Raw genomic sequence first — 72089 nt, 5'->3', positions numbered from 1 at the left:
GTTGAATTTTTATTAAGGGAAATTGTTAAATTTTTATTAGGTTTATTAAAACATATTTGTATAGATTGTTGAATTTTTATTAGGGGAAATTGTTGAATTTTTATTAGGTTTATTAAAACAAATTGAAAAAACTGCCCCTGTTGAATTTTATTAGCATTTTGAATGACTAACGAAGTTCATTTTGGTGATTTAAAATGCTAACAAAATTTGAAGCTAACTATTTCGGGTTAAAAGGTAAAACTTATTGAATGTATAATTATGTTTTAAATTAATGAGTAATTAAATATATTTTTCTTACGCGCATAATTAGATAAGCTAGAAAAACATAAAATATGAACACGGTTTTCCAAGTAATATTAGTTCATCTAACACTTAGTCTACCAAAGGTAAGAAAAGTGGGCATCATTCCACGTCCATTGAACATGCACATTTGAAATATGAGTAAAAAAAATATGATTTTCTTCATTTTCATCCAAAGTTTATTGTTGTATTTAACGTCAACATCTCATATTGATTCTTTTAAGTTTAACTTTAATCATATATGTTTTTAACTTTCAAACACATTTTTACCCCAATTTCCTTTAATTTAAAGCTTTATTATTTATTGTCTTTTTTAAATAAAAAATATCTATAAAAAAAATTATTCATTTATTTAAATAAGCACAACTTATAAACGTTTTCCACAAAATTTAGTAAATTATATAATCCAAAAGTCAACTAAATTATATTATCTTAACAATCCAATTGATTCTAGCCAAACATTCTAGTGACTATAGCTAAATCCCTTGGATGTGGATCCTTTAGTTTTCAATTTTTTTTTCCTTGGGTTCAAATTTGTGCTTATGTAATCATATTTTCTTTATCAATGTTTTATTATTTAAAATTAGGAAGAAAAGAAAAATAAAGAGGAAAATTAGAAAAAATTCTTAAAGAAAAAGCTTCACAATATGGAATCCAAGAGACTCCCAAAAATTGCTTTTAAGTTTAGGCAAAACCCCCACTTGCCCCAAAAGTACAGGTGGCATGTCTCGGCTCAACCTTTGGGGGATTGAGGAGTAGACCATCATGGGAAGAAAGAACAATATTAAAGATACTACTACCTCCAATTTTAAGGAAAAGATGTGGAATGCTAACCAGCTGGAGGGTAAAAGGAAGCTAAGGTACTATAAGGAGGTGATCAACCCCACCCTTGATAACCAGATTTATCTCTCTATGTTGACTAGCACTAAGAAGAAAATGAACATGTCTAGAATTAAAATTAACTCTCATGAGCTTCTGAGTGAGACGGGGGGTGGTCTACTCCCAAGGCTCCCTCGGAGAATAGAATTTGTCAGATTTTTTATACTAAGAATGAAATTATCTCTATGTTGACTAGCGCTAAGAAGAGAAATGAACATTGCTAGGATTAGAACTAACTCTGAGTGAGACTACGCTGTGGTCTACTCGGGAGACTCCCTGGGAGGACAGAATTTTTCATATTTGTGATACTAAGAAGGTGGAAGATGAAAATCACTTCCTTTTATACTGCCAAGCTCTTGCCCACATCCACTCTCAGTTCCCTACCACGAACCACACCTCCAATCTTCTTAACTTATTAAGCAAGCCCAACTATAGCCATCTATCTTGGAACGTTTCTTTCCCTGTGTCTTGATCACGAAACAATATTTTGAAGAATGACAATTAAACTCTTTTTTTTTTGAGGTCTGATATACCATATTGATCTTAGTGAACTTTAATCATCATTATCATCATATAACAAAATTAACAAAAAAATGAATTTAATTGTATTAAAAAAAAAAATCATTTTCAATATAATAAAATCTGAAAATAATGACCCATCTACAATTTCTAATTAAATGTTTTTAATTAAAACTCTCAATAAATATTGGCATGACCTGGTTTCTTCATCTCATGTGTTCACCATTTTCTTAGCTTCTAGTTTCAAATGATTTAATTTTTAATATGAAATAAAAAATACAAACTAGATGATTATTAAGATAGAATTTTAAGATACAAGAACATGATTTTGAATGTTCTACGATGTTTTAATTACAAAACCTCATAGGACGTTTAAAGAAATTTGGAAGAAAGTTTCCTATTAAAAGGAAGTACAGTAAAGAAATAAAAGTAACACTTAAATCAGCAATTACGGTTGCTTTTCCAACTTTTAAGTAATTTTAAGTCAACCTTTTTCAACTACTTGCTTGCTTTGTATGGGTAACTCATCAAAGAGAGACTTGTTTGAAAACATCAAGACGCAAGAGGAATATAATGCATTTACCTACATGCTTTATCATTTTGATTAGTGAATGTCTTAGTAAACATAGCTCAACATAAATCCTGTCCTTCTAAACCCATTAGAAAATGTAAATCAATTAGTAGTTATATTCCACTTTTACTTTCGTTATCAATTAAAATATATTTACCATTTTTAACTACATTAACACACACATTGGTAAATATCATTTTGATTAGTGAATGCCTTAGTAAACATAGCTCGATATAAATCCTACCATTCTAAATCCATTATTAGTTAAATCCCACTTTTACTTTTGTTATCAATTAAAATATATTTACCATTTTTAACTACATTAACACACACTTTGGTAAAAAAATATTTGATGCTCAAATCAAATCGAACTAAAACCTCGTTCCCTTCAATTTCACACAACAGTTGGTGCTTTACAATACAACATGCTAACCCTAGAAAATCACACAATCCATCTTGATGCCTCCCATTTCTTTGTTATTCGGAGAGCGTCTTGGAACTACGAATTCAACCAGAAGGCCACATAGTTCAATTTGGTGAACCCGATGACCCTAACACTATGAGCAAGCCATTGGCTAGTTTGAGGTAGTATGCATGATAGTATGTGAAAATCAAGAAATATTTAGCGATACTAAGTATACTCTCCATGGTTATTCTACACAAGAACATGTCAAGTTTGTGAATACTGTTTTATTTTTATTTTTAATAAATTTGTTATTTCTGGTATATATAAAGGCAATAAATAAAGGGCTAATATATATATATATATATATATATATATATATATATATATATATATTTTTATATATATAGATACAGATATAAATAAATAAATAAATAGAGAAAGGGTTAAATTAATTCTTAAGAATTTAAATATAAAAAAATGAAAGTTTTTTATATCATATATACAAGATATATTAATCATATTTTTGTTTATTGTTTTGTTATATAATCACATTTTTCAAATTTTAATTAATATTTTTCCTATAAGTAATATAATTTGTTCATCTATATATTTTGACATAACATTAATATAAAAAATTTAAAAACTAAAATTTAATGTAAATAAAAAAATATTAAAAACAAATAATATAATTGCATAATAAGAATCAAATGTATATTAATGTAAATCTAAGTTATAAAAAATTTCTACATACAAATTTAAACTGTAATATATTTAAATTAAAATTTCATTTTTATTAATATAAATTATTTATTTATTTTTTTAAATTAAAATTTTATTTATAATACCATTTATTATTTTTTTATATTGGTTTTTTAAATTTACAATTATAACAACTAAAATTTAATATTTTTTTATCTTCAAAATGCATAAAAATATTTGTAGAGGTATCAATTTTCCATAACAACTTAGTTTAATTATAATATCATTTGTAACATTCATAAAGGAGTTCAATATTAAATAATAATAGTTTAGTTTATACTAACACTACATCATCTATTTTTAATATATTTTGATTTTTTTTTAATATTTAATAACAAATTTATTAAATATACAAGGGTTTTACCAAATCATTTTACTATCTCTCATCTAAATAACATAATCCTATTAACATATAAAAAATAAATATACAAGAGTTTTACCAAATCAATTTATCATATGTAACCTAACCAGCGCAATTCTATTGGCATATAATGAATAATCACCCTTAGATTATTTTTCGCATTGTGTTTTCTCATTTCCCAGAATAGGGTTAGTTAGCCACTTCAAATTCCTATTATTAGTTATTCTATTGATAACTTTTGTTTTCTTTGGAAAATGGCACTTTCCAAACATTAAAAATATAATTATTAGGTTTTGTTTTCTAATTTATATTTGTTTTTGAAATTGTTTTTTATAAATATTAGAAATATAACTATTAAGTCGTCATTTTTAAAAAATAGGTATTTATGTACATTAAAGATTGATATATTTTTTTTAAGAATAACCTGATACATTACTTTGTTGCAGTAAATTTATTATTTTTAAATTTCTAATATTTTCGGCAGTAGAGAAATAATTTGTTTTTAAAATAAAAAGGTTTTTTAATGTTATTATTATTTTTAAATTGTTAATTTTTATGAGAATAGTTGCTTAGTTAATAGATTCAATAGAAAATTTGAACATATAATTAAGAATTTATTCAGCACCAAGTTCTTTAAATTTTGTAGTTCTTGAGACTTAATCATTTGTAATGGTATTAATAAATGGTCTTTCTCTCGTCAGATGACCTATTTCCATGAGTTGGGAAGCAACATCGTGGATTATGCGATCTCTGACATCTGTGTCTTCAAACATATTACAAAATTTGAGTTTCTTAATAGGTACGAGCCTGACTCTGACCACAAACATTTGCCTTTATCCCTCAATCTTGCTATGCCTAGCGTCCACATGTAGGAAAAAGGCGAAAGAAAAAGTCACATTCACTTTGATAGAAGTAATTTGGACCTTTTCTTAAGGGATTTGGAAAGGAGTTTAGGCTCCTTGATTTATAATAACATCATTGATCAAATCTATGACCATTTTACTACTACCTTTTCCACCACCATTAGAAAATTCTCTAATAAGACTTCGTATAAGAAAAATAATAGAACTTCCAATCCTTGGTATGAAAAAGATTGTAAAATTGCCAGGGAATCAATCAAAGACGCCCCTAATGAAAGCATTAAGCTCCGGAATATAAGTATATACAAATCTCTCAATAAGAGAAAGAAGAGGTCATATATTAATAAGAGACAATACCATCTTTTCAACCTTTCTAAAGTTGCGCCCAAAAAGTTTTTGTAGAATGTGCTTGTTTATAAAACTAAAGATAATAATTCTATCGCCCTAGAAAATTGGGATAACTATCTTAAGGAGTTGTATGACTCTCCGGACACCATGGAGACCATCTTAAACACTTCTATTAAGGGCAATATTTTTTTGCTGGAAGACGTTGAGTTAGGAATTAATAAGCTCGCTAATGGGAAAGACAAATATATTGAAGGTTACCAAGCTAGGATCTTTAAAATGGGAAAATCTATCCTCATTCCTCATCTCCACAAGCTTCTCAATTTGGCTGTAAACCATGGATTCCCTAAGATTTGGACACAGAGCCTTTTTTCCTATCTTAAAAAATGGGGACAAAAAAGTTCCATCTAACTATAAGACCATTATGATTAGCCACATCCTAGGAAAACTTTATGGGCTCATTCTCGAAAAAGCTTAGTCCTTGGCTTGAGAACTAGGGTAAAAGAGATAAAGGGCAAGCTGGTTTTAAGAGACATCACTCGACCATCGACCACCTTGTCACCCTTAGGATCATCGCAGAGGAATGTCGCAATAGTAAAATCAATCTCTTTTGTTGTTTTGTGGACATTAGAAAAGCTTTCAACATTCTCCCCCAGAGATAAGCTCTGGGAGAGGCTTGAAGAGATCATGGTTCCTCCTGAACTAAGGATTGTTGTGATCCACCTCTACGAGACTGTCATTTCCAAGACTAAGATCAACGAAGGGTGGTCTAAAGATATTAAATCTAATATTGGGGTCAAGCAAGCTTGTTCCTTTTCCCCTACCCTTTTTAGTATTTACTTTGATAAACTAGAGGAGTGTCTTGAAACAGCAGGATGCAAAGGCACCGAGCTCGGTGGTATTATCGTTACTCTCCTCCTTTATGTGGATGATATCGTTCTTCTTTTAACGAGCTATGATGACCTAGACAAGCAGCTTAAGTCTCTTCGTGCCTACTGCTCCAAGATCGATATGACAGTTAATACCGACAAGACTAAAGTCATGATCATTAAATCCAAAAAGATCACCCATGGTAGATTCGTCTTCGATAACTATTGTCTTGAGTAGGTTTCTTCTTATAAAGATTTGGTTATTGACATTCCTAATCAGCTCAACTAGAATTATAGCATCGAGAAAAGAATTATTGGAGGTTGGAAAGCCTATTGTGAGCTTAAAAACAATTGTAAGTTAGTCGATGTTTACATTTGGAGTAAAAAGAAACTTCCTCTTTGAGACTCTCATCACCCCTGTTATCTTATAAGTATGCGAAGCTGGGGGTGCAGTATATCTAGGTAGTTGGGGAGAAAGATTGAGATGATCCAAAAGAAATTCATAACCTATAACCTCAAGATCAAGGGAAGCACTCCCTATCCTATCCTCTTGATCGAAGTTGGCTTGTCCCCCATTGAAAGTGCGGCTATGTTTCGATATCTGGTGTATAAGAAGAAACTTCACAATATGGAATCCAAGAGGCTCCCAAAAAATTCTTCTAACTTTAGTCAAAACCCACACCTGCGCCTCAAGCGCGAGTGGCATCAGGATGCCTAGTCTTGGCTCAACCTTAGGGGGATTAAGGACAAGATGTGGGATGCTAAGGCGTTGGAGGGTAAAAGAAGGCTAAGGTACCATAAGGATTTGATCAACCCCACCTGTGATATCCAGAATTATCTCTCCATGTGGACTAGCACTAAGAAGAAAATGAGCATCGCTAGGATTAGAACTAGCTCTCATGAGCTTCAAAGTGAGACCGGGCAGTGGTCTACTCTCAAGACTCCATGGGGCAATATAATTTGTCAGATTTGTGATACTAAGAAGGTGGAAGATCAAAGACACTTCCTTTTAGATGGCCCGACTCTTGCCCACATCCACTCTTAATTCTCTATCATTAGCGATGCCTCCAATCTTCTTGACTTATTAAGCTAGCCCAACTGTAGCAATCTTGGAATGCTTCTTTCCCTTCTCTTTGATGACAGAAACAAGATTTTGAAGAATGACAATTAGACTCTCTTTTCTAGATGTCCCATAGACCACATTAGTCTTAGTGGACATTAATCATCATCATCATTAATCTTGTTATGATTAGATTAATTTTCTATAAATATAAAAAAAGAATAACAAGTCTCTCAACATCAATATTTTGTTTTTTCATTTTTTTCCATAAAAAAAATAATAATCCAATTCTAATAACATTTAAATTTAATGAACACAAAGTTGACATTTGCTTATTGATATTATGAGGCCTTATTTTAGGCTATCTTTCTATGTCTTTAATATTTTTATATTTAATATATAAAAATTCTTTTTATTTAATTGAAATTATTATTTCTCAATTACCGGTTATTTTGTTTGAATTTGATTTGGTTTATAATTTTTAATTTTATTTAAAAAAATATTTATTTGGATTATACTTTTTATATTTAATACATAAAAAAATATTTTTATTTAATTGAAATTATTATTTCTCAATTATCAGTAATTGTGTTTGAATTTGATTTGGTTTATAATTTTTAATTTTATTTAAAAAAAATATTTATTTAGATTATAAGTAACTTCTTCGTATATAAATATAACCATAAAGGTGAAAACAAAATTATAGAATTATTCACTTTCTAACTTTCACAAACATAAATACAACCATAAACAGAAGCCGTCGCAAACATAAACACAACCATAAACAAAAACCCACGCTCCATGTTTATTTTGAAAGACCATTGAAATAATCCGGCCACAATTTAAATTGTTTGCAATTTTCCCCTACATTCTTAAAAATTAAATTTCACTAACCCTAAAAAAATGTATATACAGAATAATCCGGCCACAATTTAAATCGTTTGCAATTTTCCCCTACATTCTTAAAAATTAAATTTCACTAACCCTAAAAAAATGTATATACAGAAAAACTACTCTGCAACAAATATCAATCAATCTCCAATTTTACCATATTCAAGTAATACGGCCCGAACCGCTGTGTCTACCACCCTTCCAATTCGTACCTTCTTTTTCCGCTGGTAAACATCGCCGTGGCCGCTTTCCGTTTCTTTGCCGCCAGAGACTCTGACTCGCCCGGGAAAAGATTTAGCGGCGACCGCTGCAGATTTACTCCGAACAGGCGGACGGAAGAAGAGCAGGAATTGCCGTCGGTTGTTGACGAAGACGATGTTCCCAGATCCACGAAGTCCACGGGCGACGTATTACCGTCATCTGACGCCGACTTCGGGGGCAGGGGATCGGGATTGGCGACACGAGGAATGGAACGCTGGGCAACGGGTTGGGTCACCGGCAGCGGTGCGCAAAATCGCTGTACCCAGTGCGAATATCCGGTCATGGCGTAGAGGTTACCGGACTGTTTGGGGAACGCCAGAGGGGCGGCGGGTGGGAGGAGACTGCAGAGACGGCGGCGGAATGTGATAAAGAATTGGTGGGAGCGGGAGCTCCGCTGGAAGGTAACAATGTCGCCGGCTTGGAGGCGTTTTTCTTTAACGAAGCGGCTCCAGCCCTTGGTGAGCACGTAACTTTGGCTGCTGTTCCAGTAAGAATAGCGGAACCGCCATATTTTATCGCTGTTGTTGTCGTGGAAATTGAGCAGGACTCCCTTGGCTTTCTCCGGCCCTCCCGCCGCCAGCTCGACGTCTAGTGGGAAATATTTTTCGGCGTGCTGTTTCGGAATGACGAGTCTGTTCAGCTTCCCGACGTCGCTGGGCGTCACGGCCTTGTCGAACAAGTGCACGCGGGGCTCCGGGGGTCTCGAACCCACGACCTCGTGATTTATGTTGGAAGAGATCTTGTTTTGCTTTGAGTTGCTATTCTGGTTGAGTTCTTCGTCGTAGGTGTGCTTTTTCAGCATGTCCACGATCTCGCCCTTGGAATGGCCGCGGAGAAAGAAGGCCTCCGGGTGGCTATCCACGAAATTAAAGTTGGTGATGGCGTCGGTGCCGCGGAACTTGATGGCGGCTCTGTCATACGCCCTGGCGGCGTCTTCTTCGTGGTTGAACGTCCCCAACCAGACGCGGTGGTGCTTCTCGTATATCTGCGCGCCCCACCGCCCGTTGGGCTGCGGCACTACGCCCTTGTACTGCGACGACGGCAGCTTCTTGCAGGAGTTCTCCTGATCGCCTTGCCCCACATGAGTATTGTCGGACGAGGCGGCGCTGAATCCGCTCCCCATTCTTTCCAGTCCTGTCAGATCCACGAACGAAGATGAAGAAAAAACCGACTTGCCAGCAGCGACAAGTGACGAGTTCGAATCGCGGTCCTCAGTTACAGTCCCGGCCTCCTCACTGTCTGTTCTCATCACATCGCCCATCATGCCCTTAAGCAAATTATAAGGAGCCGCCATGGGCACAGCCAGAAATATCCTGGACACTTAAGAAACGCAAGTGAAAATGAGATGCAGATAACCAAATTAGGGATTCTCAAGTGTGATATTGTCGGAACGCTGAAAACCTATTTATCCATATTACCACTTAATGAATAGGCCGGGAAATCCGTATAAACTTCCAAAAAATAAAACAGAAAAACTATATCCGAGGAATCATGCAGCAAGAAATAATATAAAAATAAATGGGTTATCCGAGCCAAAATATAATATTTTCCTTTTTTGGTATGGCAAAAATGCAGTGGAGTGCTTTGTAGGTCAATTCTGGCATGCCAGCCAGCCAGGCGGAGCTGGTCCACACCTGCATTTCCGTTAGACATAATATAATGCCCCTGTTCTTGAAGTCAGGCCCAAGTCAATAATTAAGTCAATAATATAATCAGCACCAAGCGCGTCCGCGATGTTTTGCCGCGTGGACCTGCATACTAACGTCATCGCCAATACGCCAAATGATGTCATCCGCCTTGTTCAATGCATTAACCCTCTACCCAAAGTGCTCGAAGGGAACGGTTAACGACAGTAACCCGGCTTTAACCATGGTTGGCTGACGAGTAGGCTTTTTGAATCAGCGTTCGACTTTTCTCTTAGAAAAATAATGGCCTACGAATCGTTTATGATATATTTATATAGCATGCCACTAGCGTTTGTAGCATGCCACTGGCATTCCCTTTTTTATACTTGTATAACACGGAGGCTTAAATTTTCTTCTCATAGATTTTGATGGGATCAATCTGATGTTATCAACTTGAATATAGTTTTTTTAAGTTTACGAATATGATTCCAAATTGATTTTGTTTGCTTAATAGTTTGTCCTTTTGGATAGCTTTAAAGAAACAAATTAATAACATAATCTCAAAGGCCATTCCATAAAAATGGAAATCTAATTTTTTTATAAAAATTAATTTATATAAGTTTTGTTTGGTTAAGAATTTTTCTTTATTTTTGTTTGATTAAGAAGTTTTAATTTTTTTAATATAAATTTTGTTTGGTTAAAAATTTGTCTTTACTTTTGTTTAGTAAAGAATTTTTATTTTAGTTAATAACAAAAGAGTTCTTTTTAATCAATAATATAAAATGTAAAAAAATATTTAATAACCCTATAAAAAAATCATATTAAACTAATCCATCTTTCTTTCACACATCATATAAGTAGAAATGGAAACAAATATCTTTAAACTAACTAATCTTTCTTTCTTTTACACAAGTAAAAATGGAAACAAATATATTTTTCTTAGTTTTCAAAAAACATTGAAAATTAACATCAATTTGATAACTCTATAGAAAAACCATATTAAACTAATTAATGTTTCTTTCACACATAAATAAAAATGGAAACCAATATCTTTTTCTTATTTTTCAAAAAACATTTAAAATTAATATCATATAATTTCATTTCCACCACCAATGCCATTTGAGTTAAAATGAAGTTTTACTGAACTACAAATCTTGGGTTCAAATCTTGTGTTACTCCCCGATTACAATGAAAAATTAGACATGATAAAAATATAATCCTATCATATAATTTTTTTATTAAAATATTCCACATAATTACTCAAATTATTAAATAATAACTAATAATATTATTTTAACGGCATATTCACACACTATATAGTAAATATAGTCTATCTTCTCCTTATAATAATTATTTTCACTGCATATTCACACACTATACATTATGTAAATAAATAAATATCTTCTCCTTAGTTTCCTTAAAAGTTTGAAAGTTAACATCACATGACTTTCGTTAACGAAGTATTCCACATCATTTTCAATCTTTGATGCGTAGGTTTTTCGTTTTATTATTTAAATGGTGCAAACGTTAAATGAGATCAGCTTGACCTAAAATGCACGGAGGGCATTATATTTTAATTGTATCAAATATCACGCATTGCAAAATATTGGGAGCCAGAAAATGAAAATAACAGATTCAATTTAATTTTCCCTTCTTTTGTTTCTTCTTCATTGTCACTTGTGTGGTACGCAACTTATTCTGAATGCCTTCCTTTCTTATTGGCTTATTAAGTATCATCAAGTATCTAAAACAATATGGATCGTTTTCCTGTGTGGTATCATATATTTTATGGTGAATTTGTTTCACTTAAAATACTAATAATCATTTTATCATTGACATTTGCAACCATATTTTTGTGAAATGCCAGGAAGACTTCATAATTAATTATTTTTTCATTGACATTGGCTAATATGTGTTTTTGGTTCATTGTCGTTTATTATTTTTATTTTATTTATTATTTTTTAATGATTATATATATATTTTAAAAATGAAAGAAATAATTTAATATTTAAATAAAAAACTCTAATTCTATTTTTTTTTATTTTTATAATATATTTTAAAAATATTAATTTATTTTATTCGAATTAAATATCATATATTTATTAATAATAATAAAATGAAATAAAAATTTAAGTTATATAAAAAAATTCATAAGAATATATGGAAAAAAAAAGTTGTCATTTGGTAAACTTTACATCATGAAAAGGTAAGGAAAATATATAATATTATCAGTTAATTAAATTTATATAAATAAATAAAATAAAATTTATATATCTATATATTTTTCAAATTTAAATTAGATTTGTATATCAAATCTAATTTTATAAACATATCCAATCTAAATCCAATCATTGTAATAATCATAATCATATATATATAGATATAGATATAGATATAAAATCAAAACTATATTTTGACATATTAAAAAGCTCATAAATATTGATTTTTGAATTTTAATAAAATAATTGAGATAATAAACCATTTAAATTTATTTCAAATAGAAAATTTATATTTAAAAGATGTGCTCCCATTTAATATTGATATCCAATGTTAATATGGACATGTATTAATTCAGGTTGTAATAAATTTATTAAATAAATTGAATGTTAATATGGACATGCATTAATTCAGGTTGTAATAACTTTATTAAATAAATTGATTTCATGGTTCCAGTTATAAATTATGAATTATATAGTTAAGTATATTATAATAAAATTTCAAATTAAGATAACTTTATAAATGCATATTTATTTTACTAAAAGTGTGTTTTAAAAAAAAATATTAATAATGATAATGATGATTAATGTGTATTGAGTCGGTAATTAAGTTATGGGATTGTAAATATTAATTAGATTCTTTTGGATTTTTGGATCCTAGAGGTATTTTGGAAATTGTCCCACACCTAATTTTATTATCTGGCTAGTGAGAGATGGTTCATATTTTAAAAATGTTGATTTGAATTTCTTCATGCTAGTGAGAACTCAAAGATACTTTTGATGTGCTAGTGAAAACTGAAATATATACTTTTGATCATCTAGATTAGGGTTGGTCACATCTTTCTAGTATCTTAACTTCCCTTTACTTTTTAACTCTTTATTTCATCACAAATTACTTTTAAGTTTAGACTAATATTATTTATAATATTGCTAATATGTTACAATATGATGTTTTCGTGTATTCCCCAATGACTCAGCTAAGGTTTGACATCTTGATTCCATCCTTACTTAAGTTGTTGATGGTTATTTGAAAGAAAATTTGGGGACCCTCTTGTAATCCATGTTGTTTATTTTGCTCTTGCAATTTAAGTAGATGACCATGGTTGTGCACTCAATTTGGAAGAGGTTTCTTTGATGATGAGGATTGTTTTTTAATCTTAAGTTTAGAATTTATAAAATTCTCTTGGATTTTGTCTCTCTCCAAGATTCTCAAGAGATAGTGCATCCCCATACTTCACATCTGTATAATCTATAATCTATTACTATTGACGAGAGTATCAAAGAGTTTTTTTCATATACCACAATTGAAACTCTTATGATTTACACTTGTTTTCAAGAATAATAAGCTTTCCACTTTCTATTTATCCATTTCTCAACAATATAGTTCTAATTGACATTATGATTATTAGAATTTCCAAGATGTTTGTATGATGCAACTTCCTCTAAATATTTGTTTCATATATGAAAGTGCAATAAGTGATCTTATGGGATTTGATTATCATAACCTTTCCTTTTTCCATTTTTACAACCCTACTCATACAACACAAAAAGTCTTCGATGGTTCTTAAATGATTATTTAGATCATATGGATTTTGTGCCATGAGAACAATATCATTAATATAAAGAAGAAATATGATGACTATACTAGTTAAAATTAGGCTAGTAGGAACATTTCTTCCAACCATCATTGTAACTTATCAATGTAAATGCCAAAGGAAAGTAGGTGTAACAACCCTCAACACAATTTTTTTATTATTATCAAGGTTTAAATCTCCTTAGAATATTTCAATGCCGTCATAATATAAATATTGTTAGCTTAATTTATATTATTTAATTATCCTTTATATCATCAATGTCCTATTCAACAATAGGGTTTTCTTAACTAGCACAAGTGAAAGGGTTGGTTCCATAAAATAAATGAAATGTACTTCAATAGGTAACATAACCTTAGAGATATTGATTTTGACTAATGTGTCATTAGCAAGGAAGGTTTAACCGTGTACTAGCAATTAAATGTATTCCTTTCTTTTACCTGTTATCAAATATCTTTACAATATTTATGTGGATTATCGTCCTTAGCATTATCAAGATTTGTAATTGTTCATGGTGCCATTATATAGCTCGTGTCCATATGAATCACTTATGTGGCACAAATGTGTGGGTACCAGTAACAAATATTGTGTGTCAGTGTAGCGGAGTCTATAGATTAATATTTTACCGAGCATATTTATTGTCCACTCAATGTCATTACCAAGGTGTTTAAGTCCTGTGATGTACCTTCTTCCAAATGCTCTATACTTTTACAAATGTATTGAGTTATTATTCTTAGGTTTAGTTTGATATGAAATTGGAGGAGAGGTTCTCCTTCCTAAAAATCATCATTCTCTTGACACTTTGCAAGGAAAAATAGGTCTTATGACAAAACATGTTTTCAAAGGTCTCTTGAAGGGCTATGAGTTAGTTCTTCATGCAAAACTTGAAACAAAAGAAACATCTCATCATTTAACTCATACATGCATTCATAAAGAGAAACAACAAATAATTTGTTGATGGAGTTCACCCATACTGGGCTACATCTCCGGGTCTGCCAACATAGCTAGACCACTCCATATATTTAGTTGAAAATACTACATAAATTTTGCTGATAAAATAAGTGGTTAGTTTCCTCTTCAAGGAAACATTCTCCTGTAAAGAAATCTCACTATAGACATCATGACAAACTACAGTCAGTCATGAAACCATCAACAATAAAAGGTGTGTCCTACAAATACCTTGTACTCCATCTAAAAATGAACATACATGAGAATACAAGTACTTCAATTCCACATTGAAATAGATAACCAAGGTTTCCTTAACAAGACATAGTGAGCCCCGAATGCGGGTGCCACGAGCGCGGAGATGGGAACGCCACCTGGTCACCATGGGCGGTACCAAGAATAGATGGGCATTCACTGCAATCTGCCGTCAGGGATTGCAAGCGAGGGTGCTGTTGAGAGAAGGGACGACAACTTACTGCCTGGTCCGGATTACAGCTACGGTTTCTGTGTGCAGTTATGGCATGCGAGGGTCGAGACGTCGCAGAGGAGCATAAGTATGATGAAGGTAAGGAATGTTATGCATTGGATCGTTTACAGTTTGTGGAATTGGGAGTATGGTTGTCAGCTCCCAGAGGTTCGGCTCAAGGCGCCCCCTTTGCATTTGAAGTTGGGAGCAAGTCTGCAAGTGTGGGCGACGGGTGTGTTTCTGTTCACCCTGCTCTATTTCGCTCTCCGGTTTCCAACGCCATCATGGTCAAGCCCCGACAGCGCCTTATCAGCCGTCGAGGCTCTGGCAGAGGCGGAACTTCACGCCCCTCCGTCGATAATGCCTCTTCTCGTTGTTGCCACTGTTTATGTCACCGAGTTGCAGAAGCTAATCCCTTGCAATCGAGCCAGTTCATGGATTCTGGCAATCCTGATGCGGGCTCTAATCCTCTTCCTGCGTTTGGAACCGCGGTTTTCTCCTTTAACAGCTCCCAGGCCAATTCGCGTATTAATGCCCATGTCTCTGTCCTTTTTCTGGAAGAACCGGTGGAGGAGGTCGGGGAGCAGCCCCGCCCACAGCTTCATCAGGCTGAGAGCTCCAGGGCTGCTGAGGGAATGCCAGAAGACCGCCCAAAGCCAGACATCGACCCTCCTGCGAATCAGGAAGCGCCTTCGTCAGAGAAATCCAAGGTCGATTGGGGCCCCTCCCCAGAAGGTATGTGCTGGATATATGAAGAGGAGCCGGACGATTAGTCGTCCGCTTGCTCAATCTCTTCCTTTCATACGATGCTATGGTTTTGCTATGAAACGTCATGTAAGCCGCTATGGCAGCCGGTATGTTTTGAACGTCTCTGTTTTGTATGCGAATTCTACTGTTCAGTGTGTCTCCACGCCCCTGCGAGGGAGTTTGATGAAGATTCTCCTTTTCTCTTCCACGCCCCTGAATGGAATGACTACTTCTGCCCTCACTGCTCCTCAAAGGTTTAAAGCCCCTGCGTGGGCATTCTATCTCGGTGGTAGCGCCCCTGCGTGGGTGTCTGGTCTCAAGGATGCTGCCCCTGTGCGGGTGATTTGTTTTCATGTTAAGGCCCCTGCGTGGGTAATCAATCTAGTGGTGTGGACCCTGTATGGGTGGATTTTTGAGCACTGTAAGTCCAGAGTGCCATCCCCGACCTCTGGCATATGACTTCATGGCTGTAACTGTTTTTCTTTTAATGTAAATAATAGCATAGCATAGTATTAACGAGAAAAAAAAAAAACAAGACATAGTGAGAAAAAAATAAATGAGTTGAACCGTGTAAGTAACAGTTGTTGCAGTAAACATATGAAGGTAATAAAACCCCTACAAGGCCTTCTCCATGCTTAAATACCTTCAAGAACTTCTCCAAAACATTGATTTATCCATACACCCATGCACTTGAACTTGTAAAATGTCCCTTCAAACGTGGTCTAATAAGCAAATAGAGGTCACCATTGGATCAAAAATGTCCAAAAACGCCTATATAGACTCCTATTGAGCTCTAAAATGCCTAACAATCTCCTAGTTATGGCTCTCTCTCCTGTGAATGAAGTTCTTCCGTTATTCATCCTACAATTTCAGACCAACAGACTAATTTTCATACAATTTCACCCTGTTTTCCGTTGCGGAGGTGACAAATTTGCTCACTAAAGGAAATATATTTTAAAAATGAAAGAAATAATTTAATATTTAAATAAAAAACTCTAATTCTATTTTTTATTTTATTTTTATAATATATTTTAAAAATATTAATTTATTTCATTCAAATTAAATATCATATATTTATTAATAATAACAAAATGAAATATAAATTTAAGTTATATAAAAAAATCATAAGAATATATGGAAAAAAAGTTGTCATTTGGTAAACTTTACATCATCAAAAGGTAAGGAAAATATATTATATTATCAGTGAATTAAATTTATATAAATAAATAAAATTAAATTTATATATCTATATATTTTTCAAATTTAAATTAGATTTGCATATCAAATCTAATTTTATAAACATATCCAATCTAAATCCAATCATTGTAATCCAATCTAAATCCAATCATTGTAATATATATATATATATATATATATATATATATATATATATATATATATATATATAAAATCAAAACTATATTTTGACATATTAAAAAGCTCATAAATATTGATTTTTGAATTTTAATAAAATAATTGAGATAATAAACCATTTAAATTTATTTCAAATAGAAAATTTATATTTTAAAAGATGTGCTCCCATTTAATATTGATATGCTATATCCAATGTTAATATGGACATGTATTAATTCAGGTTGTAATAACTTTATTAAATAAATTGAATTTTAATATGGATATGCATTAATTCAGGTTGTAATAATTTTATTAAATAAATTGATTTCATGGTTCGAGTTATAAATTATGAATTATATAGTTAAATATATTATAATAAAATTTCAAATTAAGATAATTTTATAAATGCATATTTATTTTACTAAAAGTGTGTTTTAAAAAAAAATATTAATAATGATAATGATGATTAATGTGTATCGAGTCTGTAATTAACTTATGGGATTGTAAATATTAATTAGATTCTTTTGGATTTTTGGATCCTAGAGGTATTTTGGAAATTGTCCCACACCTAATTTTATTATCTGGCTAGTGAGAGATGGTTCATATTTTAAAAATGTTGATTTGAATTTCTTCATGCTAGTGAGAACTCAAAGATACTTTTGATGTGCTAATGAAAGCTGAAATATATACTTTTGATCTTCTAGATTAGGGTTGGTCACATCTTTCTAGTATCTTAACTTCCCTTTACTTTTTAACTCTTTATTTAATCACAAATTACTTTTAAGTTTAGACTAATATTATTTATAATATTGCTAATATGTTACAATATGATGTTTTCATGTATTCCCCAATGACTCAGCTAAGATTTGACATCTTGATTCCATCCTTACTTAAGTTGTTGATGGTTATTTGAAAGAAAATTTGGGGACCCTCTTGTAATCCATGTTGTTTATTTTGCTCTTGCAATTTATGTAGATGACCATGGTTGTGCACTCAATTTGGAAGAGGTTTCTTTGATGATGAGGATTGTTTTTTAACCTTAAGTTTAGAATTTATAAAATTCTCTTGGATTTTGTCTATCTTTCTCCAAGATTCTCAAGAGATAGTGCATTCCCATACTTCACATCTGTATAATCTATTACTATTGACGAGAGCATCAAAGAGTTTTTCATATACCACAACTGAAACTCTTATGATTTACACTTGTTTTCAAGAATAATAAGCTTTCCACTTTCTATTTATCCATTTCTCAACAGTATAGTTCTAATTGAGATTATGATGAATAGAATTTCCAAGATGTTTGTATGATGCAACTTCCTCTAAATATTTGTTTCATATATATGAAAGTAAATAAGTGATCTTATGGGATTTGATTATCATAACCTTTCCTTTTTCCATTTTTACAACCCTACTCATACAACACAAAAAGTCTTCGATGGTTCTTAAATGATTATTTAGATCATACGGATTTTGTGCCATGAGAACAATATCATTAATATAAAGAAGAAATATGATGACTATACTAGTTAAAATTAGGCTAGTAGGAACATTTCTTCCAACCATCATTGTAACTTATCAATGTAAATGCCAAAGGAAAGTAGGTGTAACAACCCTCAACACAATTATTTTATTATTATCAAGGTTTAAATCTCCTTAGAATATTTCAATGTCGTCATAACATAAAGATTGTTAGCTTAATTTATATTATTTAATTATCCTTTATATCATCAATGTCCTATTCAACAATAGGGTTTTCTTAACTAGCACAAGTGAAAGGGTTGGTTCCATAAAATAAATGAAATGTACTTCAATAGGTAACATAACCTTAGAGATATTGATTTTGACTCATGCGTCATTAGCAAGGAAGGTTTAACCGTGTACTAGCAATTAAATGTATTCCTTTCTTTTACCTGTTATCAAATATCTTTACAATATTTATGTGGATTATTGTCCTTAGTATTATCAAGTTTTGTAATTGTTCATGGTTCCATTATATAGTTCGTATCCATATGAATCACTTATGTGGCACAAATGTGTGGGTACCAGTAACAAATATTGTGTGTCAGTGTAGTGGAGTCTATAGATTAATATTTTACTGAGCATATTTGTTGTCCACTCAATGTCATTACCAAGGTGTTTAACTCCTGTGATGTACCTTCTTCCAAATGATCTATACTTTTACAAATTTATTGAGTTATTATTCTTAGGTTTAGTTTGATATGAAATTGGAGGAGAGGTTCTCCTTCCTAAAAATGATCATTCTCTTGACACTTTGCAAGGAAAAATAGGTCTTATGACAAAACATGTTTTCAAAGGTCTCTTCAAGGGCTATGAGTTAGTTCTTCATGCAAAACTTGAAACAAAAGAAACATCTCATCATTTAACTCATACATGCATTCATAAAGAGAAACAACAAATAATTTGCTGATGGAGTTCACCCATACTGGGCTACATCTCCAGGTCTGCCAACATAGCTAGACCACTCCAGATATTTAGTTGAAAATACTACATAAATTTTGCTGATAAAATAAGTGGTTAGTTTCCTCTTCAAGGAAACATTCTCCTGTAAAGAAATCTCACTATAGACATCATGACAAACTACAGTCAGTCATGAAACCATCAACAATAAAAGGTGTGTCCTACAAATACCTTGTACTCCATTTGAAAATGAGCATACATGAGAATACAAGTACTTCAATTCCACATTGAAATAGAAAAGCAAGCTTTCCTTAACAAGACATAGTGAGAAAAAAATAAATGAGTTGAACCCTGTAAGTAACAGTTGTTGTAGTAAACATATGAAGGTAATAAAACCCCTACAAGGCCTTCTCCATGCTTAAATACCTTCAAGAACTTCTCCAAAACATTTATTTATCCATACACCCATTCACTTGAACTTGTAAAATGTCCCTTCAAACGTGGTCTAATAAGCAAATAGAGGTCACCATTGGATCAAAAATGTCCAAAAACGCCTATATAGACTCTATTGAGCTCCAAAATGCCTAAAAATCTCCTAGTTATGGCTCTCTCTCCTCTGAATGAAGTTCTTTTGTTATTCATCCTACAATTTCAGACCAACAGACTAATTTTCATACAATTTCACCCTGTTTTCCACTGCGGAGGTGACAAATTCACTCACTAAAGGTGTAATTTATTCGATAATAAAATTGCCCAATAACCCTTATGTAGAATAATTTGGCCACATGGGCCACACAGTTGGGGGTCGAGGCTAACTGCCTGCCCCCGTTGGCCTTGCCCCCTTAACCTTTGGGTCATGGTCATATTAATACCCATGGGGTCGACGGAGGGCCAACGTCCCACCCTTTCCACTGCAGCCCCTCGCGCTGATCCATTATGAACACATTGGAAGCCATATGGCTTGGGAACGATCACCTTATGGAGCTCCCTTCGATGAGCGCCTTTAACATGCTCCTGTGCAGGCTTATGTGACCAGATATCCCAAACCCCTTCTCCACCAACATTCATACTTCATTCCCGTCTATGGTCATGTGTAAAAGACCTATTAGCACAGGTCAGGCTAAGGTCCTGATCTCCCCTCCTTTTGCGCCCAGTTGTATAGTGGTATGGTGACCAGGGGCCAAAGCTGATATTCCGACCCCTCCTCTAAAATTGCGCCAAGTTAAAATTTAAAAGGCGATGAAGCCCTATGGTGTTAAGAACCACGCCTTAGGGAGACTAGTAGAGCTCGATGTTAGTAGACCATAGGTTGAGGGTTTGAGCTTTCCTAGGCTATCCAACCCCTACCATAATTTTGGCTAACCATGTGGTGCCACGCGACACACCCTAATTGGTCCACCACAAAAATCACAAACCAATCAAACTATGAAAATTTAACCAATACAAGGTTTCCACTTGGCATAACATCATTGGTCCTCACATGTACAATGGGTCGAATGGTGTCAGTAGTATGGTAGGCCAGTTATCTTCCCAGTCAGCAGACATACTCATTTTTTAGTTGTTGGGCCAAATAACCAGAACACGATAACTTGAGCATTCAATGTCGGATTTAGGTGAAATGAATGTCATTGGATTCAGAAAGAAGAATGCTTCGACTTTACAATAGTTTCACAACATTCTAGGAACTTTCATTTTTGAGCTAAATGATCACCAATAGTCAAAATTTTTGGACTCCAAAATTTTACTTCACCTAGTAAATAAAATGAGGCTGAAACTCAAAATTACCCAAAAAATCAATCCATAATGCCTTGTTTTAAATTGGTTCCCTTTAAGCTCCAATTAAGGTACTTCACTTGTCTTCTTCATGAAGACCTACCATTCTTTCAATAATTGAGCCAAAATTCTTATCGTTGATGCACAAACAAAAACACCGATGAGTGGAATCTAAACATTCTCTTTAATTCCACCATTCATGGCTCAAACAACTTCATCTTGAATTACAATTGTTGAAGACAAACTTGACTTTCCATCTTTGAAATCAGAAGCAATACAAACTTGCTTTACCATCCTCAAACTAAGGTTGGATAGAAAAGTACATTGTTTCAAAATTTTAGTCAGACAATTTCCTTTGCCTACAAAAACATATTCATCTTGTACAATATTAAACAAATATTCTATTCAAAAACAAGTTTCATCTTGAGCACTTGCATTGGTGAGTACATGACAAACACGTAGACAAAATTGGACAACAAACATTGTACATTCCAAAAGTCCTCAAACATTTGGACTTGTAAACAAGCCAACTACATAACATGGTAATGAAAAACACATACTTCTCATTCAAGTGATTATTCTTGTTCACTTTATAAAGGTACCCAAAATAGGTAAACAACAACAAGCTTTTACAATTTACAAAGCAAAAACAAGCCATACAAATAGTCTACCCAATATTTTCCTCTCCTAGGCTTATGGCTTCTCTTTTTGTATCAATTTTTCCTTGACGGCTTCTTTAGGAACATTGTGAGTTGTCTTTGCCACTTCTTTCTTCCTTTGCATTGGTTTGTATAATCTCTTTTCCCTTCTTGGAATGAAGCTCTAGATGTAATTTCTAGCATTGATCATCCCCATGCCCACGTATCTTGCAATGGGTACAAAAGTACTTTATCTTTCTTGCTGGCAAGGAAGTCCTCAACTATTAAGGAGATTCATCATACTTTATCCCAAGAATCTGATCCATTCTTTTGACCATTAGTATGCATTTCTCACAAACAGTAATACAATGGTCAAATGCATCACAGAAAGTGCAAGGATACATTATCTACAAAGAGTCAAAATTACCATTGAAGAACACCCATGAGATTTATACCTGTCCCTTAGGCTACAGCTTTGGCGATGTGGAATGGATGATGACATGCAAGTTCATTTAAAGCATTCATCTCTCTTAGGAGATGAATGAAGATTGTCACCACCATATTCGTGTGACATATATTCCTTTGATGATTGATTTGCCTCAAATCGTTTAGAGCATTCTCTAAATTCTCTTTGACCATATCCCAATCCTTGATATCTTTTTTATTTCTTGTACCATGATTTTCCTGGTGATCCCTTGGCCCTTAATGCCGAGGATTCCTCCTTCATAACCCATTTTAGATAACAATTTCATACCAATGACTCTAGTATGTTATTAAATTGCTGCAAAAGAGTTGTTATGAACATGAATAGAAGGATTTGAACTTGAAATGCTTATTACCTTCTTAAACTTGCCATCCACTTTTTCTGCTTCAGATGATGATAACAACTTTTTAGATGACTCTAGCCACCCACTTCTACCAACCAACATATGATGATAATCTATGAGATTCTTACAAAATTCACATGCATCATTTTCCTCGTACTATTCATAACCTTTGTTTGAACCATGTTATTCTTCACTTTCAAGGTTTCTTTTACCGTCAGAGGAGTGGAAATTTCAGCAACATGTTCCTCAAGCACATGCTGTAACTGAAGGCACATATGCCTCTTCTCCTCTCCAACAATTCCTAGAGTTCTTCTCAATTCAATGTTATCCATTCGAAGAGATAAAGTCATCCCCTCAAGCTCTTGGAAACTCTTCTTGACCATTCTTGCAACTTGGTCAAGCATTGCTCTGATACCAATTTGATCTCAAATTGGAGGAGAGTTTCTCCTTCTTAAAAATGATCATTCTCTTGACACTTTACAAGGAAAAGTGGGTCTTATGACAAAACAAGTTTTCGAAGGTCTCTTCAAGGACTATGAGTTAGTTCTTCATGTAAACTTAAAACATAAACAACATATCATAATTTAATGTATACATGAATTCATGAAGAGGAAAAAAATAATTTGGTAATGGAGTTCACCCTTCCTCAGCTACATCTTCAGGTCTTCCAACATAGATAGATGACTCCATATATTTAGTGAAAAAGAGTGCATAAATTTTTCTGATAAAACAAGTGGCTAGTTTCCGCCTCAACAAAACGTTCACTTGCAAAGAACGCTCAATATAAACATCATGAAAACTTACATTCGGTCACGAAACCATCATCGATAAAATTTGTCTCCTACAAAGACCCTGTACTCCATCTGAAACTCAGCATACATGAGCATACAAGTACTTCAATTCCACATTGAAATACAAAATAAAGCTTTCCTCAACAAGACATAATGAGAAAAGAATAAATGATTTGAACCTTCCAAGTAACAACTGATGCACTGAACATATGAAAGTAGGAAAACTCATACAAGGCTTTCTCTATGCTTAAACACCTTCAAGAACTGCTCCAAAACACTAATTGATCCATACACCCATGGACTTGAAACTGTAAAAACTCTCTTTAGATGTACTCTAATCAACAAATAGAGGTCGCCATTGGATCCAGATGTCAAAAAACCCTAGATAGACACTTCTTTGGCTCCAAAAGGCCAAACAATCTCCCAATTATGACTCTCTCTCCTATGAATGAAGTTATTTTTCTATTCACCCTACAACTCAGAATAACAGGCTAACTATCCTAAATTTTTCCCTATTTTCCATCGCGGAGATGACAAATTAGCCTGCTGCAGGTGTAATTTTTTAGATAATTAAATTTTCCAATAACCCTTATGCACAATAATCTCACCACATGGGCCATGTGGTCGGGGGCTGGGCTAACCTCCCACCCCCATTGGCCTTGGCCCTTAACCCTTAGGTCATGGTCATCTTAATACCCATTGGGTTAAGGGTTGGACCAATGGGCTACCCTTCCTGCTGGAGCCCATTGCACCGATCCACCATGGTGACGTTGGAGGCAATATGGCCTGGGGCTGGTCATCTTATGGATCTCCCTCTGTCGAGAACCTTCGCCACGGTCCTATGTACACTTATGCGACTAGAGCTTAGGGCTATCCCAATCCCCTTCTTCACCAGTGCTCATTCTCTACTCCTACCAGTGGTCATGTGCGGAAGACCTGTGACTAGCGGCCAATCTAAGGTCCGGAGCTACGCTCCTTTTGTGCCTGATTGTATGGTGGTGCGGTGACCAGGGGGTGGGGGTGAAAACCTAACACCTCCTCCAAAATTGCACCAAGTTAAAATTTAAAAGGTATTGAAGCTCTATGGTGTTAAGAACCACAACTTGGGTGAACTGGTAGAGCGCGACGTTAGTAGACCAAAGGTCAGGTGTTCGAGCCCTGCCCAAGCCATCTTACCCCTATAATAATTTTGGCCAACCATGGGGTGCCACATGGCAGCCACTGGTTTGGCCACGTGGCACAACCTAATTGGTCCACCACAAAAATCATGAACCAATCAAATTGTGACAATTCGACCAATATGAGGCTGCCACTTATTAGAACCTCATTGGTCTATACATGCACAATGGGTGCGATGATGTTAGTAGTACTAGTCACCAAACCTGCTCATTTTTTAGCTGTTAGGACAAACGATTAGAAAGCGATAACTTGAGCATATGATGTCGGACTTAGGTGAAATAAACATAGTCTAATTTAGAACAATGAACACTTCGACATAATGCTAGTTTTGAAACATTGTGGGCACTTTTATTTTTGAGCTAAAATTTGATCATCAGACCATAACTCCACCTTGGGGTTAGTGATAACCATATCTATGGTGCACTCACTTATGGTTTGATCAAATGGTAGAGAATGAGATAGGGTAGTTATGGAAATAACTTTCCCCTCCTCCCTATCACTTCTTTGCCACATTTTGGAATTTCTCTACCTGGCTGGTGATAGCTCTGCTATCAGAAATATTTGCCACCAAACTTGCTATGGTACCTGGAGTATTAGTTGGTTCCTGTAATCAAAAAATGAAAATTATTTTTGTGCCATTTTGTTTTCTTTTAATTCTTCTTAGTTCTGAAGTGTAAACATTCTTATGTTGAGCATGGATTTTTTTTACAGGTCAAATTTTTTTGAATTTCCTCAAGCATGAACCATTCGATTCTTCTGAAATGTACTTAAGGGAACCAATAAAAATCCTTTATATCTGTCAATGGTCGACCACAATTCGAGTCTGACAGGTAATATCTTCTGGTTTTTGTACTTTGTTATTTTTTCTTGCAACTTTGAGTTCTTGTTCCCCCAAGAATCTAATTTTTTTTAGACTTGTTTATACAAGCCATGAGGGTTACGACCATCCTAGGAAGAATTCATACATGTGAAACCCTACATCAATTTTTTTTTTTGAGATACTTCCTATATCTATGAAGCCCTCTAATAGGCCTATGTATTTATAATATACAAGGTAGTTTCCATGATTAATTTTTCAAACAAGAGTTAGGCACGAATATTATCCCTCGCGTCGCATACAAGGTTTCAATTAGTGTTGGGTTCTCCTTTCCAGGTTTTGTGAGATTGTGTTTCACCTCCAAGATAGGGTTTCAAGTTACATATTAAAGGCTTAGAAATTGTAAATTTGAATTTAGGGTCGCTCGGCCTTCCCAAACTTGGGATATAATATATTTAAACTAAACAAATTACTCTGCATACTAATTTATGCATGGGCCAGAGTTAAGCATTTATAATATGCCAAATCGCAATGAAATATTTGCATCCTGCATATATATATCGCAATTAGATATATCGCAATTAGTTCCACTAATTCCATTTTAACATCAATACACACTCTTGTTTATAGTTTGGGGTTTTCTTGTGAACGATTCATAGTGTAACAATACCATTGGTTTTGTAGTTGTATGACCATGGTCAACATTTCAAGGATTCCCTAAATTCATTTCACATTAGATCTAAGTGTCATAGTGAATTCTTAGTTGTGAAGTTTTCCGTGTGCCCAATTGATGGCTACCAACTAGGTTTAGTTTCAATGTAACATTGACTATGTTATTGTTTTTCCATATGTATACACATATCAACATTTAGTTTTAAGGAAATTTAACGGTTATTTTTTTTCTTAACAAATGAATTTAGTCCTTAAAGAAGTACACAATGTGAGGTAATTTGGCTCCATATCATATTTTATTTCTCGGTTGCCAATAAATTTACTAATTTATGTAATTATTCACTTAGACAAGGGAATCAAGTCAACCTTATAGAGGGCTTGCTCAATTTCTCTGTCCTATTGACTGGAGGAGTTTAGAAGAGTCTTTGATTGTCAGGTCCTTCAGCTAGCTAGAATATTAGACCTAACTCGAAGAAATAAAATAAAATATAATAATAATAATAATATGAGTTCTTCATGACATATCATTAACAATTTTTTTTTTAAAGGACATTTATAATAATGCACCAATTAAATTCTATATATTTCCTTTAATATCTTTCACCCGCAGTGAAGTTTTCTGAGTGGAACCTAATCCCTGGGGTTTGCTCAATAGATTTCAATCTCTTACATTGAACACCAGACAATTTCTAGGTTGCTGATTAACCAACTTGGCCTAGGACTAACCAAGATCTTTAAAAAAAAAAAAAAAAAAACTTAAATAAAAGTTACAACTAGTATTTGTTCAACGTAGTTCAACTTTACTGGTATATATCTATACCAATCATATTTAATCATCAAATAGAATTAAACAATGCACTGCAGACAACAGATCAAAATTACTTATGTGTTTTCTTAATTGTTTGGACTTGCCACAAAACCACTAGGAAAGGGAGTGTTCCACCCAGCCAACGAGTATTGTGTCTACACCACAAGACTCCCCTGAGCCAGTTTCTTCCCAAACAGTTGCTTGATAGTGACCTAACAAGGTCTATTAAAAAACATCAAGATTGTACAAGTCTATACAAAGAATACACAGACTCACTAGTATGTCTTAAAGTTTCCACTGCAAACTTCCTATATTATGTTCAACAATGTCTTGTTTCAAGTTCCAAATCTTAAAGCTTCAACTCCTCTCTTGGACCTCCTCCAACGAGGTACCCCTTGAAGAATACCCTAACTGGAAACGTCTTGTCTTACCGTCAACTACGTCTTGTTTCAGGGTCCAAATCTTAATGCTTAAACTCATTTCTTGGACCTCCTACAACCAAGTACCAATTCTCTAACGTTGCCTCAGGTTTTATTCCCTCCCACCCTTTTGGCTCCCTTGTCTCAAATGAGATTATTTATCTCTAGGGAGATGCATAAATGTATTATAACTATCTGGTGAATGGAACTCTCTTTTAACACTTCTTCCCGTAATTTTATGGTCATCCATAGCTTATATTATTTATAAAAATAAATTCAAATAAATAAAATACATTTAGGTTTTATCATACTCCTAGGCCTTTACCTATCCTGAAAGTTTACCAAGTCATTTGTGGTAAAACAAAATATTTACAACTTTTACTTACTAAGTCATTTGTGGTAAATCAAAATATTTACAACTTTTACTGAGTGGTGTTACAGTAGGGAATAGGGGAAAACCTTTCTTGACCCCTATACCACAAATAATTTCTTTGGACCACCTCTAAGTGTTTATAAAATTGGCATTGACACTTTCATATAGCCTTACATTAGTAGCTCTCAAATCAGAAGGAATTGTTTTCTCTTCTAACCTATTTCAAAGGTTAATCCTAGGCACACTATAAATCCTTTTGTAAAACAAATGAAACAACAAGCAAAACTAATTTTATTATTGCAACATTCCTTCACATTTATTCTCAACTTAATACAATGGCCAACAATTTATTGATATCTTCTTGACCTAGATGGTCTTTTAGCTATTTTTTCATTGATTTCAAACCATATTCATATCCTTTCTTCGAAAATACTTTCGTTGAGCTTAGCTCACATGAAGCTAAATATAATGGTCCTATAATTTAAGGGATTACTTATATCGCTACTTTTAAATATGGAATCATTGACACTTTGGTTCTAAAGTGGTCTTATAATTAGAGGGATTACTTTTATCCCCGCTTTAAAAGATGGGGACCATGAAGATTTGAGTCTAGATTTTAAGGGAGCCATGCCTAATTGATAAATTAAATAACTTGTACATCTAAGAGATGAAGATAACATCTTCAATTTTCAATATTTTAACTTGGAAACAATAAATGTCTTTAGATTTTCCTTTTGCAAGTGGCTTAACCAAACCTTGTTTTCTCTATAGAAAACACTTCATCATGTACATGGACATTTGGAATGTTTTCAATACCTAATTAAAATAAAAAATTTATTTGATAATCATATTAATGTTTTCCTTAATTTTATAAATAAAAAATTATCTCGAACCCATCTTTAATAAGTATAAAAACTTATTTTATTGTTGATTAGTGTAATGTCTTTCGTGTTTTTAATTAGAATGTTAAATTCTAGTAGTTAATTAGAAACATTTTTTATAATTTTTTATATACCTTTACTATTACTCATATAATAAAAAAAATGATTTAGAAAATGTGTTTAATTGTATATATACATATTCACGTTAGACATCATGACCGGTTACATTATAGTTTTGTCCAAAGATAACATTAGAATAAAATAAAGAATGGAATAGGTGATTTAACATTTAAGAGTGCTTTAATAGCACAACCAAATATACAGAGGGCCGGATTAATGCGAGCTATGTGCGAACTAGGGTTTGAATATCACGGTTTCTACAACAACCTAAGTACTAACTCTGGAGAAGAATAGGGCTAGAGCGGTAGAGCTTCACAAAAGGGGGCAAACTCTGACCCAACAGATGGAAAATGCAGGGTCCATAGGGACCCCATCATACAAACAGATAATGATGAACAAGAAGACAACACAGGACGGGGTGCGTATATCAAGGTTTGAGAAGTCAGATCAGGAAAATCCACCCAACAAAGGGAAGAGGAATAATGAAGGTAAGAATACCAAGAAACTAAAGGAAAATGTTGAAAGTAAAAGTACAGAGTATAGAGACAACAAGAATCCTACCCAAGGATAGTTTTCACAAGGAAACAAGCCGGGGAAGGAACAAGCAGTGGCAGAAGAAGAGGTTCTAAATCAAGATAAAGAGGAATAGGAGGGAACAACGTTAGCACCCACTGAAGGAAAAATCCAGGGTCCGTGCAAACCCAAAGCCACAGAGACCCTAAGGGTTGTGATTTCTGATCCGAAATTCAGTCGTACCAAGACCACATGGTCGAACATGCAGTGATCTGTAGGTTCATGGGGTTTTGGCCAACAGAGCGAGCACTGTGCTAGTGGATAAAGCAGCAATGGAAACCCAGAGGAGATGTAAGGCTGCACTTAGGAGCCAAGGGTTTCTTTACTGTTGTCTTCTCCAATCTAGAAGACAAGGATAGGATATTCGATGGAGGGTTGTATTTCTTTGCCTCCGCAGGGCTTTACATAAGGCCATGGAAACCCAACTTCGTACCAGAAAAGGAAACTTTCAAGCAGGTACCAATATGGATATGCCTTTTTTCTCTTCCAATTGATTATTGGGGACATGCAGCACTGGAACAAATAGGTAACAAGCTAGGGACCTTCATCAAGGCCTCAAAAGTGACATTACAAAAAAGGTATACCTCTTGTGCTAGAATCTGTGTGGAGATGGATGTTTCGGGAGCATTGCATGAGGGCCTATGGCTGGAATACAGAGACGAAGATTATTTCCAAGCCATTGACTATGAACAAATCCCGTTCCATTGCAGAAAATGTCATGAACATGGTCATTTAATCAGAGAATGCCCATTGAACAAAGTGACAGGGGAAAACAAAGAAAACAAAGGAGAGAAGAACAAGGAAGTCTTCACAAGACCGAAAGCCAAACAGAGAGCAAATAAAAAATGCCAAACCAAGGCAAATACTTCACATGGCAATATAAGCAATGCATTTGAAGTATTAGAGACAGAAATGGAATCAGAGGACAACAATAAAGAACAAGAAACCACGAATATAAGCAGATCTACAACCACACCAGAAAGGAAGGATCTGGAGGCGAACCCTTCAAGTATCATTCATCAGGTTCAAGAAACAACGGAGGGGGTAGAAGAAGATTCGGAGATGTTCACCAATGAAATCGGGCTAGAAGATATGGAATTAAGTGACATACTAGAGCAAGAAGGTATGGATCTACCAAATATGGTTGAGAACTGGAAAAAGAAGGGAATGGAACATATATCGGAAGAGGAGGTAGAGAGAATCAATGACATATTCATAGCACGACAACGGGCAGAGGTGGAGCTGCAGAGTAAGTGCGTGGGAACAGCAAAAGGGCTAGGGATTTGCACACAGGGATTACATCAAACCTCCAGCAACTCCAAGCACCGGAAAAAGAGAGGAAGAAGGACTAACAATGAGGCTTTACAAGAACTGGGACAGATGCTCTTAAATTCAGGTAAGATGAAAGCCCTTGAGGCGTTCTCACTAACCTCCTAAACTCTGTTTAAAATGAAAGTTCTTTCTTGGAATGCTAGAGGGCTAAATAGCCAAACAAAACAGCATTTATTAAAGAAGAAGGTCCAAAAGGAACAACCAGACATAGTGTTTGTGCAAGAAACTAAGTGCTCAAGCAATACGGTAGTCAATATCAGCAAAAAACTAGGTAAACGCATGGAATACTTGGAGACAACAAGCAATGGATGGGAGGGAGGCTTGGTCATTTTGTGGAATCCACAGGTAATCCAACTCCTTTCCTCTGAGGCAACCAAATCTTACATATCTATAGAAGTCCAAGTAGTAGGGAACTCAGAAACTTATCTTTGCACCAATGTCTATGGCCCCCAGAAACTAGAGGCTAAACTTCTATTTCTAAGAACACTATTCAACCTAAAGCTAAGATATCCTCAAGCAAAGGTGATCTTTGGAGGCGATTTCAACATGATCACCTCACTCATAGAAAAGAGAGGAGGTATTAGGAAACTCAACAGAGACTCTGAAGCTTTCCTAGACTTCATTAGATCGGCCAATCTGGTAGATGTATTCCCCAAGAGCGGTGCTTTCACATGGAACAACAAAAGGGGAGGGGAAAGGCAAATAGCCTCTCGGCTGGACAGATTTGTAGTAACAGAAAGCATTCTTCTGGAAGGAATTATTGTTGAATCAAACATTCTTCCCAGTGGAGGGTCAGGCATTGGCCCATCACAATGACTGCAGCAATCCAAGGCACTCCTAGAAATAAACCTTTCAGATTTGAAAAGTTCTGGCTCACTCATCCTGATTTCATTCAGAAAATTGAACAATGGTGGAAAGAACCATTGGGCACAAGAGGTACCAAAATGTATCTTTTGCAGGCTAAACTGAAACACATCAAAGCCAAAATCAAAGTCTGGAATCATGAAGTCTTTGGGAATATATTCAAGGAAAAAAAGAAACTGGAGGAGCAAATGGAACATATACATGAAGGATGGATTCAAGGCAACATAGACCAAGACACTGTGGACAGGGAAAAGAAGCTAATGAAGGACTGGCAACTACGATGTCAATAGGAGGAAACACTTTGGAAGCAAAAATCTCGAATCCAATGGCTTAAGGAAGGCGAACAGAACACCAAATTCTTTCATAGATCTGCCATTGACCACAGAGGGGCTAACAAAATTCTAAGCCTTAAAGATGAACAGGGAGCCAATGTACAGACGCATCAAGAAATCTCCAACCTCCTTATAACCCACTTCAGCAGGATTTCTCAGGAACCTGGGATCGACAGAGAGGAGGCCATTGAGGAACTTGTATCCTCCATCCCCAAGTTAATCTCGGAGGAGCAAAACATAGCTTTAAGTCGAGAAATCTCCTTAGAAGAGGTGGAAGAAGCCGTAAAAGAGATGCCAAATGGTAAAGCACCTAGGCTTGATGGATTTACCATCGACTTTTACAAAGCTAGTTAGGAGATAGCCAAAATAGAAGTATGGGAAGCAGTGGAGGATTCACAATGCTTCTCTTCAATCCTCAAGTCCCTCAATTCTACTTTCCTTTCCTTTATTCTAAAGGAGGAGGAAGCCAACACGCCCTCAAAGTTTTGTCCGATTACGCCATGCAATGTCCTGTATAGGATTATTTCCAAAGTCATAGCCAATAGAATGAAACCCATTCTTCTAGGTATCATTTCGGAAGAGCAATCAGGCTATGTAGAGGGGAGACAAATTTTGGACAATATCTTACTAGCACAAGAGATGATTCACACACTTCAAACGCAGAAGAAAGTAGGTATGATGATGCAGCTAGACCTATCGAAGGCTTATGATAAGGTAAACTGGCACTATCTAGAAACTATTTTGGAAGCCTTCGGTTTTGCTAAACAATGGATATTTTGGATCCTAGCTTTAGTCAAATCCACAAGATTTTCAATACTGGTTAATGGAGCCCCAACATCCCAGTTCTCTCCTTCACATGGTTTGAGGCAGGGTGATCCCTTATCCCCCTTCCTTTTCGTGATTTTAATGGAAGGTTTAAGCAGACTAATCAGAAAAGCTAAAGAGGAAGGAATAATTGAAGGACTTCAACCCTTGCCATTAAATCTGGCAACTACTCATCAACAGTTTGTAGATGATACAATGTTGCATGGCACTCCCTCAGTTAAAGAAGCTATGGGGTACAAAAGTATTCTCAATCTCTTCAGCAAAGCTTCAGGTATGGAGCTTAATCTCTCTAAATCCTCTATCTTCTTTTTTAATACGCACCTAGCTATTCAGAAAAATCTTTCTACCATCCTAGGCTTCAAAAGATGTAACCTCCCATTGATATACCTCGACGTTTCGCTGACTGACAAGCCCTAGCAAAAATTTCACTGGGAAAAGCTTTTAGCTAGCCTGGAAAAAAGATGTCATCATTGGACACACAGAGCCCTTAACTTCGCAGGTCGACTGGTCCTCACCAAAGCAGTCCTCCAGGCCATTCCACAATACATGCTCTCCATTCTGCCAGCTCCCAAGGGAGTTCTGCAGAAGATAAGGGTCATCCAAAGGGCTTTTCTCTGGTTGGGTAATTCAGAGAAGAAGAAATGGTCGCTAATGGCGTGGGATAAGCTTTGCAAACCCAAACATCTGGGAGGGCTGAACCTGCAGGACCCATTCACAGTTAACCATGCCTGTGGAGCAAAATTATGGTGGAGGTGGCTAAAGGAACCCAAATTACCATGGGCCAAACATTGGAAAGCAAAGTATGCTCCAAATAACAGACTACAGAACTTAATCTGAATGCAAGAAACTCCAGAAGGATCTCCAATTTGGAACCTGGCGAGAACTAACTGGCATATAATTCAGGAGCAGAGTTTTTGGGAAATTTGAGACGGAAAGACAACCCTTTTCTGGGAAGATGCGTGGCAACAACTCCCTAAGCTAGAAAGCCCTGCTTTCTTAGATATCCAAAGAAGAAACCAGGAGCTAGGAAGAACTACAGTGAATCAATACTGGAAGCCTAACGAAGAGAACCAGGCGTGGAGAACTTGGATATTCAATGAGACAGAACCCATGGCAGAAGAAAACAATAGTTTAAAGGACCTACGAACAGAGCTGGCCAAAAGAAGAATAAGGAAAGTAGGGGATAATGACCAATTACGTTGGGGAAAGCTTGAAGGGGGCAACTTCACACTCAAAGAAGCAAGAACACATATAGAAGGCACTGAGCATGAAGAAAAAGTCAATTGGCACAGCAAAGTATGGGACGCCCAATTATGGCCGAAGATTAAAACATTCCTCTAGCTCCTGATGCACCGAAGAACACTGACATGGGAGAATCTTTGGAAGAAAGGATTCATTGGTCCTTCTCGCTGCCCCATGTGTGGAATTGAGGAGGAAACCATGAATCACCTCCTCAATACCTGTGAATGGGCAGACAGCCTATGGAATTGGGCGGAAACCATTCTTAAAAGGATGGATAGGGTAAGGAATTCAATACAAGAAACAATAGAGAATTGGAGAGGTAATTTCTCCAATACCCAATTGGTTAATACAATATGGAAACTTATCCCAGGGTTTATAGCATGGACAATTTGGAAAGAAAGAAACAGGCGAGTATTCCTAAATGAAACAAGAGACATAAATTACACAAAGGACACAATTCTTCAAAATATCAAGCAAACAGTTCTCTCCAAAGGGAGAATGGAACAGGACAAGAACATCTCAATTTCGGACTTACAGATTCTAAAAGCTTTTGACATTAACATGGGAACCTTCACGTCTTCATCAAATCATCGACAGGAAATAAATACCAATGTAAATACCTGGATCCCTCCGCCGACAGGCTTCCTCAAACTCAATTTTGACGGAGCCTCCAGGGGTAATCCGGGACCGGCAGGCATTGGGGGTGTTCTCAGGGACAACAAAGGTGAAATTCAGCATATTTATAGTCAATCACTGGGTGAAGGGACTAATAACGAAATGGAATTTGCAGCGCTTGAGCAAGGTTTGAGAATTCTCAGAAGAATGAAAGCTGGAGCCACCGTGGTAGAAGGGGATTCTCAACTGGCTATCACGACAGCAAGGAGAATGTATACAGGAGCTAAACCAAGTAAAGTTACAAGGCACTAGAGGCTTGCCAAGGTAACAGAACTCATCGTTGAACACCTATCATGCCTGGAAGGATTAATCCTTCATGCAGTCAGACGAAAGGTGAATGCAGTGGCAGATCATTTAGCAAATTATGGAATTGATAATCCCTCAGCCCACTTGGACACTTGTTGGCAGGAAATCACATGCACGGAGCTGAGGAACAGATGCACTCTTCTTTCAAGGCAAGACATTATTTAACGAAAGAGGTGGAGAAGGGGTACGAAGAATTTCCCCATCTTAAGAGAATGATTTCAACCAATCGAAAGAACATTAGGATAAGTGGATGGCAGGCCCAGGAAGTACAAGAGAGGAAGTGGCAATTAATTCACAAGAACAAAGGGCTAGTACCAAGGAGCACAACGAACAAAAAATATGGGCAACGCTCAAATCACAAAGGGAGACACTTGGCATTCCACAAATTGGCTCAAGTGTGGCAGAGTTAATAATAAGGATTCGTATCATCAATAGAAATGTGGGGATCGGAGCAGCAGTTATTATGATTGGACATGCGCTCATCAAACGGAGAAGTGGGAAGCCTTAGGCCTTTCAAGGTTTCCTTCCACTATAACTACGGCTTTCCATCACAAGGGTAATGCACTACTTTCCCACGGCACTCAGCATAGTTTCAATAGTATTCTCAGAAAGCTTAGAATTTCAGTTCTCGGCCATAGAAGCATGGCGCGTGAGGGCAGCCGTAATGCTTCGGCTAATAAAGACCTTCAGAGGGCTCAGGACTCCTATGAGACACGAACCTCCATTAAGGAAAAACACAAGATTGAGGAGCTTGAAGCGATTGTCGCAGAGGAGGAAGAGCATCTGAAGGAGCAGGATTTGGAGAAAGAGGTGGAGTGGATTCACGATCCCGGAACGACAACCACTCGGGCAACCCAGTTTGTGCGTACTCAAGCGGAGATGTGGAGAATGAAGACTATGTTAGCAAAGGCGCTTAGTATGCAAGGGGAATACATTAATCAGGCTCATCAAGCTATCTCCGTTATCTCCATGGAGCACACGGCGAAACTAGACGCCCTGGATTTCAAGCTTAGTGCTCTGGTGCAACAAGTCGACATTCTCTCCCAAAAAATGAGTGTTTTAATCAGTCTTCTCAGGCACACTATTCGCTAGGATTCCTCAGTTGTGGGGGAGGGTGCGGAGGAGGCTACAGGAACCAGCCAAGGGAAGCGTACATCTCAGCACACTCCTCTGCCTGGTAATTCGACTGCTTCAGCCAACCCGGGTGTCACTACCAAAGATTATGTCATCCTCAAGCTGTAATGGCTTGTTTCGGCAGCTTCAGTCTGCTATTGCTGTTAAAACTTGTTTTGTCTCTGTTTTCAAGGTCACGGGTCACCTTTCTGTTTTTACTTGTTTCTGTCTCTGATGTCCATCTGGTTTGTTTTCTATCTTTATCTCCAGTCGCCGGAAAGGGCACACTGTTTTGCAGGCCCCAACCCTGCTCTGTGCTACCCTGCGTGGTATGCCTTGGGGTCTTTTTGACACAATTTTAGCGGCTTATAAGCACTGTAATTGGGCAAAAATGTTTTTCTTTAGTTTGTGTGAGTAGACCTTTTTATAGTCTATATATTCTATGCATTAATACAAAATGCTGATTTAAAAAAAAAAAAACAAACAAACAAAAAAAACCTAATATACATATTTTATTTATATCATAAATCAATAAATCAATAAAATTACGTTTTTAAGACTTTTATTTAACCAAATTTTATTAAAATATACCTATTATTTTATTAAATTTTAATCAAAAATTTGATTTGTATAACTAGTGAAGATATCCTCGTCAATACAGAAGTGATCGATTGTTTTAATCTTTTTGATAATAAAAGGTTCATTGAGTTTTTAAAAAATTAAGTAAACAATTAAGCTTGACGGCAGAATATCGAGTTATGAGGTCATGTTATTATCATGTTTTGTTTGTTTTTCTTTTTATTATTAATTTAAATTTAAAATTTGAAGTAAACAATTAAGCGTGACGGGGGGATATCGAGCTATGAGGTCATATTATTATTATGTTTTGTTTGCTTTTGTATTAACTAAAATTTGAAGTGATTTCTCAGTTTCACATTAAATTATTTATAAATTGTAATCTTAAATTTAATTTCAAAATTCAAAACTTATTAAAAGATTTAATGTTATAATTCAAAAAACGTAAATTAACAGTTGTATATGTTTGTTTCATTCAATTTTAAAATTAAATAAATAAATTGAATATATATATATATATATTCAAATTACAATATTACCACTATTTACTGTAATGAATATATTAAAATCACTATGTAACATTGGGATTTTGCTAGTTTCACTGTTATATCATATATAACTGGATGAGAAATTGTAAACTATGCCATGGACGTTTGCAAGCATTATAATTTGAAACTATTGAAAAAAAATACTTACATAAATGTTTACGAAGGAAATTAAGCATAAACAATGAAATTTATTTCATAAATGTTTTATTCATCTTGTGCGTCAGAGAAACGATTAGATGATGTATAGTTATTATAAAAGAGGTAGATGATGTATAGTTATTATAAAAGAGGATTCTTTTCTCGATGAGAAATTATAAACTATGCCATGGACGTTTGCAAGCATTATAATTTGAAACTATTGAAAAAAAACACTTACATAAATGTTTAGGAAGGAAATTAAGCATAAACAATGAAATTTATTTCATTAATGTTTTATTCATCGTGTGCGTCAGAGAAACGATTAGATGATGTATAGTTATTATAAAAGAGGTAGATGATGTATAGTTATTATAAAAGAGGATTCTTCTCAGTACTTAATGCTTTTGAGTATCATTATATATATTAAGGATCCATTTTGAAATGAGTTAAAAATAATGGAAAAATGGTTATATGGTTGTAACGCATCTCCTTAGTTTAGGATTTGTTCCTAGAGTTTAGGAGTTTGTTTACAACTACCTAATTTCTAGTGATGTATTTAATATTGTAATATTCATTTGATGTAATGTAGAGTGAACGAGAGAGAGAGTCTCCTCTTTGTTTGAGCGCAGTCTCCAGGTGCTCTACACACCTGTGAGCTACAACTCCTACATTTAATTCAAAGTTCGATTTTTATCTTGGTATCAGCGCTTAGGGTAGAGACAGCCTCAAATTTGTTTTAGGGATGTATCATTAATTACATATCTGTAATGGTAGGAGAGCAAGTAAGTGTCTATATGATTAGGTGGAACTGCAGTAACACCTGGAGTGAAGACGGATCTCAGATGACTGATCATCTCTGACTGCAAGAAAGGGTTGGCTCGGACTTGTTGTGCGCCTTTAAAAGCAGAAACGGATTGGCGCGATTTTTTTAGAGAATAGACGCGCCCATTGGCGCGGGTTTGAGGCTGATAAACACGCCATTGAAATCGTGACTGAATTGGCGCGGATCAGTGGCTGTTAATCGCGCCAATTTCTGTGCACTTCATAAATTTTTCTTCTTTTCTGCAATTGGCGCGGATTCGTGGCTGTTCAGAGCGCCAAAGAGCCAACCTCTTTCTCTCTGGAAATCTGCAATTTTTCGTTGCAGATCGAAGTTGCCCAGTGGTGGCACGTGGAGATTTCTGTTCAGTGGCAGCAGATTTGATTTGCCCAGTGGTGGCGAATTGAGGTTCCTTGATCCGCTCAGAGGTAGCAGATTGGACCTGCCCGGTGGTGGCGAATCAGAGCTCTGTGCTCTGCTCGGTGGAAGCAGATCGGTTTTTTTTGCCCGGTGGTGGTGCAGTGCAGCTCCTCGATTTGTTTGGTGGAAGCAGATCGCCTTTGCCCGGTGGTGGCGTGTTGGAGCTTGTTTGTTGATCTGTTCAGAGGTAGAAGATCGGTTTTTCCCGGTGGTGGCACAGTGAAGTCCCTGATCTGTTCGGTGGTAGCAAATTGGACTTGCCCGGTGGTGGCACAGTGAAGTTCCTGATCTGTTCGGTGGTAGCAGATCGGACTTTGCCCGGTGGTGGCCGATTGGAGTGTTCAGTTAGGCGAAAATGAATAACAGTATAGAATCATATCTCCATGAGTCTGGAAAACTCGATGGATCGAACTTCTCCAACTGGAAATTCAAAATGCAAACTTTGCTGGAGAGCGTAAATGCATGGTCGATCGTTGAGGGAAATGAGAAAAGATCTGGAACAGCGACCCAAGAACAAGATTGGGATAAAAGAGAAACGAAAACAAAAGTTATACTGAAGATGTCCGTTAAGGACAACATTATCCCACATATCAGAGATTCTAAGTTGGCCGCTGACATATGGACAACGATCAAGAACTTGTACGAGACTCAGAATACAAATCGTGTTCTGGCACTCAAGGGAAAACTGTTTGCATTGAAGATGGACGAGAATGAGTCTGTTGCTGGATTCATGGCTAGAGTCAAGGATCTGAGTGACAAATTGGGAGCTATTGGAGAAAAGGTGTCCGACTCAGATCTAGTCACGCTTACATTGAACAAAATTACTGATGAATACCAGACGTTCATCAAAGGACTGTCAGCGAGGGAGAAAGCCCCTTCATTTGATGAGATGACACTGATTCTGCTCCAGGAGGAGGAGCGAAGACAGAATCTGAAAACTCATAGCAATGACCTTACTCTGATGGCGAAGAGGCGACAGTATAGAGGAAAGCAGCACCAGGACCAACACCAACACCAGCTACCGCAGCAGCAGCAGCAGAAAGGAGCCAACTCTTTTCAAAAGAGATCATTCAGAGGTATGACTGATAATTATGTTAAGAGATGTTTTTATTGTGGGAAACCTGGTCATCATATTAAAGAATGTTATAAGCGGCAGGCGGATGAAAGAAGAAGCAAACAGAGGAAACATCAGGGCTGTTTTGTTGGAGAAGAGGAGGACCACAGCCATGATCTTTGACTATTCACAGTCGATTGTGCTCTTTCAGCATCAAAGGAAGATGAGGACGACATATGGTATGTCGACTCTGGCGCATCCTCACATATGACCGGTAAGAAGGGCTGTTTTGAATTTCTTGAAGAATCTGCATGTGGATCAAAAATTTATTTAGGAGATGACAGTGGGTATGAGATCAAAGGATATGGAGATATTCCTGTGAAGCTACCTAGTGGGGACATTAAACATCTTAAAAATGTATTATATGTTCCAGGAATTAAGAAAAACTTGATCTCTGTCTCAATGATTACAGACCAGGACATGCAGGTGCAATTCTTTAAGAATGGTTGTGTCATTAAGGATAGCCAGATGGAAATAGTTGCAACAAGAGTGCGCTTGGGGAATTTGTACAGATTAGATGCAAAGAGTATGCCACGACAAGCAATGGTTGCAGCTGGATCAACAGTCGAAAATCTCTGGCATTAGAGATTTGGATATCTCAATTTGCAAGACTTCATCTTACTTCAGAAGAAAGGTATTGTCGATGGACTCCCTATTTTTCATAATGCCAAGCTGGAATGTGATGGATGTGCATTAGGGAAAATGCATAGAGAAGAATTCCCTTTGCGTGTCAACAGAAAAGAAAGAGACATTCTAGAACTAGTGCATACAGATATTTGTGGACCTATGCAAACTAGGCCCTTAGGAGGTGCATATTAGTTTTTGTTGTTTACAGATGATTGCACTAGGTTTTCATGGGTGTATCTTTTAAGTAAAAAGAGTCAAGCCTTTCGGTACTTTAAAGAGTTCAAATCTATGATAGAGAACCAAACAGGAAAGAGGATAAAGATTCTTTGCTCGGACCAAGGGGGAGAATACAGGTTAGGAGAGTTCATGAACTTCTGCAAGCAGCATGGGATTATGCAGCAATTCACAGTGCCACACACTCCACAGCAGAATGGAGTAGCAGAACGCAAGAACAGAACTCTTGTGGAGTGCGTGAGAAGTATGCTTCAAGCTAAAGGTCTATCGAATGGTCTTTGGGCAGAAGCCATTAATACTGCGGTTTATTTAAAGAATAGGAGTCCTACTAAATGTCTAGGCTTCAAAACCCCCTTTGAAGCATTGTTTGGACTCAAACCAGCAGTTAGTCATTTAAGAATATTTGGATCTAAAGCTTATGCTCATATACCAAAAGCAGATAGAAAGAAGTTAGACCCCAAAGCCTTGAAATGTATATTTGTTGGATATGGCACAGAGTATAAGGGATACAAGTTATATAATCTTGTGACTCATAAAATTTTTGCAAGCAGAGATGTTATTTTTCATCAACAAGGTGAAGATGGAAAGGAAGACTCTAACCGTAATAACTACATTCCATAATTTGAAACTATTGAAGAAAAATACTTACATAAATGTTTACGAAGAAAATTAAGCATAAACAATGAAATTTATTTCATAAATGTTTTATTCATCGTGTGCGTCAGAGAAACGATTAGATGATGTATAGTTATTATAAAAGAGGATTCCTCTGAGTACTTCAAGCCTTTGAGTATCACTATATATATCAAGGATCCAGAGATTTACCATTTTGAAATGTATATATTATGCTATATTTATTAATGAGGTACGAAAGGATATTTTATACTTTGTTTTTTCCTTGTATACAAAACAAATATTAAAAGTAGTTAATGGCTTTGTTTATCTCTATATCTGACGGATTCAGAGATTTACCATTTTTAAATGTATATATTATGATATTGACAAGGTCGTTGCCACTTATAAAAGGATAATAATGAATTTTGAACCATTGTTTTTCCTTTCTATAAAAATATTAAAGTCAAAATTGTCTCCAAAGAAAAAGACAACACAAAAATATTAAAACTATAAACTTAAAATTACATTACATACCATATATGTACAATTCTCATGATGTCTTCATTCCGTTTATGATTGTTTTGCAATTGCGATGAAGCGTTTATTGGTCTTGGACCGTTGTGGTAAATTATTAAATTGATTCATTGATACTGTATAGCATCTTCCGCTTCCTCTACTTATTTTTACATGCCATTCCCCTCTTTCATTTATTTGTCCATTCATATTTTTTTAATTCTATTATTTAAATATAACATCATATTTATATAGATATTATGTTGATATATTTTAATTCAATTGAAAATTACTTCTTTAAATTGGAATGGTGAATTGTCGCTTTGAAACGGCCAAATTGTTTAATCTTAATATTTGATAATTTTTCAATGCAATATTAGTGATATATTAGATACTAAATTCTTAATAAATTAGACTTCTATATAATAATAGTATATTTTTTCTTAGACCAGAAAAGGAACAGCTTGGTGCGGGGCCGATTTGGGTTCGACTTCCGGGTCTCCCCCTTCCCTTCTGGGCTGAAGAAGTGTTTATCCAGGTCGGCAATGCTCTCGGGACTTATTTAGACTATGATCGCACATTTGTGGAATCTGGAAGCCGATCACTGGCTCGGATTTTGGTTCACCTGGATACCCGAGAAGGCCTTGAGGAGCAAGTTACGCTGCAATGGGGCAGATGCATCAGGGTACAGCTCTTGGACTACGAAGGAGTCCCCTTTCGCTGCAGAAGATGTCATAAGGTTGGACATCTTGCCAAAGACTGCCCCCTCAACAAGAAAGCGGACGATACTCCGAGGCACACCCCGACCTCTTCCAGGATGGCTTCACCAAATCCTTCGAGGCCTCCTTCTGCTGGCCCCTCCCCCGTGGCTTCAGCTTCCATGGAAGCTTCCGGCATCGAGCGTACATCGCCTCCTATCACTCGTGCTCGTTCGGCGGCTGAAGCGGGTATGTCATCCGAGATCCCTGTTTCTCATGTTCTTTCATCGATTGATGTGATTGAACCCTCATCTCCTGTATCAATGATTCAATGCCCCCTCAGTTCTGCTCCCTCTACCTCTGTGGATCCTATCACCACCACTCATCCCCTCTCGGATTGCCCTACCCCGTCTCCTTCCTCCCCTCCGCACCCATACTTCCTTCGTCCTCGGCAATCTGCTAAGGATCCCCCTATTAAGTTATCCGGGTTGGGCATTGTTGATTCTGAAGGGGGGGGGACGTGTACCAGGGGGAGGAAATCTCACCTATCTAAAGCCATTAAGATTGCTGGGGCCGAGGTAGTCTCCGGCAGACAATCGACCATCGATGGGGTCCTTAGAGCAGGGCACACCCCGAGAGGTGTTCCCCCATGAAGTGCCTCTCATTTAATTGTAGAGGATTGGCTAGTTCCTCCAAGAAACTAGCCTTGAAGAGGCTCATCGAATCAGAGCCCTGTGACATTATCATGCTTCAAGAAACGCTCTGTTCTGCTGATCAATGTTCTCTTATTCTGTCGTCTCTGATCCCTGGATGGATTATCTCTGCTAATGATGCCATTGGTCGATCTGGGGGCATAGCCATTGGCATAAACCCCCGTACCATTAATGTATCTGCTAGCTGGGGGGGGGTTGGCTTTATTGGACTGGACATCTTCTCGGCCGACCTTGGCTTGGACCTTAGAATTGTCAATATATATGCTCCGTGTTCCCAGCGAGAAGCTTTCTGGCAGAACCTTCTTCATCTCCCCATGTTGAGCGAAGATCATATCATATTGGGAGGTGACCTAAATTTCTCGTTAGGCTTCAGGGAATCATGGGGTTCGGATGGCCATATCGACCCCATCACTGATTTCATGTTCAACCTACTTGAGCAGTCAAACTATATAGATGTCCCTATGCAGCGTCCCCTCCCCACCTGGAGGAATAGAAGAATAGGGGAAGCTGCTCTGGCTCGTAGACTTGACAGATTCCTTCTTAAAGGGTCTCTCATCCAGCGTGTCCCTTTGTATCGTCAATGGGTTGGATCGGGGGGGCAATCGGACCATAACCCCATTTATCTTGAGATTCAGGGGCCTTCTAAGAAGCCCAAAGCTCCTTTCAAATTCAATCATACCTGGCTGAAGGATCCCTCGTATATCAATGATAATGAATCTTTTGCTAGGAGTTTCTGCAGAAATCTTACAGAGCTAAAGCATCTCTCCATCCTGTGGGCCAAGGAAAAGCTTGAAAGGGAAAATTTGCAGCTTACCCAAATAGAAGCCGAGATCTGTAACCTTACAGATGATCGGGGTTTGGGTTTCACCTCATTGGCTGAAAAGAGTAGACTTATTAACCTGGAAGGACAAAAAGCCAGGATACTCAAAGAGAGGGAGGAGTCTATCCGGCTGAGAAGCAGAGCTCTATGGATTCAAGCGGGGGATGATAACACAAAGTTTTTCCATAGCTATGCCAAGAGCAGGAAGGTGTCTAATACTATATGGAAACTTCCCTTCCCTAATGGTGAGTTTGCAGACAACTTTCATAAGCTTGCACACCTCGGCACCACCCACTTCAGGAATTTATACAAGAGTCCAAGGGATGTCGGACTCCTGGACATCATACATGTAGCTAACCACTTCCCTAGATTTGTGGAGGATGATGATGTGGCGGATCTCACTGGGCCGGTAACAGCTGATGAACTTGAAGGGGTTATGAAGTGGTTCAAGAAAGACAAAAGCCCTGGGCCAGATGGATGGACTATTGAATTCTATCTTGCTTTCTTTGAGGTGCTGGGACAGGATCTGCTAAGGGTGGTGGAGGAGAGTCGTACATCTGGATCTATTTATCATGCTATTAATTCCACATTCATCGCCCTCATCCCCTAATCTGATTCCCCTGCATCCTTTGATGATTACCGACCCATATCGCTTTGCAACTGCTTGTATAAAATCATCTCCAAGACCATTGCAAATCGACTCAGACCTATCCTCTCCAGGGCTATTGCTCCCCAGCAATTTGCGTTCTTGGACTCTCGTCAGATACATGAGGCCATAGGTCTCGCCCAAGAGGCACTTCATTCCATATGGTCCAAAAATCTGAAAGCCATCCTTCTCAAAATTGACCTCTCCAAAGCTTTCGATCGGGTCAGTTGGCTCTATCTTAAGATGATCCTGATCCATTTGGGGTTTCCACACTCCTATATTACATGGATAATGGCTTGTATCACTTCTCCCACGTTCAGTGTTCTCATCAATGGCTCGGCATCCTCTTTTTTTCACTCTGAGAGAGGACTGCGACAGGGATGCCCTCTATCACCTCTACTATTTCTCTTAGTTATGGAAGGACTCAGTCGTCTCATGGAAGCTGCAAAGAGGAATGGGGATATTGGTGGGCTTGGGATATCAGATTTGTGCTATCTTACTCATCTACTATTTGTAGATGATGTTCTTATTCTGCTTGATGGAAGTGTCAGAGACTCCCGGAACTTCTTGAAAATCTTGCAAAGATTTACTGCGGCCACAGGTATGATGCCTAACCAATTGAAATCCACCATCACTTGTGCTCGCACCACGGTCCAAGAGACCAGGATTGCACTTCAGGCCTTTCCCTTCTTGGTATACTCTTTGGATAGAGGCCTAAAATACCTCGGTTTCAATCTGAAACCCACATGCCAAAGGATTGCTGATTGGGCCTGGTTGATTGCCAAACTTGAAAAGAGGCTACTGGGTTGGAGCCACAGATATCTATCTAGGGCTGGCAGACTGGTGCTCATTAAATCAGTGCTAGAAGCTACCCCAGTCTTCTGGATGGCACTAGCATGGATTCCTAGGACTATCCTGGGGAGGATACAGCAGCTATGTAACCGTTTTCTTTGGAATGGGAATCAGGAGAAACGTACATTTGCTTGGATCAGCTGGAAGAAAATATCATTACCTAAGAAATGGGGTGGATGGGGCCTCAAGGAGCTCCCTGTATTCGCTAAAGCACTTGCTGCCAAGATGGGATGGACCTTGCTCACTAGTCAAAACCTATGGACTCATGTCACATACCACAAATACATCTGGCCTCATAATATGATGGACTGGGCACGCCTTCCTTCCTGGTCTTCGAAGGGGGGCTCATCTGTTTGGAAGGCCTTGATTGACTCCCTCCCTCTCATTAGGGATAACTTGGCATGGCGAATCAATGATGGCATGACAAGCAGGATTGGTCTGGACCCTTGGAGCAACAGTGGAGGCAGACATATTTTAAACCAGGAGATTATAGATTATTTATATGGCCGGGGGATACTACATTTTGCACAGATTGCTGATCCACTACATTCTGATATTTTTTCACAGGCATGGAGAACCGCCCACTCTTTGGAGCTACCTATCCAATGGCACCAGGAATGGGACCAATACATCATGGCACTATCTGAATCCCATATTCTTATTAAGCAAGGACCTGATGAATTGATCTGGTGCCCGGCCGACCATGGTACATATGTCCCTAAACAAGGATACTGTACCCTCATTGCTCACAGATCTCCGGAACAGGTCCACCCTTGGTGGCACTCCATTTGGAAGTTAAGGGCCACTCCTCGATCTAAGCTCTTTTTCTGGTGTGCGCTTCATGGTATAGTTCCTACCGGTGAACAGTTAACCCGCAGAGCCATCCAGGGACCCTCATGGTGCATATTCTGCAAAAATGCATCTGAAAGTTCAGACCACATATTCTTGTTTTGCCCGTCTTTTCAAAGCATTTGGAGGAATATCTGTCAACAGTTGGGAATTACGGGCGATTGGCGCGGCGCTGACCTACTGGAGGCTTGGTGCTCATGGGCCCGTTGCCACCCGGATTCCAAACTATTAAACCTCCCCCCTGTGGCCATATGGTATGCATGGCTTGCTCGAAACAGAGCCATCTTCGATGATAAACCTTTCTCGGGAAGCCTCATTGAAATAGCAGTCATAGCTGCATACCAGGAACTCCCAGAACCGACCCCAACCAGAACCCGTGTTATTCAGCCAATGCCTGAGATTGACAGAACAATCCCTTGGGCTTTTTTCGATGGTGCATCAAATCAAACAGGGTGTGGCGGTGGTTTTGTCTTGCACATTAACGGAAATCATAGATATCTAGCAAAATTAGGTTTTGGTATTGGATCGAACAATTTTGCCGAGCTCTCTGCATTATATAATCTACTTCATTTTGCTTTATCTCATCATTTTACACAGCTCAACATATTCGGGGACTCAATGGTGGTTGTAAATTGGATTAATAATGTGACAAATTGCCATGTACACATGCTCAGCAATTTATTTCAAAATACACTTACTCTCAAAGCAGCTTTTGAACATTTTTCATGTGTGCATATTTACAGAGAACACAATAGCGAGGCTGACAAACTATCCAAAGAGGCCTCGTCACTTCCCCGAGGCAATGGACAAATAGTGGAGCAGAATGGGTCGGAGGAACATCAGTTTTACCACCGGCCATATATAGATCAGAGGATGCAGCGGGACAACAGTCCCAACAGCTAAATAGTGAACAGAGAACAATATGAACTGCTGATATATATGAACAGAATTTTTTTGTAATAGCAAATAGGCTGTAAAGCACAGATCATGGATGTAACTAGAACTTTTTGTTATGACTCAGAAAACGACCTGAAAAGGTGAATATTGTATTGAACTATGACAGTAATGCTGCGGCATCTGCTTATGTAATTTTCAAAATATTAATGAAAGTTACTGATTTTCCCAGGGGAAAAAAAAAAGTATATTTTTTCTTATATATATGAATGATAAAAGTAAAAAAAAAAAATCGAAATATTAAAATTGACTTATTTTATATTTTATGATATATTTTTAAAACTGTTAATTCATATTACAACTATTTATAATGGAAATGTTTTCATGTGGTAAATTTATGTTATCACATATTTATAGTATACAGTAATATTATTGGTTAACTATATATTTATATGAAATAAAAGTAGCACAATTATAATCAAATGATTAATAAACTTATATAGACTTAACTATATATTTATATGAAATAAAAGTAGCACAATTATAATCAAATGATTAATAAACTTATATAGACATCGAAACATTTATCTTATAATACAATGTATATTATTAAATGAAAAAAGAAATCATAAAAATTAATTATAACTTTGTTTTAAATTATTATTATTATTATTATTATTACTAATTATGAAATAAACCAACAAAATTAATCAACCAATCTATTAATTAAATTTTAAAAGTAGAAAAAGAATAAATACTTTTAAAATAAATTACAACCTTTAATGTATAACTATTACTAAAAATATTCTACAATATTTTATGGAGGTTAAATACCTACCGTCCATCTAATAATTAACTTAAAATTATAGAAGTCCCATTCCAAAACAAACATAAATATAAGTGTAAATATACTTATAAATATTGAATCTAAACAAGTCCCTTCTCAATTTATTCCTATTTCCCTTTCTCTCTATATCAAATCCAACTTTCTACATGTAACAAATCTAAACCAAATATCTACATCAAATATAAAAATAAATGATAGTTATAAATCTGATGCTTACAAAAAAAAAATGGTTATAACCCATATATAGAGATGTCTATGTATTAACCATAATAAAAAATATACTTTTAAATATCCATATTTACATTTAAGTTTTCTCTTCTATTAAGTTGAGATCATAACTAACTTTATTTTAAATAAAATTTTTACATTTCATAGAAATTGTTTCCTTTGAAATTTTGTTTTGTATATTCCAATTATAATGGATTTAATTTAGTTTTTATGGTAAAGACTTTGTTATAACCACAAAATTAAATGAAATACACCCTATGTGATTTTTCTTATAGAAGTGGGTCTTTCCCCTATCTAGAGCCTAGCTATGACTAGCTTCTGTTGTACAAGCACAAACTCAACAATATAGGAGACCATAGACTTCCTAAGCTAGCTTTAAATTCCAGCCAAAACCACCTAAGGCTCAAATGAGGTTGGTATAAATGCACGAGGGCCTAGTTAAACCTTTGGGAGATCGACTAGAATGTTTCATTGCAAAACATTAAGAACATTAAAAATATTGTTACTTCTAAGTTCAAATAAAAAATGTGGTGTGAGAAAGATTTAGCAGCTAAAAGAAAATTAAGATATTATAAGGAGGTCATCAACCTCACCCTAGAAGATCAAAAGTATATCTTCTTTTTAACTATCTCAAAGAAGAAAATTAATATATCCAATATTAGAACGAACTCTCATGAGCTCCATAGTGAAACAGGTCATTGGGTAGTTCCTAAAACACCATGGATGGAAAGGATCTGCCATCTTTGTGAGAATATGAACATCGAGGATGAAAATCACTTCCTCTTTGAGTGCCCCACATACGCCACATTAGATCTCATTTTCATAATCATTGTTGCAATACTAACCTTCCTAGCCTTTCACTATGTCAAAATTATAGTGAGCTCGGGAGGCTTCTCTCCAAGCTTTTTGAGCATAGGAATAAAATCTTAAATCAAACTAAATAATTCATTTCTTTAGGTCTGACAAAAGTTTGGTCTTAGTGGACGTTAACCATGATGATGATCATCATCAATAAAATTGATAGGGAAGTTGAATTATTATATTATTTCACTAATAAATATGTTTATGTTTATGTTGATATAGGTTGTTTAGAATTTTAATTTAATTGCATCTATAATTATGTATAATTTGGAATCGAGTTTCTAGAATTTTAATTCAATTATCAAAATTATTAGGTGTATGATAGGGATATAACTTCCATTGAATATTCTAGAATATTCTTGGAAGTATATATAAATTAAAGGTTGAGATTTATTTTCATAGTTATGAGCTTTTTTTCCTTTTAATTAAATCAATTAATAAAAAAAATGGCATATGAACAAGTGTAATACCAAGTGAGTTACGATATTTTTAGCATGTGGTGTTACAAGCCTTGTTATTGGAAAATAGTATTGTAACAAAATCTATTTATAGACTAAAAATATCCATACTAGAATAAATCTCAATAGATAAGAATCATGTTCCATGCTTTTTCAAATGTATATATGTTTAACTTACATATTAAATATTTTAATAATAATAAATAATAATAGTAATACAAATTATAATTTAGTTTATTTTAGTTTTAGCAACCTAGTGTGATGAATTATGTAGTATTTTGATTTTTAGTATGATGGATTGACACCTATTGGCATTTACCAACCATTTAATTTATATAGCTATGTTATTTATCAATAATTATTAGGTGAATGAGAGAGATTTAACTACTATAGAATATATTTAATAGTATTCACAAATCAATGGTTGAGATTTATATCTAGTGTAGTTATGCCATATTTTCCTTTTTGATTAAATTAATAAATTAAAAAAGAAAAATCTATATGAACAAGTGTCATATGAGATGAGTTATGGTTTTTTTGGGATGTGGTATTGATAAGACATGGTATTGTAACAAATGTTATTTACATATTAAGACTTTCCATGGTAAATTGTGGTTGAATATCCATGGTTAATAATCTACTTATATGTTTTTTAAATCCAAATATATTTAACTTATATAAGAATTATTTTTATAATTAATGATAGTAATAATTTAAAATAGATTTATAATTTACTTGTTTTAGGGCTCAGCGATCAAAATAATATGTGTTTTGAAAAATTGAGAATTCCAAAATTCAAATCTATTCAAAAAATAAAATCCAAATAATTCCAATATATAGCCTACATAATGAATTTCTCGAAATACCAAATTAATAAGCCACAATCAATATAAATAATTAACAATAAGCCACAATCAATCCACTTGGAGGGATCCATTATAATTCATTGTGCGTTGGGTCATAACTCCTGATGGAGTGCAATCTGTTTACATCCAATTAGGAATTATCACCCAATTCATTTCTCGTACTATTCGTCATAATTCCCAAAGCTTTGCTTACATCCCTTGTAGGCCCGAAATTAACTGAAATCTAGAGGAATTAATGGTCGGGTGGTATATTCCGAGGGTGCGTTGTGCTAATGAACTGAAGGTATGGTTAGCTGATGGGATGGCTATATTGTGCCTTTTCGTTTGTCTCTGATATGCTTTAGGGATATTGTAATTAATATTTAATATAATATAGTTTTTATATTTATTTTAGAATTGAAAATTTTAATTTAATTAGTAATTATTATGTGGATATGTAGATGGTAGAGATTTAATTTTTTTAAAATATTAGAGAATATTATTATATATAAATAATATGTTTGAAATTAGTTATATTTTATTTGTTTTTTAATTAAATTGATTAATTTTAAAAATATATTATAAAATGAGTTATATTTTTTTGAGCATATAATATTAATAAATCATAATATTATAACAAATTTTATTTAAATATTAAAAATCTCAATAATAAAGAAAAAGCGAATTTTTATTACTATTACATTTGGTTTATATATATATAATTTTATAATTAACAACAATAATAATTTAAATAAAACATATGTCGAGAAAAGAGTGGTCAAATAATGAAAAAGTCTCTAACCCATTATTTGATGGAGAAAACCCAAAGACATTGATTTATTTACGAGAATTCTGTAATATAAATAATATTGAGTTACTCAAGAAAGTTGGCTTGGGGCGGAGTTCCAAGAAATAATATTGATGCTCTAGAGAACTAAGCCATCTAATCTAGATATATATAGTATTTTGGTAGTTGAGGTTAGATCGACTCATTTAGGTATTTTGGTAGAGAATTCTGTAATATAAATCATATTGAGTTACTCAAGAAATTTGGCTTAGGAGAGTTCCAAGAAATAATATTGATACTCTAAAGAACTAAGCTTATAGTATTTTGGTAGTTGAGGCTAGATCGACAAATCGAGGCACTAAATGATTGTGGAGTACAATAACTAGGTCGTATAAAGAATAAGGCACTAGCAGGTAGAGCCAATGATGATTGTTTAGTGGGATAACTAGGTGGTATACCATTCTTTATGCATTTAGGTTGCCCTGCCTTCCACTAAGCAATGTTCAAGTTGGGGAAGACTCCATACTATATATATCATTAACACGCATAGGACTCATATTGCGTTTTATTTTAATGAAATGTAATTTTATGTATTTCCTTTTAATATTGACATCAATAACAACATTATATACCATATAACATTTTCTTGGTTTTACTATTATAATATATTAATATATATATATATATCTATATATATATATAATTTAAAAATAAATACTTACCATAAATGTCTACCCATGAAATTAAGCTTAAACCATTAATTTCAATTCACGAATGTTTTATGAAACATGTGAATGATGCGTGGTTATAATAAATGTCTGCCCATGAAATTAAGCTTAAACCATTAATTTTATTTCACGAATGTTTTAATAAGCATGTGAATGATGCGTGGTTATAACAAAAGATGATTCTTCCAATAAGTTAGGTGCCGACAAATGAAGTTAAGCTTAAACCATTAATTTTATTTCACAGATAATTTATGAAACATGTGAATGATGCGTGGTTATAATAAAAGAGGATTCTTCTCAGAAGTTAATGGCTTTGGCTTTGGGTATCACTATGCATGACGGATTCCGAGATTTACCATTTTGAATATATATACATAAAAAGGTGTTTGTCTTATATGAAAGGATAACGCTAAAATTTGAACGTTTTACTAAAATTAATATTTTCGTCTTTAAAGAAAAGACAATATGAAAATATTAAAAATACATGCCATAGTATACATATGCAATACATCTTACTTACTTTTATCATTGTTTTCCTCTACCATTGAGATGGAGCTGGAGTTAACCACTCTTACCTAATAACTGATTTGGTCATTTATTAAATTGAATTATTGTGACTTTATAGCATTTTCTACTTCTTGTAGTTAATTTTTTATTCAATTCTAGTTATGGAAGGTTTTGGTTGTATGTTTGGTAAAGCATGTGAAGTGGGACACATTTATGATATACATTTATATGAGATTGATATGAGATTGATATGTCAATTTCCCATCAACAATTTATTGATGATGCCATATTATTTGGGCTACCTACATGGAGGGAGGTGAAAAAAATAAATAAGCTCTTACAATTCTTCATGGAAACATGAGGTATAATGATTAATAAAAATAAGTCAAACATTTTTTTTCAACTATCCAGAGACTGTTCAACTCAAGCTAACTCAAGCTCTAGGCTTTAGTAGAGGCCACCTACTTACAAAGTATTTAGGCATGCCCTTGGTCTTACACCACATTAGAGACACTACATGGAAATACCTCATAGAGATAACTCGCTGCAAAGTCCACAATTGGGCCTTTCAGACACTCAATTTTCCCAGTCGAATAGGATTGACCAAAATTGTTTTACAAGCAATACCAAATTACCAATTATCGGTAATTCCCATACCAAGTACAGTATGTCAACAATTACTGACAATTTGGAGTAATTTTTTATGGAGAGGTTGTTCCAAAACACAAAAGTGGGCCTTGGTTGGTTGGAAAAAACTAGTTACACCAAAGCAGATGGGCAGGATGGGTCTTAGAGACCCCCACCTCATAAGTTTGCCATATGCTATGAAGTTGTGGGGGCTTTGGGTTCAAGGTGGGTCACAAGTTTGGAAGCAAATATGGCCTCAAAAGTATATGCCTCAGATTACTCAGAGGAATGTTTACGATTTGTGTGTAATATCAATGGCTCTAGTATCTCGAATTGGGCACAAGAGGGGAAGGAACTTATATGAAAGTATGTTTTTTGGGAGGCCAAAAGAGGAATGAAAATATCCTTTTGGGAGGACTTTGGGAAACAATTTCCACCTTTGGAAGGAAACAAATAGTTACAAGACCTAAAACACTTAATGAAAACAAAACGGGATTTTAAGGTGGCTGACTATTGGAAGATTACATAAGAAAAATCATACTGGAGGTAGTGGAAGGATAGGGGAGATTGGGCTTGTACAGAAAACATGCATAGGTGGGAGGAATTTCAAAAAATACTTGAAAACAAAGCGATATGAGCCTCCCATAAGAAGTACATTCTCCACTGGGGGTAACAATAAGTAGGTACATTCGCTCTAAAAGAAGTGTATTCTCTGATAGTGGATTTCCAACCTTATGAGAAGACTAATATCTAGAGGACATTGTGGAAAGAATTGGGATGGCCTAAGATCTCAATGTTTCTTTGGTTGATTACTTGGGAAAGGTCTTTAGTTTAGGATCATCTTAGAGGAAAGGGCCTTGGGGGCCCATCGTATTGTGATCTATGCTTCCAAGAGAAAGAAATTATAGAGAATCTCCTAATCAATTTCCCTTACGCTAGTTGTTTGTGGGCTTTTGTCCAACAAATTTTTAGGTGTACCTTGCCTAGTAGGATGAATATTAAATCATGGATAGACCAATGGTATGATCATAAGTTTAAGAATATAGTGGTCTTACGAGCCTAGTATCTCGCCCTAGGTTTTTCTTGGTGGAATTTGTGGAAGGAGCGCAACCTTATAATCTTTGAATGGAAAGAATGACATATGTCACTTCTATAGGAAAACATTCTCCAGAATATTTGGGAAACGATGTTGATTGTTGGTCATTGAAATTGTCTTGTTTTACCTTATCCTTACCCTTAATTATCTTACTTTAACCTCTGTTCTACAACATGAACTAGGACTTTCACATATGTTTCTGGTTCCTTTTAATGAATTTTTGGATATTTGTTATGTAAGCTTATCATTGATTAAAAAGGTTAAATAGGTTTATGTTTTTTTCATGTAAATCATTATTTACATTACCTTGTGGCTTGACAAGTAATGGCCACTAATCGAAGTCAAAATGGTTTGTACAAGATCCCAATACTCATGTACTCCTTGCGATTCCTACACCAAATTTGGACAACCAACCGATTTGATGAATATTACCTCTAAGTGTAATGTGGCTATCAAGAGGAAATGACGTGCACTTGCCGTTGAAGACCTGTCTCATTTCCTGTATAGGGTTTGGGGTGTTACAAAGTTTCCAAAGATGGAGGTTGGCTACCAGCTGCTCTGTTTTTTATGCTAGCTATTCAATACAACCGAGAGTCAATGAAAACATGTATAAGTTAGGATTCTGCAATAGAATAGGTTAATGATACTATGGAAGACTTTGGTACTCTTGTATTTTTTAAGATCTCTATCACCACAACCCACTGCAGGAGGGATCCATCGTTTTGTAATGTATACTTGCAATACTTTGTGTTTTCTTAATAAAAATGAGTTAATGCTAGTTTTTATATATCGTCCCTATTATTTCTTGTAATGGTAACTCTGCTCATATAAGTGGAGCGTTTCCTTAAGAGGGAAACGAGTTGGTTGGCTAGGGCCCAACCAACCTAGCTCGTTTTCCCTGGTTTTTATAGTTATTTGTATTAGGTACATGGATGAATGGAGTGAAGGTTTATTTTTAATGGTGTGTGTGTAGGATTGATAATTCTCTTGTGTTTATTTTTCTTTCACTGAGTGATCTTAGATCTCAGGGCTTGCATGTGTTGAGTGTGTTTTTATTTCTGTCAAAGTATTTTTTTATATTTTCTTAAAACAAAACAATATGCCTTGTATATGAGAAGATTCCTCTTGAATTTTTTTTGGACTAATTGTCAGGGTTGCAAGGTTTGATGATTTAAGTTTTGTTTAAAGATCTATTTCTTTATGACAATCATACTTTAATCAAAACACATATATTTTAACTATGTAGCGGTGTTAATCTTCCTATGTAAAATATTATGTTTAAACCATAATCCTTTCTTTGATAAATATATGCAAACTAAAGTTTTTAGTACAGGAATTGTTGGCTATCACTTTTCGGATTCAGGACTATAAGATAAATCTTTTATTTGATGATTTAAGTCATTTATACACATGACATACTCAACACATTGATAAATGTTTAGAGAGGCTATGAGTAAAGAATATTTTAAGTGGTGATCTTTTATTCAAACACAAGAATTTGTTGTTTGCACTAAGGTTGATAAAATCCCCTTTGACTTTCGCAATTTATGTTCTTGAATTCTAATTTATGTTTGATTTGGGATTTCTTTCATTATCACCCGAGTTGAAGTTTTTCTTTCTGCAATCTCAATTTCCTGCTTGACAACATAGGCTTTTGATTCATAGATTAAGGGATAAGATATTGTTCAGTGTAGATCTATTCTAGTACAGGAACAAAGTGGTTCTAATATAGGAACAAACTTGTTATGAGTGTGAGAATATGATCATTCCAGTATAGGAATCAGGTCCCTCTCGTATAGGAAACAAAACAAATTAAATAAAGAACATAAACTTACTTTGTCCTCTCAGTACTAGAACTTAAATATAGGAACATATTTGCTTTCTAAATTCTTTTGAGTTTTTACTGAGTGGCATGATTTATTTCTTTCAGCAAAGTCTTTGTTTATTATTTCTGAGTGAATCCATTTTCCATAGTGAAGTGGTGTCATTTTGTTTGTAAGCACAATTAAAGATTGAAAGGTTTTCTTGTAATTTATTCTTTCAGATTCTGCATTATTTAATCGTAGCAATAGAAGCAAGATTTGAAAGGTTAAATATGGAATCTTTTGCATTTCTTGTGCTACGCCTCAAAGCATACGTAGCCCTGGTTTGACAATTAAGTGTTGAGGAATTGAATTGCAATTCTAGCACCCAAAATTTTGGCGTTGTTTTTGGGGAGGCATTGAAAAAATTTTGGTAAGGCTTGGGTTTTTCTTTTTTCTATAGTAGGGGTAAGTTTGCTTATTTTTTTTCAGGTGTAGTGTGCTTCTATTGCTTGAAGGGATTTATTTGGAATTTATTTCTGTGTTGTAGACATATTTTTTTAGCTGCAGCATTGGATTCAGTTTATTTCAACAAGTTTTTTTTTTCAATCTTGTTTTTATTTCTGGTTGATTTGTTTAAAAATGTATGACTAAGAGAGGTAGGGGACCAAAGCCCAATAAGGGAAAAGGAAACAATGATAAATTGCAAATCTTTTCCCACATTGGGTCTTCTATTATAGGCAGGAAGTCCAAATAGATGCAAACCCACCACACAAGTACTGTCCACCTAGACTTTGGAGACAGTATTACAAGAATTTCATAACCAATGGGAGGGAAGAAGGATACTACTTGAGTTACAAATACAAACTTGAACCAGAGTCAAAATTCACACTTTGTGGGAAGTAGCCTGTTTAGAGGGAGGAAAATCGAAGATCATGAAGACCATGCTAAGGGGATTGGTGAGAATCAGCTAGTGGATGAGTAGACTATTTTTGGGTTTTTGATTATGGATCCACATGGAATAGTCCAAATGAAGACGATTCCACCATTTTTCCTTCCACATTTCCATTGTAAAGTTAATGAAGACCCAAATTCATTTTTATTTTAATTTGATATATTGCGTAGGAGTTATGACTATTCTTCAGATGCCCAGAAGCTAAAAATTTTCCCTTCAACTCTCAAGGACTTAGCTTTACGTTGGTTCATGGGACTAAGAGGGAATACTATAGCTTCTTGGGAACAAATGAAGAGGGTGTCTTTAAATAAATATCAGGAATATTGTAAGACAAGACAAATTCATGATGAAATTTTCACTGTTGCACAAGGAGATGATATGACCTTAGAAGATTATTCGGAAAGGTTTTATGTATCCTTCAAAGTTCGAAACATAAATTTGATCTAAGTACTATTAGAACTTTTTTTTTGAGGGCTTACAGAAGACTCTAGAAATAATTTTAATTTGTTAGGACAAGGAGATATTTCTCAAAAAACTTTTGATCAAATTTCTGACTTATGCAACAAATTTTCACGAAAACAAAATAGATCTAGTAAAGGAATCAGGAGAAATTCTAGAAATAGCATATTTGGATATACAATTGCTATTATTATTAGATTGGAAAATAAAATGGATAATATGAAAATTGAAATTATGAATACTATTAGAAAACAAATAAATTCCTTAAAATTTCAGCAAAAATTAGTAGGAGAGCAAGAAACATTACACATTTATTGTCTAAAGTGTAGAAAAAAGAATATCTTTTGGGAATGTCTAGTAGATGTTAAGAGTGCTAATAATTGTGTAATATGTGCAGGGAAGCATCCTACCAAAGAATGACCTTTTATATCAGGATTAAAAGTAGCATTTGAATGAGAGAATTCAAAATCTAAGCCATTGCATGCTATGGTAGTGCGGAAATCATGGCCACAGGTAGGTACATGTATGATTCCTCAACTTGCAGCATATTTTTTTGGTTATAATGCACCACATTATTCCTATCATAACACAAATTACCCTCAGTCATGGCAATAGGGGAATCATTTCCATTATGTAGAATCTCTCCCTCATTGGAAACAAGGATGGAGGGGACCACCACACTCTCATTATTCTTATCCCATTCCTACATAGTCATATCCTAAAACATATGCAACATATCCCATTTATAGCAACCTTTCCTTAGTAGACTCAGTCATTGCCACCATTGCCATTATCACCACCTCTTCAACCACCTCAACTGCATGAACAACTAGTGCCTAACCGAAACAATAAAGTAATGCAAATGATTATTTTATCAAACCGCTTCGTTTCGCGAGTCAGCCAACAAGAGATCACTAGGAGCTCAAGCCAACTTCTATGGATTCTATAAGAAGCTCTATATGTGATGGAAGGAAAGAAAGATTACTCTACAGATGCTATTCTAACTGCAGAAAGGAGAAAGACTGAAATGTAAAGAAAACCTAGTAAACCCTAATTAACCAACTAATTCTACTTTTGCAGAAAGCTCTATGAAAACCATGAAAGGAATGCCATTACCTACTCAAGGAAGTAAACAAAATCTAACTATGCTATTTCTAGAAGTAAATAAGCAAAGAACACATTTTTGGATTTTTATGTATTTTTATATGAAATTGACATGCATGTAACTTATTGTGTGTAAATGTGGCAGTGAATAGGCAGTGTTGGAGGGAATTTTTGGTACTTGAGAGGATGCAGGATGGTGTGGATGGGTCCTAGGAGGTCTCAGGTGGCCTTCTGGAGGCTTTTCCCACACTCAGCCTTCAAAAGAAAGGCTATAAGAGGAGGTCGAGAGCAGTTTTCACTATTTTGAGGGTGTGAGAGTGGGTGAAAAAGGTCGATGAAGGTTGGAATGAGGTGTTAGGGTGCCTATGGTCTACCATGAACCACCAGGAGAGAGAAAGATGATTGGATTTGCTCAAGGAGAGAGGAAGAAGTTCTAGGAAAAATGCAGAAAACTAGGGCATAATTGCGGTGAGGTTTGAGAGACCAATAGGGCATGGATTAGATGGAGGGTGTGATTGCTAATAAGCTGGCTTACTGCTGGGAGAGATTCTTTTCACAGAAACTGACAGTCAACCAAGGAAATCAAGCAACAAGTGAAATGAATGCATTGAGGAAAAACAGAGCATTGCATAAAAAGTGTCTAAACTATGATCCATGAAAGGAAATGCCGAGAAATGTTGTGGGAAGGGAAAGCATGAAAGGGCAATATTGCAAATCAGGAAGTAAGCATGATGAAGAATATCTAAAGTGAAGCAAAACTAGACTATTAACCTTCTAAAAACTGCAAACACTAGAAGTCCTATGAAGGAGGAAAATCTGTGTTTTTGGGGCAGCAAGAGAGTCTTTGCCTCAAATCATGTTCCCAGATGGAGGAAGAGAGGCCAAGGAACTATTGCTAGCCTTTTGAATCTTTGTTGATAACTGTTTAACCTGCTATAGAAAGCACAAATGGAAGAAAACTACTAAATCATCAAAAGCAACCTATTCTTAACCATAAAAGAAATACATCTAACACTAACTAATCTACAAACTAAAAAAAAGCATACAGATACAAGTAAAGAGGAGCTTGGCTGCTTGTATTGGGCTCTAACCCAAGATCTTCACCCCTCTGAGGTAACTTAGTGCTAGCTCAAAAAGGATTCCATCTTTATTTTGAAAACAATAACAAGATTACATGAAACTATCACAAAAAAATAAGCTCGAAGTTTGAGTAGAGTTTACATAAGAAAAAATCCAACAAAAATCTAACTCTAGTGAGGCCCTAGGCCTCTCTACTTACAAAAATGAAGCTACCAACAATTTCCTTAAAATTAGGGAGTCTTGGCTCCCAAAACTCGAGATAATCATAAGTCATTCTCCACTTGCTCGGCTGCCTTCTAGTGCATGATTCGACTGCTTGTACTCCGAGCTAAATGAAGGGGAATTCGAAGTGAGGAGTAAAAAATGAGGGGGATTCCATCCTATAAGTCCTCTCATTTTTCCACTTTGAGTTATTGATGGAATTTTTCCATTGGATCCTTGACTTTTACATCGAAATTCATCAATAATCTGCATTAAATACATATTAGACCACATGGCACAATAACTAACTCAACTCACTCTATAAGCATAAATATAAACAAAAAATCATGTAATAAGCTAAGAGAATGTTTGGTTTGACTAGGTTAGGAGGTAAAATGAGCCCATATAATTACCCATTTATGAGGCTCATCAATATATTCTTACACTGTGCCCATTTGTCGGAGCTTAGTAAGACAACCAAAAAAGTTAGATTCATGGTGAAAGTGATTAGAAAGGGCTTTTGAGAATATCTGCCAAGTCAGTGGCATTGCATAGAAGTGTTGATGCCACTACCACCATTGCCATCTTTCTTTGTCCAAGTACAGGCTTCCCACACTTTGCTTAGTCGCATCATCTTTGATGTGATTCAATGTGAAATATTGCTCTAGTTGTGCTAGCCATATGGCCGGATGAGAGCCATCAAATTTTATACATGTCCAACTTGGGTGGTCGAAGCTGGGACTATTGGTGGTGTCCATAGAAGTGAAAAGAATGGCTAGATTCACCCTCAAGGGTTTCATTAAAATTATATGCCTTTGATTGTTCCCCTGACTTGCCCTTTGTGATTATGTCAGCTAAGGTCTAGATCTGCTTCATTAATGCATCCAACTTTTGTTCAAGGGTTTCGATCTTCTCGTTGGCCATAGCTTGAGCTCTAGTTTGTACCATGCACCGATCCGGTGCACTTGTTGTTATTGTGAAAAAAAAATTTGGGACCACTTGAAATTTTGACACTGACAAGTGAATGGTACCACCTTGCTCAGCCTGTCGACCTGATTCTTATGGGCTAAGCCTCCTATAAGTTTTACTCCTCACTTAGGAATACTACAGTAGTTGATTCCAAAAAAAGTTAATTCTACCCAATGTCCTACAAGAATCACACCCAAGTATAGGAGCCACACAAATAGTCAAATCTATTGGCGAAACCTTCAACTGCAGAGTATGAGTAGGATTGTGGCAGTGATCGAACCCCTACTGCTAGATCTGAATGGCAGATCTGATAGATCTAATTGGCGGATTTGATAGATTTGAATGGTCGAACTGATTGTTGTGGCTGTGACAGAACCCAACTTGCTAGATCTGATCTGGAAAAGATGATGCGTGATATAGAGAGAGACAAGGGAACTATGGTCTCAAGGAGTGTTAGGTGCTATAGATTGCAATATAAATAAGGGTCCAACAGTAGCACTTGGCCTAATCTTTCAGTGCACTAACCAAGGAGGATTAACCATACCCTTAGCCGTACAACCCGACTACCGTGTCGTATGCATGAGTAATCTCCCCGAGTGTTGTTCTCGGTGTACTATAGTAGCAAGACGGCCAACGATTTATTTATGGTGAGGTTCCAGGAGAGCCTAGGGGACTTTCGACATACCCAGAGGGTACTCTGGAAGATAGTCTGTGCGCGATTCTGTCTAATTTGCTACTACTCGAAGGGGTACCCACAGGGGTTACAAGGGAGTCCAAAAAGCGTGAACACCTCTTGTATTTCTTGCATACATGCCTCCCCAAATCCACAGGTTTATGCGCTCAACGATAGATCCTGTGGTTTAAAGACATCATAACACATCTCTAGCCAAAAAAAATTCTACTAAAAATGGAGATCCCATTGGCCTTGGAAAGTGCTCTAATACCACTTGTAATGCTCTTGGCCTGCGAGAAGATACCAAAATACCAAATATGCAAAGAAATATACCTAGAACACAAAAAAATAAGAAATAACAACATGTATTTTATTATTCAGAGAGGAAAGCAATGTTCACTTGCCTCTTCAAAGGGGCAACCTCCAATAGAGTTGGGCTCAATTACAAAATAAGACACGACGCTCCTCAAGAGGAGTCTCTATCCTATATATATGATTCATACATGCAATACCATGGGTCAGTACCATGGTTCTTATTAATACCATCTATCTAATACCATAGCCCATTTGCAACTAACTGTGGTCCCTTCTGTAAGTGCGGGTCAACCACTTACAATTATTAATATGGGCTTTATTGACTGTTTAACTAATTATAACTATGGCTTGACCCTATTACATAAATAAAGGGGTTAGTGTTGGACCATAACATGGTCAGTGTAACCTTTTGTCCATTTATCTTTGGAGATCTTTCATTACTCTCTCTCTCTCTCTCATACTCTTGGACACTTAGAGTTTTCTTGGAGCACTTTGGCTTTGGAGCAAGAAAGCAAAAGAAGGCAATAGAAAGCAAAGATCAAGTAGGGAAAGGCAGGATCAAGCAACTACAATAGTCTTCATTGCAAGTATTGACTTTCATGTGTATTTTCCTTGCTAGATTTGGTATGCATGAGATTGCATGTGTTTCGTTTCTACCATGGCATGGGTTTTGCCAGGTGTGACAACATTTTTAGCCTAGCCTTGCCATTTCTTGATAGCTTTGATGAGATGGGTTCTATCATTCAATTTATGTGGGATAGACAGATTGGATTTAAAGATGAGTGGGGTGGATATCCATATTGAAAAACACATGTTGTATTGGTCCCTGAACCAGAACGAGGGTTCACGAAGCCACTAGCCTAGTAACCCATGAACAGGATTGTGGGTTGCAGTAAATTAAGACTGTGTGCCTTGATGGGCCCACGAATCCTTGCCGGTGAATAGTGGTATATAAGGTAAAACCAAGAGGTGGATTTTCTCTGCATTGGGACTAGTGATTCCATGATGCAATGCATGGAAAATACTGAACAATATGTCTCAGTTTAGGGCCTAGTGGTCCCTGGATCAGACTGTGGATGCACAGTAAATCCTGAGAGACTAGGAGGCACTCAAATTCCTCATGGTGTAAGCGGCAAACTCTGGTGTCATCCACATTGAGTGAGGTTTTTGTTGTGTTCTATGAGTCCCACATTCATTCTTGGAATATGGCACAGGGGTGATTGGTTGAAGAGAGACTTGGCTCAGCCAATCTATGGTCAAGTGGAGCATGGTAGTCCCATCTCTAGTTGCTTCATTGCATTGATTAATAAGAAATTCATTTCATTGATTTTCATGTGTAAATGTACTGATATATATATGGATTTTGATGGTTGGTATGTTTATTATATTTCTGTCCCTATTATGTTGGTTATATGCACATTTATGACAACAACTATCTATGGCTCTCAACATGTTTTTACATGTATGTGAATAGATAATGTGTCTATGACCTAATAGAGGAATATGAAGCAAATGACATGAGGGAAGAATGGTTTATAGTGATTCCTAGATAATTATGAGATCCCTCCACCTAATTCTATTGTTTACACCTGTAGGTTACATGTCGATGATATGTTTGACGAAATTCCTGTCATGGCTAGTAGGGGTCTAGTTAAGGTCTTGTTGAGTTTATTTCTTTTGCTTCATTGTTTCCAAGTATTGTTATTGATTTCAAGCTTTCATTCCATTTTGGGAAATGTCCTGGGCTCTAGGCTTGAGAAAATGGCTTAAATCTAGGGGTCGCTGGCACAAGACTAGAAATTTTTCTCAACAATAGCTAGAATAAAGGCTTATGAGAGCATATTTAGGTCTCTGGTCGCTCCCTTGCCCATAGCAGGAGAGCGACTATGGCCTCAAAGGTCAAGAACAACAGTGGGACACAGGGATAGGTTGTCTAAGTGGCTGACTAGTCTTTTGAGGGTTCTATTGATGATTTTGGATGACTGTGTATGATGTTACATCGATTCCAATTCCTTAATGTCACCTTGGAGGTTGAAACTAGTCATAGTATCCTCTTGTCTCATGTTTACCATAGTTGGCATAGTTACACGAATGGATGTGGGAGGTGGGTGTTACAAAGTGGTATTAGAGCATGGTTCAACTCTGAGACTAGATAGGTTGAATGTGTTATTCATGCATGCATGTCTGTTGCATGTGTGTTGCCTAATTTTGTATTTCATGTGCTTGTTGCATTTTCTTGAAGATTGATTAGGGTTGTAGTATGGTTATCATGGAGAATTTGATATTGATTTCGTGAAATGTATTTGTCATGTGTATGTGACTAGTTGCATATGGTTCTATCTTGATTTTATTTGACCTACTTACATCCTTGTATGTTGGGTTACATTCTTGAATATTTTTTATTACGTGTATCAGTCTTGTAGGTTGATTACAAGAATTGATCGCTTATATTAAACTACATGTGTCTATGTGTATGTGTGGTTGATTTGGAATTTCTTATGCACACTGTTGGTTGCGTGTGGCAATGTGTACAATGGAGTAATAGTTTTTGTCATGCATGAGGTCATGGTTTTTGTAGTTGATATGGTCATGCATTGATGAATGGACTCTAGCTAGAATTATGTGTGTATGATTTGGTACTCATTTGTTATATGTCTATATGCATTCATTATGCATGTATGGTCTTGGTTTTAGTTGTTGGGTGTGACTTTTATACCTGGTTTCTTCCCTTTATTTCCCCAGTTTTGATCCTCTTATCCTCCAGACTCATGAAACTTCACATGTTAATCACCCTTTTTCTCATTTATACAACCTATTCCACTGTCATGTTATTTTTCCATGTTTTGTTGAATAATACAATACTATATTCCCTTTTGCGGCTAACTGGGGTGAGCATTGGAGGAGTATTTTTGAATCTCTTCTCTTTTTTAGGTGTTGCTTGTGGGAGTAGGGTTACGGAGTAAATAGGTCATGTTAAGCAGTTTCAGAGCAGGGTAGAACAGTTTTATATTACACCCTGTATGCTATTATAGGTTTCTGTTACACACTGAATGCTATTATAGGATGTTGTTACACCATGTGCTGATACAGACGACCGTTGTTACACCAAGGGTGTTGTCGATAGTAATTGTCGTTACATCTTGAAACGTTATTCAACCACAGGATGCTGTTGCATCAGAGCTATCAAAGTTGTGGGTACTATTCCACACAACAATTGTCGGGTGTTAGGAATTGTCTATTTTAGAAGCAACAAACCCAAGTGGTTGCAATATTAACCAATGTATATGAGAAGTATTTGTATTTAGAAATAGGTTGTAACTACTATTTTATGATCAACATGACAATCTTGAGATTCTCATGACTGATCTATTCCCAATTTTGGGCATGTAATAATTATAAAAGAGACTTGATTTCCCATGCACAAGGACGGCATATAGAAAAGCACTGTTACTCTTCTCTTGTAACTCTGAATTATTTTGAATATTAAAATCATTATAATGATGCTCTTACTGCTTTCCATATTTTTCGTTAACTAATCTCATGTTATTCCTATGCCCCTACTAGAGAGGAAGGGCCCTCCTCTTTAACAGGGACTGCAGTGGTAGAAGTAGTGTACATTATTGTTCCTTTTATTGTGATGTGTTTTTTGTTGTTGCTGTATAAATTGTGAAATACATTTATTTCTGTTCCAGATTATATTATGATGTTACACTTATTTGATTAAATAGAATGATAGTGACCAGCTGGTGTAGTCATTAGTTTACTGTGTGGTGCATTCTTACTCTGGTAATTATGAAGTGTGATTTCAATTCTGTGGAGTTTTTTAATTTCTACATGAATGATTTATTTTTTTCAACTGATTCAACGTCATATTTTACTGTTCTTTCTATTCTTCATTCTTGTCTGTAGTGTATCGGCACAAATAATGCTACCTCCATTGAAACAATAAGACCTACCTTGGGTTGACAATTAAATGTTGCAGTCTCAGTCAATTAGGATTGATTAAAACAACACTATATTTTGGCATTGTTGCCAGGGATAGAAGTTGATGATACAGTCATCCAAGTTTGTTTGATAATAGCATGTTCCTAGTCCACAATTGTTGGGCGGTAAGATGAGAGGTAAGAACCTGTGCATCGCTCGAGCATACCTGGGTGGGCTCACCATTGTGATCACTAGGGAACTTAGGGTGTGGCATTTTGGTTTTTTGTTTAGTGTGTCTTCATCTGTTTAGTTGCTGGACAGTAAGACGACAGGTAAGAATGTTATGAAACCAGCTCAAGAAAAGATAGAAAAGATAGATCAACGCCTTAGAATTCAGCCTCTTCGAGGGGGCAACCTCCTTTACATTACATGAATGAACAATTCTTGGATGATACAAATGACAAAACCTCCTTTCTATATATAGGAGTCTAAGGAGTCATAATATAATCCAGCCGACCTAACAATAATATTATAAAGCCACAAAAATAACAATAGAGGGATTCTATGGGGCACAGAAATAACAATATGGGGGTAATAGGGGCACATCAATATAAATAAGGGGTATAACTACAATAGTAATGGGGTAATCACTAGTATTATGGGGACCCAACATGCCCCTCTCCTTCAAAAAGTGTTGTCCTCAACGCTTGAGCAGTTCTGGATACTTCTGCATAAAATTCTCATCCTCCCATGTGGAATCTTCAGCGGATAAGTTCTTCCACTTGATAAGATACTCTGAAATTGATTGATTTCGTAGCTGTCGAGTTCTTGTTTCTGTGACTGCTTCCGGTTCTAATATAATTTTTCCTTCCTCGTCAAGTTCTGGCAATATTGTTTGAACTGGGAGCTTGTCGCCTATAACCTTCTTTAAACATGAAACATGGAAAACTGGGTGCAATCGAGAAGCTGCAGGAAGCTCCAATTTGTATGCCATAGTACCAATCTTTTCCAACACCTTGTATGGACCATAATACTTTGGCGATAATTTATTATCCTTCTTAGCTTGCTTTAGGGACATTTGCTTATATGGTTGTAGCCGTAGGAATACCCAATCACCTACATCAAAACTTCTTTCACTGCGATGTTGATCTGCCTGTTGTTTCATTCTATTTTGTGCCAACACGAGGTTATCCTTTAAGTGTTGGAGGACTTGTTGTTGATGTTCGATGTGATGTTCCACTGCCTGAACCTTAGAATTTTCTCTTAAATATGATGTGATTGATGGTGGTTGGTACCCATAAAGTGCCATAAATGGGGTCATTTTTGTTGCTGTATGGAAGGAAGTGTTATACCACCATTTAGCCAGAGGCAACCATTTGACCCATTGTGTCTATTTATCAGATACAAAGCAACGAAGATATCCTTCCAAACATTTGTTTACTATCTCAGTTTGCCCATCAGATTGAGGATGATAAGATGAGCTATGAGCTAACTGAGTACCAAGACAAGAAAATAATTCTGTCCAAAAATTTCCAGTGAAAATGGGATCTCTGACACTTACAATAATCTTTGGGTTTCCATGTAGCTTTTGAACTGTTTCCATAAATGCAGTAGAAACTGTACTGGCTTTAAATGGATGTGATAATGCACAAAAGTGTGCATACTTGGTAAGTCTGTCAACTACCACCATGATGACACTCTTTCCCTCAGACTTGGGTAAACCTGTGATAAAATCCATTGAATCCTCCTCCCAACGTTGGCTTGGAATGGATAAAGGTTGTAATAGACCCGGTGTCTTAATTGTTTCAACTTTATTTTGTTGGCAAACCAAACATTCCGCCACAAACTTTTGAATATCTGATTTAAGGCCATCCCAAAAAAATTCCTTCTTAACCCTGTGGTAAGTTTTTAAAAATCCTGAGTGCCCTCCTAATGGAGAAGTGTGCAATTCCATAAGAATCTTTTGTTTTAGCTTGGAATTCTTACAGAGGTATAAGCGATCTTTGTACCATAACGAATCATTTTGCCAGCTAAATGTATCAGAAGTACTGGAATCTTGTTGTAGCCTTCGAATAAGTTCCCACACTTCTTCGTCATTCTTCCATTCCTCCTTTGCTTCGTTTATCCAATCTGGTTGGATAATAGAAATGGCACACAACAATGCTTCCATATCCTCATTCTTTCTTGAGAGTGCATCTGCCACCACATTTTGCTTCCCTTTTTTGTCAATGATTTCAAAGTCATAACCCAACATCTTTGTGACCCACTTTTGTTGCTCTTCAGAGACTAATCTTTGTTCTAAAAAGTATTTAAGGCTATCATGATCCGTTTTTACCTTGAAGTGTCTTCCCATTAGGTAGGGTCGCCATTTCTTGAGTGCATGGAGTATTGCCAACATTTCCTTCTCATAAATAGCTTTTCTTAAAAATTTTCCCTTGATTGGACGACTTTCAAAAGCAATGGGTCTTTCATCTTGCATTAGAACAGCACTAATTCCATTTCCTGAAGCATCACATTCCACAATAAAGGTTTTTGTGAAGTTCGGTGTAGCTAAGACCGGTGCTTGGCACATTGCCTCTTTAAGATGTTTAAAGGCCTTTGTTGCTTCCGGAGTCCATGAAAATGAATCTTTCTTCAATAATGTTGTTAGAGGTGTTGCTATTCTCCCATAATTCTTAACGAACTTGCGATAATACCCTGTCAACCCAAGAAATCCTCGCAGATGCTTTATGGATGTGGGGATTTTCCATTCCTTAATGGCTTTAATTTTGCTAGGGTCTACCTTAACTCCTTCATGAGATACAATATGACCCAAATATTCCACCTCCTGGACTCCAAAGAAACATTTGGATCTTTTTGCATATAATTGTTTCTCCTCCAATAGTTGTAGCACCTTGTCAACATGTTCAACATGATCCTTCCAAGACTTGCTGTAGATTAGTATATCATCAAAAAATACCAACACAAATTTTCTAAGGAATGGTTTGAAAATTGAATTCATCAATCCTTGAAATGTTGAAGGTGCATTGGTAAGGCCAAAAGGCATGACCAAAAATTCATAATGACCCTCATGAGTTCTAAATGCTGTTTTTGGAATGTCTTCAATCTTCATTCTGATTTGATGATATCCCGAACGAAGATCCAACTTGGTGAAGTAAATTGATCCATGCAATTCATCCAGTAATTCATCAATGACAGGAATGGGGAACTTATCTTTAATAGTGAGCTTGTTGAGCTCCCTATAATCTGGGCACATGCGCCATGATCCATCCTTCTTGTGCACCAATACTACTGGAGCTGAGAAAGAACTTTGACTCGGTTGAATTATACCAGCCTCTAGCATTTCTGCAACCATACGTTCAATTTCACTTTTTTGGACATATGGATATATGTACGGCCTGATGTTTGGAGGAACACTTCCTGGAATCAGATGAATAGCATGATCATGATCACACATAGGTGGGAGACCTTTGGGAGTCTCAAATACCTTGGAATGATTGTCCAGGACTTTTTGGAGATCTGGAGAAATAGATGATTCCAATGTGGAAACATCTAGCGAACATAATTGTGCAATTACACCTCTTTGCTCCTTTTTTAGAAGCTTTGTCATGCCATTAGAGCTGATTATCTTTCCTGGTTTCCCTGCAATACCCCTTAATTCAACTTCCTTTCCTTCCACAGAAAATTTCATGAAAAGTTCTTGAAAATTAAAAGCTATTGTACCCAAGGATTGTAGCCATTGGACTCCTAGTACAATATCAGCACCTCCCATTGGAATGGAAAGCATTGGGCTAGTCAATACATATTCTCCCATGGATAGCTTGATATTATGACACTTTCCAGAACAATTTATTGTTCCTCCATTTGCAATCATCACTTGACACTCTGGTGCTGGATATAGGAAGCAATTCAATTCTTTTGCTACCCTACAATGAATAAAATTGTGGGTGCTTCCTGAATCAATCAACACTATTACACCTTTTTTCACTTTATAGAAGCCTGATATTGAATCTGATGTATCTCTGTAATTTCGGATCATCCAGTTCTGAAATTGCTACCTGCAGTAGCCTTCTGCGTCCTCTTTCCAATGCCACAAGTTTGAGCCAAATTGGATTCTCCAAGGAAGAGTTATGTGAAATCTCCCACAGTGACTTGCTTTTAGACTGGTTCAGTAGAGCGAACTTGTACGATGTGCCACGAGTCACTGTTTCAACCTTTGAATCTGAAACACATATACAAGAAACTAAAGTCCGTCCTCTTTCTATACCTTTTTACGAAATTTCAATCCGATCCTCAGAGAGAGAGTTATGACAATTTTCCCCAGGTCACATGTTTTGAATGTAATTCAGGAATCTGCAAAAAGGCCAACTTCCTCAGATCATATCTCCGAAAATATCATGCGAAAAGCTCTGAAATTCGGACCTAACGTTCAGTGCCAATTCTTATCAAATGGGTTCTTTTTGCGACTTTTGAAACATCACAGAAATAAAGTTATAGCAAAAATGCAACGATGACCTGTTTGGAGCAGCGAAACCCTAGAATCCAAAGCTCTGATACCAAATGTTATGAAACCAGCTCAAGAAAAGATAGAAAAGATAGATCAACGCCTTATAATTCAGCCTCTTCGGGGGGCAACCTCCTTTACATTACATGAATGAACAATTCTTGGATGATACAAATGACAAAACCTCCTTTCTATATATAGGAGTCTAAGGAGTCATAATATAATCCAGCCGACCTAACAATAATAATATAAAGCCACAAGAATAACAATAGAGGGATTCTATGGGGCACAGAAATAACAATATGGGGGTAATAGGGGCACATAAATATAAATAAGGGGTATAAATACAATAGTGATGGGGTAATCACTAGTATTATGGGGACCCAACAAAGAACCTGTGTATTTCTCTAACATACCTAAGCGGCCTCATCTCTGTCAAAGAATGAGACACTTAGGGTGTGAATCAATACACATAGTGTCCATCTGTGCAATGTAGTAATTATAGAAATCCAAAATTACACCCACTCTAATTAGTCACAGGAAAAATAGGTTAGAGAAAGGAAAGGAAGAGTGTAGATTTGGGAAGGAAAAAATTTATCCAGGAACTAATCTCCAAGGCAGAAAAAGAACAATCAAGCTCTGAAATTGACACAAGGAAAACAAAGCCAAATTTTTTTTTTACTCCCATAGCAAGGACATAAACCTCTGATTTCTCTATCTCGGGGCCATACCATTATAAAGCTAGCAACCACACTTCCAAGATTAAGGATCCAATTTAGGAACAACAGGGGGAAGCTAGTAGATAGAACTTTAGGACTGAGGGACAAGGGGAAATTGGGGGGGGACATCAAAATACTAAGACAGGAGAGGACCTATTGGTTTATCAATATCTATATTCAGGTAGTGTAGTGAAACAACCAGCCCTGGAGTTACCTGAGCCATCAAATCCACCTGCAAGACAATCACAAGAGAAGTTTGAAGAACTTCTTTTATAGCAAGGGTTATAAGGATTAGCCATGGGAGACAACAATGACAATAATGCTAAAATAGATTCTATTGTCACCACCTTTGAGTTCCTAGTCGGGGATATTAGAGGCGAAGCTCCCATGAAAAATATTATTCTATCATCCTTAGCTTCCTTCCAAGGGATGACTGTGGAAGACCTGGAGACCTTCTTATTTGAATTTGATGTCTTATGCAGGAGTTATGACAATATCTCGGATGCTTAGAATCTAAAATTTTTTCCTGCTACTTTAAAAGGAGTAGCCTTGAGATGGTTCATGGGGTTGGGCTCTGCTTCTATTCGAACATGTAGCAATATGAAGGATAAATTCTTATCAAAGTACCAAGACTATTGTAGAACTGGGGACTTAAGGGAGGAATTATTTAGAATGACATAGAAGGAGGATGAGAGTCTAGAGGACTATGTAGAGTGGTTCCACTATAATTTGTAGAGGTCTAAACATAGCGATTTAGACCATGAGATCTTGAAGGCCATATTTATCATAGGAATGAGGGACGACTACCTTGATAGCCTGAACCTACTAGGAAAAGGGGATATATTGTAGGAACCATTCACTGCAATTGAAAAGCTCTGTCTAAGATGCTCTAGGGTATTGTGTAAGGTGAGAAGCACAATTTGAGATGCCTATGCCTGAATACAAAAATATGCAGGCGGAGGAGTAACCAAAGCAGAGATTGGTAATTTGTTCGAAAATTTCAAGACCAATATCCTCAGTACTCTACCTGCCCAGATAATGACAGCACAGATTAAGAAAACACAAGCAGAAGATGATACACCTCTAGTTGTGTTCTACCCAAATTGTTGGAAGAAACATACCTTGAGGGAATGTGAATTGAACAACATCAACTTTTGCAATACTTATAGAGTCATGCAAAGAAGTGCAGTGCTCTTATTTCATTGTACCAAGGAGACCATTGTAGCCACGACCTCCAGGTATGTCACAAGATTTTTCTTCTTTCAATTCATGGAACAATGGATATAATACTCAACAATATCCATGGCAATATCCTACTCC

At 36.0% G+C, this 72089-nt stretch overlaps 1 protein-coding gene and 1 pseudogene across 1 annotated transcript; one reads left to right on the top strand and one right to left on the bottom strand.

Moving 5' to 3' along the window:
• Positions 1–8010: 8010 nt before the first annotated feature.
• Positions 8011–9338, bottom strand: LOC149173083 (AP2/ERF and B3 domain-containing transcription factor ARF14 pseudogene; annotated as a pseudogene).
• A 29867-nt stretch (positions 9339–39205) lies between these two features.
• Positions 39206–47289, top strand: LOC149173082 (uncharacterized). Its single transcript, XM_089426568.1, has 3 exons — positions 39206–39483; positions 42056–42555; positions 46930–47289. Exons 1-3 carry the CDS (start codon positions 39206–39208, stop codon positions 46998–47000), a joined length of 849 nt encoding a protein of 282 aa, XP_089282694.1. The 3' UTR covers positions 47001–47289.
• Positions 47290–72089: the final 24800 nt, after the last annotated feature.

The sequence above is a fragment of the Pinus tabuliformis genome, chromosome 4_2 (genome assembly GCF_031772625.1).
Source record: "Pinus tabuliformis cultivar Carrire ecotype Pingquan chromosome 4_2, CPIR1, whole genome shotgun sequence".
Classification (NCBI taxonomy): Eukaryota; Viridiplantae; Streptophyta; class Pinopsida; order Pinales; family Pinaceae; genus Pinus; species Pinus tabuliformis.
The sequence above is the reverse complement of the archived record's forward strand: the minus strand, read 5'-3'. Positions and strand labels throughout refer to the sequence as shown.

Bases quoted from the DNA above. Each gene is read 5' to 3' on its own strand.
- LOC149173082 (XM_089426568.1), top strand. From the start codon at position 39,206: ATGGACGAGAATGAGTCTGTTGCTGGATTCATGGCTAGAGTCAAGGAT. The intron at 39,484-42,055 runs GTATAGAGGAAA...ATTTTTTCTTAG, and splicing joins CTGATGGCGAAGAGGCGACA to ACCAGAAAAGGAACAGCTTG. The intron at 42,556-46,929 runs GTATGTCATCCG...GCATATTTACAG, and splicing joins TCGTTCGGCGGCTGAAGCGG to AGAACACAATAGCGAGGCTG.